At 37.8% G+C, this 67,003-nt stretch overlaps 1 protein-coding gene across 3 annotated transcripts; it reads left to right on the top strand.

Annotated features, from left to right (window-relative positions):
* The first annotated feature begins 13,074 nt into the window (after positions 1-13,074).
* SSR1 (signal sequence receptor subunit 1) lies at positions 13,075-59,417 on the top strand. 3 transcript variants are annotated; one of them, XM_036755393.1, is made up of 10 exons: positions 13,075-13,264; positions 15,600-15,712; positions 19,498-19,582; positions 21,375-21,637; positions 23,849-23,925; positions 25,108-25,186; positions 25,461-25,554; positions 35,908-35,971; positions 48,198-48,317; positions 57,510-59,417. In XM_036755393.1, the coding sequence occupies exons 1-9, from the start codon at positions 13,186-13,188 to the stop codon at positions 48,310-48,312; spliced, it is 969 nt and encodes a 322-aa protein (XP_036611288.1). In that variant the 5' UTR covers positions 13,075-13,185; the 3' UTR covers positions 48,313-48,317; positions 57,510-59,417. The 3 variants fall into 3 exon arrangements, with proteins under 3 accessions (XP_036611288.1, XP_036611279.1, XP_036611297.1); XM_036755384.1 differs by lacking the exon at positions 48,198-48,317 and having other exon boundaries at positions 57,510-59,416; XM_036755402.1 differs by lacking the exons at positions 48,198-48,317; positions 57,510-59,417 and having other exon boundaries at positions 35,908-44,737.
* Positions 59,418-67,003: the final 7,586 nt, after the last annotated feature.

Genomic DNA, 67,003 nt, shown 5'->3' with positions numbered 1-67,003 from the left:
AGTGGAGCTGTGAAATGGCACAACTGTTTTGGAAAGCAATTTGGGATTATGCAAACAAAATAAGATGTCCATATCCCTTGAACCACAGAGTCTATCACTAACCTTTTGCCACAGGGAAGATATCAATAAGAAGTCCCCATATACATTAAAATATAGTAGCACTTTTTCTGATAGCAAAGAATTGGAAACAAAGTAGATGCCCATTGATTAGGGAATGGCTAAGCAAATTACATTAATTACTGTGTTGTAAGAAATTATTTATATTATAGAGATGATCATAAAAAGATTTACGTGAACTGATACATAAGGAAGTAAGCAGAGCCAAGAAAACAATATATGCAATAATTAAAACAATGTAAATGGAAAAAACAACCACACACCAAAAAAATACAAAATACAAAAATGAATGTAACAAAATTATAAAGCTCAAGCATGACTCAAACAAAGAAATATGAGAAGACAGCACCAACCCACTCATCCATGGAAGTGGGAGATCTCTAGGCATTACACATTGCATGCTTTTGGACTTTTTCAACATAATGACTGGTTGTGCTAATTTTTTTTCCTCTTAAAAAAAATTGTTTTAAGGGAGGGCTCCCTGGGAAAGGGATGGGGAAAGATACTAAGGATAACTATGATGATATAAGAAAAAGAAGTCATTAATAAAAAGATCTTTTAAAAGATAAGCTCAAAATGGATACATGACTTAGACATAAAGATTGATATAATGAACAAATTAGTGGAACATGGAAGAAATTGCTTGTCATATCAATAGATAGTGGAAGATTTCATGACCATATAGGAGATGGAGAAAGGGAATTGGATAATTCTGATACTATGTCGTTTTGGCCTACCCAAGAACAATTAATGTTTTTCCAGTTATTTAGGTGTATCCATTCTTGTAAACAGTGTTTTATAGTCGTAGTCATATAATTCTTGCATGTGTCCTGGTAGATAGACTCCCAAGTATTTTAGTTTGTATAGTTATTTTAAATGGAATTTCTTTCTCTATTCCAGGCCCGCACAACCTGCAGCCTGCTAAGGGATTTCAGGCACCCCACAAAAAATGTAGAGAAAAACATCCTCTACACTTTGACATGCCTATGGGCTGTTTACGGCCTGCAAGCTGCAGGTTGTACAGACCTGCTCTATTCCTTCTTGTTAGGTTTTCTAGTACTATACAAAAATGCTGATAATTTGTGTGGATTTAGTTTATATCTTATAATAGTGCTAAAGTTATTAATTATTCCAATTAATTTTTAGTTGATTCTCTAGGGTTTTCTAAGTATATCTTATCACCTGCAAAAAGCAATAATTTTATTTCTTCTTTACCTGTGTTTATTTCCTCAATTTTTTTTCTTGTTATTGCTATAGCTAGCATTTCTATCACTATCAGAAGTGGTAATAATTGACATCTTTGCTTCACCCCTGATCTTATTGGAAAGTACTCTTTTTTATTACTCTTACATAAATTAATAGCTCATGATTTTAGATGTAACTATTCACCATGTTACAGTCCATTTATTCCTATGTTTTCTGGTATTTTTAAAAGAAATGCTTGTTGTATTTTGTCAAAAGTTTATTTTGTATCTGTTGAATTATATGATTTTTGTCCTTGTATGGCGAATCACATTTATTGTTTTCTAAGTAGTAAACCAACCCTAAATTCCTAGTATAATCCAACCTAGGCCCTTTGCTAATATTTTATTTAAAATTTATGTATCAATGTTCATTAGGGATATTGGTCTATAATTTTCTTTTGTTTTAACTCTGCATAGTTTAGGTTTCAAGCACATATTTTTGTCATAGAACAAATTTGGTCAGATCTCTTTTTTTAAAATACTTTTCCTAGCTTTTTAATACTGTAATTTAATATTTGATAGACTTCATTTGTGAATCCTTCTGGTTCTTGGTTTGGTTTTTTTTGGGGGGAAAGGGGTCCTTTATATCTTGTTTAGTTTCTTTTTCTGAGATTGGGTTATTTAAATTCTCCATTTCTGGTTCTATTAATCTGGGTATTTTGTATTTTTGTAAATATTCATCTATTCCATTTAAGTTGTAGGTTTTATTGGCACATAGTTGAGCAAAGTGGTTACTAATAATATCCTTATCTCTTCTTCATTTCTTGTGAATTCTTTCTTATTTTTGACACTGGTAATTTGGCATCCCTCTTTTGTCTTTTTAATCAAATTGGCTAATGGTTCATCTATTTTATTGTGTTTCCTTCCCCTTTCCCCTCCCCCCAAAAAACCCAGCAAGCTTCTAGTTTTATTAGTATTAATTCAGTGTGGAGTTTGGGGCTTTCAATTTTGTTAGTCTCTTCCCTGATTTTCAAGATTTCCACTTTGGTGTTTGTGGTTTGTTTTTAAATTTGTTGGTTTTTTAGGATTTTATTAGTTGTATGCCTAATTGATCTCTTCTTTTTCTCTTTTTGAGAGAAAAATTGAGAAATTTGAGAAACTGATGAAAGTATTTAGAGATATAAATTTTCCCCTAAGGACTGATTTGCCTGTATTGTACCTTTGGTTTGAATTGGACTTCATTATTCCCCCAGAAACTTCATCATCAGGAAACTCATCATCGTGGGAGACAGCATCAGCCATGATATTTAGATATTATCAGTATCCTATTTAGACTGGATTCCATCATGGCCCTATAATAAGTACCTTCCCTCATTCCACTTTTCAGTTTCCTTTTGTCTTTCCCCATTAGACTGTAAGCTCCTTGATGATAGGGACTATTTTTTTTAATATTTGTATCCTTAGGACTTAGCACAGTGCCTAATATGTAGTAAGCACAAATGTTTATTAACCAATTGATCCTAAAATTTTATGTAGTCTCATTGTTGTCACAATCTTTAATGAAAGTATTTTTTCTGTGATCTCTTCTTTGAACCACCATTTCTTTGGGACTCAGTCTCTGGTTGATTTTTAATAATATTATCTTTAATGGCCCTTCAATATAATTTTATTGCATTGTGGTTAGTAAAAGATGTTTAATATGCTTATCTTCATGTGTTTGTGAGGTTTATATGTCCTAATGCATGGTTAGTTTGGGTAAATATGTCATATACAGCTATTCCCATTCAGTATACCAGCAGACTATCATATGTAATTATTTAAAAATTCTAACCAGATCTTTGTCTTTTTTGTTAATTTTTTGATTAGACTGTCTAGTTATAAGAGGGGTATATTGAAGTTTTGTCTTTTACCCTGTTATTTATTTAGATCTTCCTCTAAATATTTAGACGCCATGCTATTCAGTGTGTATGCATGTATGTATGTAGGTATGTGTTTGTATATAAATATACATATGAGAAATTAATTCACTGTCTACTTCTCTTTCCACAAGATGTAATAATCCTGTTTATCTTCTAAATTGTCTGTTTTTGCTATTTGTCTTGTTTGAAATTAAAGCAGTTCAGCTGAGACATAAATTTTGCTTCACACCTCATTTTTAATCGGTGTGAGTCTTCATGTTTGAAGTAAGTTTCTTGTTAACAACATATTACTGGATTCAGCTTGTGAATCCATTCTGTTATCCTTTTCCATTTTATGAATGAATTTATCCCATTCACAGTTATAATTGTGAATTTCCTTCCATCTGAGTCTTATACTTTTTTTCTTCCCTTTGTTCCTGGTCCCTTCTTTATTGCAGGCTCTTATCCTTTCTTTCCTTTTAACTCCTTCACAATACTCTCTCCAAGTTTAGGATTTGTTTTGCTTATAAATATTCTCTTCCTAAATCTACCCATCTTTTTGCCCCTTTTACCCTTTTCCTGTTCCTTGCTGTCTCTCTCGGTTGAGCTGTATGTGTTTCGACACCAAACTTGGTGTGTTCTGCCTTTTTTTTAATAGCTCAGATGAAAGTGAGTATTGCCTGATCCCTTCAGGTTTGTATAGACTTCTATTTGTGCACCTCAATTACTTACTACTTTTTATAAACATTGTAAACAATAATTATCTGTTTGCACAATATTTGATTACTTATTCATTTTCACTCATCAAACAAATGTTTATTGAGTACCTACTATGTGGAAGGCCCTGCTCCTAAAGTAGCAGAGATGAAAGGCACAAAACAGCCAAAAAACAAGAAGCCTACAAGAATATTAGTTTGGGTATAGGATCATTAAGAGTAACAGAGTCAGTAGTATATCCCAGATGCAAGAGATTCAAGGATCACAGATTTAAGGTTGGAAGAAGTGATAATGGTCTGCTAGTTGAATCTTTTCATAGATGAAGAACTGAGAGGTTAAGCCCAGAGAGGTTAAGTGAGGTCACACAAAGGACACCTAGATTAGTAAGTAGGAAAGCCAGAAGTTGAATCCAGATCCTCCAATTCTAAATCCATTGCTCTTTCCAATGTCCTATGCTGCCTCCATGTACTTAATGAGAGAGTCAATAACTTCAGTTTCCTTCTCTCTTAATGGGTGAAAAGAGATGATCTATGAGGTCTGTCTGTAAACTGCAAGGACATTTACTAAACCGTCCTTTTTTGTTTGTTTGGCAGGGCAGTTGGGGTTAAGTGACTTGCCCAAGGTCACACAGCTAGTACACGTCAAGTGTCTGAGGCCAGATTTGAACTCAGGTCCTCCTGACTCCAGGGACGGTGCTCTACTCACTGCACCACCTAGCTGCCCTAAACCTTATAGTAACCCACATAATATATATCATTTCCATCTGTGCTGTTCTCAAGAACTGTTTTAGGACTTTGGAGGCCAGCTTAGAGAGTGATACATTTAACTCACAATATGGATTTTTACAATTCACAAAGCACTTTCTTCCCAGCTACCCTTTTTAGGCATTGCAATTATTATTACCCCCATTTCACAGATGCATCAGTTTACTATGTAGGGGAGAAGACAGGGTTGCTGCTGCCCCTGCCATCGATCCCTTCCTGATGCCCTCACTGGTTTCCCACCCTTGATGATAGTGATCCTAGGATATGATTCAGGCTCTATTTGAGGCATTGTGATTACCCAGAGAAGGGCAAGAAGGCCTCCCAAGGAAATGGGGACTGTCATCCTCACCCTTTTCACCACGGGGGACATACCAGTCACACCACGCTAGTTCTGGCTCAGCTGAGAAGGAACAGAGTAACAAAAGAAAAAAGCAGAATGTCTCTGAAACCAAGGGAAGAGTGTATGTCAGGAAGCAGGATGGGGGCAGGGAGGGTGGGCAAGGAACATGATAACTGGAAAAAGTCTCTATGATTTTGAAGTTAGGACATTAAGTCATTAAGTGGTCTTTGAGAGAAGAGTTTCAGTAGAATGGAATCTCAACTGCAAGAGGTCAAGAAAACAAGTAGTGAGGAAGTTAAACATGAGGCTAAGGAAGGACATAACAAGGAAGACAGAGCATTTTTAGGGTTGGGGGTCTTGAAAGTATGTATTTATAAACAGTTGGGAAGGAACCAGTAAAGATGAAGGGATCGAAGATACCTAAAAGAAAGTGAGGCATTAAGAGGGAATGAGACCAAAGACACAGACTTCTATTAAAGGGCCTACTTAGTCTTGGAAGCCAGAAGAACTCTTCATCCATGATCTGAGAAAAGGAACAGACAGTGAGTGTTAATTCTGAGAAGTTTTGAGGAGTGGAATGGAATTAGGGGGAATTCCCAGCAGCCAGCATCATTCATCTCCATAAAAAATCTTAGACTCAAGAGGGCACAGCCAAGATGGCAGAGGAAATGAACCTAAGCTCTCCCAAATTCACCTCCAAACAACTTTAATGCCTCAAAACAAATTCTAGAGTGGCAGAACTCACAAAAGGAGAGATGAAACAATTTTCCAGCCCAAGACAACTTAGAAGGTTGGCAGGAAAGATCTGTCACGTGGGTGAGAGTGGAGCTTAATCCAGCTCAGGCTGCCAGCCCATACCCCAGAAAACCAGCAGCAGGTATTAGGGGCAACTGGATCACAAATCAGCAGCACATCAGTAGCTTCTGGAGCTCTCAACCCACAGATAGTAGGAGGATGGGACAACTTATCAGAAAGAGATTAAAGAGTCTGGGTGCAGGACACAGTTCCGTTGCCCATACTTAGATCCAGGTTGCAGTTCTGGGTCACAGTACAAGGGTGGGGAGGAGGTTGTGACCACAAGAGAGGAGGGACCCTGATCACAGTTACAGGGTGGAAAAGAGTGCTTGTGGTCACCCACAGACCAGAGCACAGGCCAGGAGAGTAGTAAACAGACACTCCATAGAGCATGCCATCTTAGAAGAACTGAAAATTTACAGACCCCCAAAACTAGCTCTGAAAACAGCTGCACAAAAAACCTGAAGCTTGAGACAGTGCCCCTCTACCCTGAAAGCAGAGCCAAACTTTAACATAAAATTAAAAGTCAATAAATAGCCTTGCAAATGAGCCAACAATAACAAAATCTGACCACAGAAAGTTAATGTGGTGAGAGGAATGATCAAAACATAAATTCAAAAGAAGACAACAAAGTCAAAACTGCTACATCCAAAGCCTCAAAGAAAAATGTGAATTTATCTCAGGATCAAAAAGAATTCCTGGAAGAGCTCGTAAAGGATTTTTCAAAATCAAGTAAGAAAAATTGGGGAAAGAAGTAAGACTGATATAAGAAAATAATAAAAGAAGAGTCAACAGCTTAGTAAAGGAGGCATAAAAATACTAACGAAAATAATACCTTAAAAATAGAATAGGCCAAGGAAAAGATACACAAAAATTCACTGAAGAGAAGAACTCCTTAAAAAGCAGAACTGGACAAAGAGGTACAAAAATTCACTGAAGAAAAGAATTTCTTATAAAGCAGAATTTGCCAAGTGGGAAAGAAGGTTAAAAAAAAAAAAAGCTCACTGAAGAAAACGATTCCTTAAAAATCGTAATTGGGCAAGTGAAAGCTAATGACTCCATAAGACAACAAGAAACAAAAAGAAATTTAAAAAGTGAAAAACTAGAAGAAAATGTGAAATATCTCATTGGAAAAACAACTGACTTGGGAAAGACATCCAGGAAAGATAATTTAAGAATTATTGGACTACCTAAAAGCCATGACCAAAAAAGAGACAGGACATCATATTTCAAGAAATTATCAAGGAAAACTGTCCTGATATCCTACAACCTGAGGGTAAAATAGAAACTGAAAGAATCCACCAATCATCTTCTGAGAGAAATCCCCAAATGAAAATTCCCAGGAATATAATATCCACATTCCAGAGCTCCTACGTCAAGGAGAAAATATTGCAAGCAGCCAGAAAGAAACAATTAAATATCATGGAGCCATAGTCAGGATAATACAAGATTTTACAACTTCTACATCAAAAGATCAAAGGGTTTGGAATATGATATTCCAGATGAAAAAAGAGTTAGGATTACAAGTCTGTTGGACTTTTCATTCGTCACACATGAATCAGATCTGCACATGGAGGCAAGGGAAACAAGATGTACTAGATATAGGTTATACAGGTGCAGTCATGCAAAGATAGGAGAGGCAGAGGGGGGAAGCATGTTATGAACCTTACTCTCACTGGAACTGGCTCAAAGAAGGAATAAAATAGACAGGTGAGTATAGAAATCTCTCTTACCATGTAGCAAAGTAGGAGGGGAATGGGGATAAGAGAAGGGGTGTAGGGGTGGGGGCTGATGGAAAGGTGGATTTGGGGAAGTAAAAGTCAGCAGCAAAACATTTTTAAGCATGGTCAGGGTAAAAGGAGAGAGGGAGTAGGATAAACAGGGAAAATAGGATGGCAGGAAATACACAGAAATCATAACTGTGAAAAACTGTTTACAGCAAGTTTCTGATAAAGGCCTCATTTCTCAAACAGAAAGAGAACTGAGTCAAATTTAATAAAATAAGAGCCATTCCCCAATTGATAAATTGTCAAAGGATATGAAAAGGGTTTTTAGATGAAGTAATCAAAACTGTATGTAATCATATGAAAAAATGCTTTAAATCATGATTGATTACAGAAATGCAAATTAAAACAACTCTCAGGTACCACCCCACACCTATCAGATTGGCTGATATGCCAGCAAAGGAAAATGACAAATGTTGGAGGAGATGTGAGAAAATTGAGACAGTAATGCATTGTTGGTGTTGTGAACTGATTTAACAATTCTGGAGAAAAATTTGGAACTATGCCCAAAGGGCTATAAAACCATGAGTACCCTTTGATCCAGCAATACCATTACTAGGTTTATATCCCAAAGAGATAAAAAACAAAAAGAAAAAGCATCCACATGTACAAAATATTTATACTTGCTCCTTTTGTGTTAGCAAAGAATTGGAAATTGAGGGGACACCCATCAATTGGGGAATGGCTGAACAAGTTATGGTATATAATTGCAAGGGAATGCTATTACTATATGAAATGATGAGCAGGATGCTCTCAGAAAATTGTAGAAAGACTTACATGAACTGATACAAAGTGAAATGAGCAGAACCAGGAGAATATTGTACACAGTTACAGCACTATCGTAAGATGATCAACTACGAATGACTTCACTATTCTCAACGATATAATCATACAAGACTATTTCAAAGGATTCTTGATGAAAAATGCTATCCATTTTGAGGGAAAAAACTGGTATCTGAATGCAGATTGAAGCATACTTTTTTACACTTTATTTTTCTGGGTTTTTTTTCCCTTGGTCTGTGTTTTCTTTTACAACATGACTAATATTCGAAATATGATTTGCATGACTGCACCTGTATAATCTATGTCAAATTGCTTGCCTTTTCAATGAGGGGGAGGGAGAGAATTTGGAACTCAAAATTTTAAACATGTTAAAAATTGTTTTTTTTACATGTAATTGGGAGAAAATAAAATATTAATTTTTTTTAAAAAAAATCTTAGACTCCCTAGCTTCTTTTAAGACTCCATTCAAATGACACTGTCTGTATCAGTCTTTTCCCAGTTCTCCCTTTGCTGATATTTTCCCATCCTTCCATCTATTATGTATCTATCTCATATAAACTTATTTACCTACATGTTGTCTCTCCCAAGCTCAGGGAATATTGTTGTTTTATATTCTCTTCAGTGGTCAGCACAGTATCTGACACACAGTAAGTGCTTAATAAATGCTTGGTGATTTCATTAATTGAGCAAGAAGGCTAAGTCATCACTGTATGTCTGAGAATTGGGGGGTTCAGTTTTACTGTCTTGGGAACAGAAAAAGATTTGCAATACTTGATATGAAGAATGAAAAAAAAAATTAGTCAAAAATAGTTTAAAGGAATTGTTGCACAGTCTTCAGAGATGAGGCTAAATGTCAATGGATCCACAGTTTCATCAAGTCAGGAGTTCCTTTCACTAATGCAGATCATAGTACAATCATGACTTCTCATTCTATGGGATTCTTGTATGTCTTAACATACACTATGTATTTGTGGGTAAGTGAAATCAGCTTGATTTTGTGACTTTCTCCTTGATCACTGAGCCTGTAAGCAGCAATGGAAAAATCAAATTGGTACAAATCATGCGAAATGACTATTAATGACCAATTAATATGGGGGAGGGGAGAGTCAGGGCTTTTTTTCTTTCTATTTCCTGAATCACAGCCCAGTCCTTGTGAAGAACAAGGCTGATGTGAGATTGGGTTAACATTCCCCTCAGTCTTGGGCAGGACTGCACCCAACTAGGAAAGCTTAGTTCTGATTTAAGAGTAAAGACCATCTTATCTAGGTGAATTCTGGGCCATTGTTCAACTACAATAAGCAATTTGGGTGGAGGATAGATCCTTCTGTATAGATTGCTAGAAGAGGAATGATGTGGGTGTGGAGATAGGTCTTTTTGTCCAAGAATGACAAGATTACAGTCACATCCTCCAGTCCTTCATTAGAATAAACCCACCTCTCCTTATAATATTTATTCTCTCATTAATTGTTAACCAATCAGAGTTTATTTCCTTCTGTTGGGAATACCTACTCTCCAAGGGTATTTAAACATTCAGCAGGCCGCCAAGGTTGGTCTTTGGCTTCCAAGAGTTCTAATGACCTCTTTTTATTGATTATTTGCTAGCCATAATTAATAAGTTAATTATTAATTACCCAGAAATTATGTCTGTTGGACTTTTCATTCGTCACACATGAATCAGATCTGCACATGGAGGCAAGGGAAACAAGATGTACTAGATATAGGTTATACAGGTGCAGTCATGCAAATCATATTTCGAATATTAGTCATGTTGTAAAAGAAAACAGACCAAGGGAAAAAAAAAAACAAGAAAAATAAAGTTTAAAAAAAGTATGCTTCAATCTGCATTCAGATACTATCAGTTTTTTCCCTCAAAATGGATAGCATTTTTCATCAAGAGTCCTTTGGAATAGTCTTGGATGATTATATTGCTGAGAATAGTGAGGTCATTCATAATTGATCATCTTACAATAGTGCTGTAACTGTGTATAATATTCTCCTGGTTCTGCTCATTTCACTTTGTATCAGTTCATGTAAGTCTTTCTACGCTTTTCTGAGAGCATCCTGCTCATCATGTACTAGAAGAGGGAAGAATTGGGGCGAAGAGCAGATTTAGTGTTAAGTGACAAGAGTACAGGAAGTAGAATAGAAAGTTTGAGTTAAGAGTGGAATTTCAAAGTTAAGCCTCTGAGAGATGGTGTAGTTCTTCCTGGCGAGGTCTAAAGTGATTTGCAGCTAAAGTAGAGCAGAAATATCATTTCACCAAAAGCAGAACAACTTCAGATTTTAACTTACAGTAACTACATCTTTCAAAAACAAGTTTATTTAAAAAGTAGATTTTTTTAAATGTAATATTTTAAACAAAATAATTTAACTAATCCAAACATAAGCTAGTTTCAGTTCAAGTTACATTTTAGTTAAGGTGAGGAAGTAGAAGAGATGTACCCCCAAGGACCACTAACTTGGCCCCTCCTCCAACACAGTCCCAAAGATGGCAATCCTGTAGACCCACTGGCAAAGACTCTTCTTTTAATATGCCAGTAATAAAGGGAGAAGGAAGTAATTTCCTACAATGCTAGTTCTTATTGGGAGAAAAAGCACTCCAGTTCCAATGGGGACATGTGGACCTATGGAGCAGAATGACTATGTCCAGGAATTAAGGGAAGATAGCCATGAGATGAACATTTTCTGTGGGGTTGGGATCCCATGGATCAGAGAAGGAAAAGGGAGTTGCATAGTGCAATGGGAATTTTTAATTTCCTCTTATTAATTTTTATTACTTGGGGCTCAGGGTCATTCCTCCTTCAACTTTTGGTTAACTAAAAGCCTGTCTTTTGTTAATATTAATGTCACCTGACCAAAATTTATCTCATGGGATGTGAAAATTTACTTTAAGCTTTAAACATTCCTTAGATAAGAAGCTAGAGGAAGAATCTCACTTTTACCTGATTTCGTGACAACATATAAATCTTCCCCATCAATTAACCTATTTGTGAATGCTCTAAATGTAATTTAATCTGTAACTTGACTTAGTTTAATTAGGTTTGTTTATGCATGAGATTATGACTCTGTTTAACCAAGTTGTTCAACTTTTATGACACTGATGGAAGCATGGGATTATGAGTCTGTCTTTTAACTTTTACTGCCTAAGAGGAATGTACAAGATTCCAATATGTAAAAGAATTATTTCTATGTTACTCTAACATAATTTTTTTCTATAAGAGACCTTGTTAGAATCCTAATCTTTATTCAGGCTTCTTGTTTTTCTCTGAGATCTGAACCTATGCTTACACATAATAAAACCTAGGTTTCTTTTTACTTCCACACTTTCTACATTGTCGTGATATATTTTGGCAGCAGTTACCTACCACATGAAGTCAGAAAGGTATCATTTCTTCCATACAATAGGAATGGGGAGTAGCTAGACAGATGACAAGCAGTGTGTATCAGAGATTAGTAGGAGTAGTTTCCAGCCTTTTCAAAGGCTTGAGGCCTTTCTTTCAGTTTCAGAGAATCTTGGCCCATGTCTTCCCTAATGAGTTTTGTTTCCTAAACTACTTTGGAAAGAAAGGGAAGGAAAAGGAAATTGAAATTGTTCTTACTAAAAATGTGTTGAGATTGTTTCCTGTTGCTTTACTCTTAATTTCTATGTTATTTTAATGATGTTACTTGCCTGCATGTTAGCATGATGTGTACTTAGACACAAGTTAACTTTAAAATTGCCTGTTTTTTTTCAACTGGAGGGGGACTAAGTCAGAACCATAATATACTATTTGAAAGTTCCCCTAGAACGGAAGTTCAAGAAGGTCCAGAACTGGCTGAGCCATCAACACATTTTGTATTATTCAATAAACATTAAGCGCATAGTGTGTGCAGGGCCCAGTGCTAGGCCAAAAACAGAAACAACTCTCTAGCACTGGCTGTTGTACCATGTGGTAATATGTGTAAAGCGCTTTCTAAACTTTAAAGTGTTCAAGATTAGCATTAGGGCTAGGGACTTGGCCTGTGATTTCACTCCAAGGAAAGCCTTCCTCATCCTCATTCCACTAACAGTGAAGGTTGGTGGCTTCTCTGAAGCCCAATCGCCAGAGCACAAAGAATGACTAACCTAGGTTAAATGTCACCAACCTGAACTGGGTCTTTTTGGTTCAGAGCTTCAACACTACTTCAGAACTACTGGTACTATCACCATCATTATCTTCTTTCTTCATCTCCATCACCATCCTCATCCTCATCCCTCTGCTAGACTTTAAAAAGCTTCAAGAGGGTAAGGCAATCAATGTTTAGGTAAACTTTGCACGCTCCCAGAGTCCAGCATAGGGCTTTGCACATATTGGGTGCTTAATCAAGAATTACTGAACTAACAGCTCTAACCCAAGTTATGGAAGTTTAAAAATAAGCTGACGGACTGCCAGGTAAAGAAGCCAGGTTCACCTTTCCTATAGACTCTCAAAAGCCCAGTCGAAAATGGATGACAAAGCCACACAGGGTACATCCAGGAGGAGGGAAACTCACCTAGAGGAGGGAAGATGTCACTTTCCCAGTAAAAGTACAGCGGAGTTGTCACGTGACCGCCCCCCTACTACGCCATCCCGCTCCTCCCCCACCGAGCCTCAGCCCCGGGCTTCCCTGGCCTGGGACTGAGCCACGTTCACAGCGGAGCTAGCGAGGAGGGAGGCGGGGCTACGTCCCGTTTACGTGTGCGTGCCCCCCCCCCCCACTCCATAGCCCGGATGAGGAGTATCGCCATTACCGCCGAAGCCGCCGTGAGAGCCTGTGGAGGCTAAAAAGCCCGCTGGCCGCACCATGAGATTCCTCTCCCGGTTGATCTTGATAGTGCTGCTCGTCTTCCCCACCGCACTACTGCTTGGGGGCGGCCCCGGAGGTACGGCGTGGGAGGAGTGGGAGGATTAAGACGGGGGACGACTGCAGCGCTTGCCAAGTTTGGTGGTGGGGGGCGGTGGCCGCGGCTCGCGGGGGTCGCGCGCCCTCTGGTTCTTGCTCTGTTCCGGACTTCTCCCTCCCCTCCGCCGATCCCTGGGATTGAGGCTGCGCGGGGGAGGGGGCGCAGGGCGGGGAGTCCCGTGCGCACGAGGAGGCCTCCCAGCAGCGGAGCTCTCCCGACCCCCTCCCATGCGGATCTGTAGCGGGCCACGCGCTCTTTCCCGGCCGGGCTGGGTGACGTTGCTCCGGGCCCCGGCGCTCCGACCTGCATTGTTACCCCTTGTCCGTGCGTCTTGGGACCTGGGGCATCCCTCGAGGCTGCAAGAGGAGGGCGGCGGAGCTGAGCTGCAGTGGCCGCTGTCCGCGCCTCCCGCGAGCGCTCTCCCCCGCCCCCACGCACACTCGGCGCCGGGCTCTGGGCTGACGTGTCATTATCTTGTAGAGGGGGCCTAGCTTCATTCATTTCACGGAGTCCATGTTTCGCTGCACCCAGCCTCGCAGAGCACCTCTCTTTGGTAGCCTGTCCTTTTTCCCGTGAATCTTAACCGTCCTCTCGCCCACCCTATCGACATACCTTACTTTATTAGTCCGCTAATCTCGAAAAAGGAATTTTTTTCCCCTCTCGTGCCCCTTGAGCAATGTTCAGCTGTGTCGTTATGTTGGACAGGTTGTGTAACCCTACTCTGTTAATCACTTTAAATTTCATATGAAGACCTTTCTGGGCTACTGGCTTTAGGCTTCATTTAGAATAGAGAGCCTGGATTCTAAAACTTCCAAGAGGTTGTGAAAGAAATTCCTTAATGGAAGAGAGGGCAAAAAGGGGAATAAGAGTGAATAAAGTAGGTATAGCTTGGTGTAGTGGAAAGAGCATCCTGAAACCTCATTTCTAAAATCCCAACTCAGCCTCTGGCTTGACCATGGGCAAGTCACTTCACTGTTCACTTTCAGTCTTATCTGTAAACTAAGTGATCTCTAAGATTCTTTACAATTCTAAAAATCCAGTTCCGAAGGAATGTTTTGAATACATTTTAATGGTATAATCCAGTGAACACTTATGTTTTGCAAAGGAAATAAAGTAGATTGATTTTGACCGGTGTATGGAAAGAACATCTTGTAGGAAAACTTAATTCAGCTGTAGGTTGTAAGAAAAAATGAATTTATCTTGGGATCTGCTTGCAGATCTCCTTTCCTTCTGTCTCTTGAAGATCACTTGATTTTTAAAAATTCTGATTTTGACCATTTTTACTTTGTGGTTTTAATCTTTCTAACCAAAATTGACATTGGATTCATGTTCAGATTTCTCTCCCACCCCCACCTCCTGTAGGGTATATTTCTTAAACATTTTCTATTTTACAGATGTCTTTCCTTAATTTTTTGCAACGAAGCATGTTGAGGGCAAAGCAAATGCCACTAAGATTTTTATCAAAATAATGCTGTTGTATTAGTAAATATATGTAATTTAAAGTCTAAGTTAAGCTAAAATGAATGATTAGAAGCCATTTTGTATAAAAAGTTACATTTAAGGGTGCTTCATTTTAAATTACTGTGTCACAAAGTTAGCACCTACACCCTAGTTTGGAAAGTTGTAGTTCTTTGTTTCATAGTGTAGTGTTCTTTCTATTTTGCAAAGTCGATGACTGACCAACATCTAAGTAGAAGCCAAACTCAGGATTGTAGGAGTCTTTGTATTCTATGCTTTTCTTCCTGGGTATTACAGCATGTATACTTGTGCCCTTGTCTATATTTTTTAAACTGAGTTGCCACATCATCATTCTTTCCATAAATCGTTGGTAGATTCACATACTGGTGACCTAGAAATTGTGTTCAGGGTCTATTTTAGAAAATACTTAGCAAACCAGTTTAGAGGTTTCTTTGTATTTGAATTGCTTACATAGAAAAGCAATATTGTTTTATTTTTGTTTTCTTCTAGACTTTAGCCTAAATTTCCCTCTTTTTCTAATTTAAGATCTCAGAACTTTACGTTGAACTAAAAAAAAGCAGAAATACAAATCTTTTTTTCCTATTAACCTGCTTTGCTATGTCTTCGCTCTATTTTTTACAGTTGTAAAGTGTTTTATATGCATCCGTGCTCATTATTTATTGATGTGATTCTTCCAAACAATATGGTTCCAAATTCTAAGTGTTTTACTGTTTTACACGTATGTCTTCTAAACAATATTTGTTTGATTATGATTTTAACCATCAGAACTAACTTATTGATTAATGTCTTGCTCTTAGGTTCAGTTGTTAAAAACACTTTCTGTTTACATTGTTAGGGTCAATAGCTGTGGCCCAAGATGCTACAGAGGATGAAGAAGCACTAGAAGATACAATAATTGAAGATGAAGATGATGAAGCAGAAATAGAAGAAGATGAACCCACAGATTTGGTTAGTGATGGATTATATTTGACATCTTGAGCATATGATTTGTTGGGAAGCACTTGATAAAACTTGTTACAAATTTATTATAATATCAGTTCATATTTTTATGAGGTCTGGAAAATCTGATTATGTAGGATGTAAAACAATATCTTGCTTTGACCATCATATTTGAAGTTGGCAGAGACCTCAGAAATCATCTCGTCATTTGTAGTAGTAGGGCTAATGGATAGTAGATTTGGATTCTTCTGCAATAGACAGATTTACAGTAGTAGGTACCCTAGGGGGAAACTCAGAATCACTCTGCCACATTTTCCCCTTGTCAGTATTCATTTCTATTCACTTCTTACTATGATCACAGAATTTTTCAGTTAGAAAGGAACCCCAGGAGTCATCTAGTCAAATCTAGCCTCCAAAAGGGATTCCCTTTAACTGATGGGGAATATGTCATTCAAGACTCTTTACTATTCTATTTGTCCTCCTCTATTTGATCTCCAGTTTATTAATATCCTTGCTATAATGAGGTACCTTGATCTAGTTCCCCTCTCCCCCTCATATCTTACCCCTCTCAAGTCAAGAAGTAGCACAAAGACTGGAATGACAAATGACAAGATCTCTTAAAGGAAGCCAAGTCCTGAGTAACTGTAATAACCAATCTTGGTCCTGAAGAACAGATAACATAATGTGTCTCCCTCCTCTCAAGGGAAGGGTGGGAGGTCATAGAAACAGAATGTTGCATACATTGTCAGATGCAGTCACTAGAGCATTTGTTTTTGATTGACCATTTTTCTTTGTTAGGCAAGAAAGAGGAGGGAACTGCCAGATTAATCTTACTCAAAACATCATTCTCACTGCATATGAATCTTGAACCTACAGTGATTTTGCACATGTTTGAAGGACCTACACTGGTTCCTATCCTAACAAAACTTGCTTCTCTCTTCCTATTTATATCTCACTGATTTCATTTATTGTTACTTGAATTTTTCCTTAGTCAAACCACTCTTTTGCTTCACTTGGAAGTAAATAGCTTACAAATTACAACCTGCTTGCATAGAATACCCTTCTTTAATCCACCCATATGTCTCCCTCCTAAGACTTTCGTCTTTAAAGGATCCAGCTATGAATTATCCTGCCTGATTCTTCGTTAGTTTCATTGGTCCTTAATATGCTCATTTATGCTACATTTGTATGATTTTTTAATTTAAAATTTTGAGTTCCAATTCTATGCCTCTCTTCTTCTCTACCCTCCCTCCTTCCTGAGACAGTAAGCAGTCGGATATAGGTTATACAAGTGCAATTATGTAAATCATTTCCATATTAGTCACTTAAATTTTAAAAAATGAAAGAAAGTAAAAAATAGTATGCTTCAGTCTGTATTCAGTCAATACCGGTTCTTTGGAGGCAAGTAGTATGCTTCATCATTAGCCCTTGGGATTGTCTTGGATCATTGTAGTGCTGAGAATAGCTAAGTCATTCACAGTTCTTCATTGAACAGTATTGTTGTTAACTGTGTACAACGTTCTGGTTCTGTTCACTTCACCATGCATCAGTTCTTGTGTTTTTCTGAAATCATCCTGCTTGTCATTTCTTATAGCACAGTAATATTTCATTACAGTCATGTACCACAGCTTGTTTAGCCATTCCTCAATTGATGTGCATCCCTTTGATTTCCGATTCTTAGGTACCCATTTGTATGTTTTTTAACACTCTTGTTTTACATTCCACTATCTAATTGCATAGGTTATTTGTCTTAACTCAGTCCATTCATTTCTGCGTTGGTGCTGGTAACAAAAAGTATACCGTTTTAAAAAATAATACCAATTTCAGGTGGGTAACTTGAGGTGAGAATGGAAAGGGAATCAATCATAGTAATTCACAAATGATATGTTGAAATATTCTTTTATGAAGATTTGGTTTCCTTTTTTTCTTGAGTAGAACAGGAGGCTGGACCCTGTGGTTGGTGATTGATTTCCTTTCCTGTTCAAGAAGATGGCCAACTCACTTTAACCACCAAAACTTTAAGATCTTTTCTCTCCTTCAACCCAAGAAATGTGTAGTTATCCTTTTTCCACATCGTGAGGGTTAGAGACACAGTGCTCCCTCGATCTGGAAGATCCACATAAAATCTGTAGGGATAGATCCTTCACCTTCATTTTCCATTAGGAAATCATATAAGGACTTAGCATTTCCCATATGATGCCAGTGTCTACTGGAATGACTTTTTTTATAACAATCCTGCATTTCTGAGTTTCTAACCTTTATGTGTGTCATCTGCAAAAATCCCTGTTTATGTCATCCCCAAAAATTGCCATTTAATTTTTTATGCCAATGATATATTGCAACCACAATGGGGAAAGTTGCAATGTGGAAAGGATAACCGTAGTCCTAAAATCAGGCAGCATGGCATACAGAAGAGAGTAGGTGTTTTCTTTTTTAATAATAGTAATAATGTATGCACATGTACTTTAACTGTAAAACAGTATATAAAGTAAGCTTATAATGCTCAGGGGCTTTGATTTCATCAAGATAGCTAAATTTTGAATTAATAGATAAATCCTAGGGATTTGCTTGAGGCATGTAAAAATTAAGTAATCTGTATATAACCAGTAAGTGTTAGAGATAAGACTTCAAACCCAGTTCTTTTAGACTCTAAGCCAGCACTGTCTACTTTATAATACTTCTAATGACATTACTATTCTCCTAAGAGGCAATGGAAAGTAGAGGTTAGAGTGTTAAACTTGAAGTTAGGTAGACCTTTTGAATTCCTAGTCATCATTTAAAAAAAAAAACCTCAATTACTGCCATCTGTTATGTCTTCCCTGATCTTTCCATCTTCGCTCCAAATCTGTGTCTTCCTCCCCATCAGATTTCCCAAAGTACTTTGATCATGCATTGTATCTCTTATATATTATTTTATATAAATTACCAGTGTATGTATCATATATGATTATCGATTTAAAATTGGATGGACCTTACAAATTCTCAAGGCCAACTCACCTTATAGGGATGAGGAAACAGATCTCATGAGGTTGAATGAGGCAGCATAACATAGTGAATAGTGGACTTTGAATTAGGAAAATCTGGGTTCAAGTCTGCCTGAGGTATTTAATAGCTGTATGACCCAGGATAAATCACTTCTCTGTCTCAGATTCCTTATCAAGAGTTTTATTGGTTTCCTCCTTTCGGTTTTATCTTTCACACACCTGCCAGATTGATATTCCTAAAATATGGGCTCAACAAGGTCATTCCACTGCTCAAGAAGTTTCTGTGGCTCCCTCTTGCCTTTAGGGCAAAATAGAAATTTAAAGACCTTCACAATATGGCTTTAACCCATCCTTCTAGGCTTACTTCACAGTACTCTGCCTCACATTTTTTGTGTTCTAGCTGAGCTAGCCTACCTGTTATACACCTCTGTGCCTTTTCATAAGCTGTCTTACATACTTGGAGCACTTCCGCATAACTTCTGCATCTTTTGAAATCTGTAGTTCTTTTTAAATTACTGCAGTCATCTGTCACCAAGCATTTATTAAGTGTTTGCTATGTGCTGGACTAAACCCTGGGAATACAAATACAAGAAAAAAGACAATCCATGCCCTCGAGAAGTTTATATTTTAATGGGGGAAATAACACAAAAGGAAGCTGAAAATGGTGGGAGAGGGCAAGGAAGCCAATCTGATGTGCCTATTCACTGCCTTATTGTTCTGTAAGTGATTTAATAAAAGAGTCTGGTAGCCCTACTGCCAGTAGTAATGACTTTTTTCTTATATTAATATAGCCTTTTTTAATATTATTAGGCAGAAGAAAAAGAAGAAGATCTCTCTGGTGAACCTGAAGCCTCACCAAGTGCAGACACAACTATCTTATTTGTAAAAGGAGAAGGTAAATATTTTTTAGCACTACAAGTAAAAATATTCCTCAGTAATCACCATAAGCAGGGAACAGAGCTAGATGTAGGACCCTGGAGAAGGGGAAAAGGTTCTGGAATGGTGCTTAAGTAAGTACTTGGCACATATTCCTCTTCAAAACAATTATATCCTGGAATTGGCATAGTGGGTGTTTTCTTTACAAAACATCTATTTAAAGAATGACATGTGGAACTTGAAAAGGAAAAATAAACTGGAGGACAAAACACAGAAAAATCTATTTGACCTAGGAATTAAATGCGCATTTTCAAAGCTTCTAAAAAGCTTTTCAAATTTTCAGGCTGTTGTACTTAAATATTGCATAATTTCTTTAATGTGAAATATTGATAAAATATTAGTTTTGCAGTCAGCTGTCAATTGGATCATTGCTCCGTGAATGAAAGTTGTCTTAAAGAGATAAAAAGTTATTTGCTAAGTACTTGTTTCTCAGATTTCTGAAAGTTTCTCTTTCATGCTGGTGTACTTTTTTGTTCTTCTAATAGTAAGAATTTTAATTTGAAGAAAGGATTTGGTTTTCCGCTTTCATTTTGTAACTTTTCTCTGTAGCTTTTTAACTTTGCATTTTTGGTTATTATAGCTCAGTATTCTTTCCCTACCCTTTTATGTCATCTGTTTAACAGAATTGTCATGGAAAGAACATAAGACTTAGAATAGCTGAGTTTGAATCCTGGCTTTGACACTTAATAACTGAATTCGGACAACTCATTAAACTACTTCGAGCCTTAGTTTCTTCATTAACAAAATGAAGCTCTTTAGATTCACTTACAATAGGGTGGGGAAAAGTGCTTTGGAAACCTTAAAGTACCATAGGTGGGTATGAGGACGAGACTCATGATTTCAGCAGTGTAGGGAACTTCCCAGGGAAGAAACTCCTACCAGTGCAGGTCATCTATAGAGATATGAGCTCTTAGTTAGATCCTCACAGCTCTCAGTGTGGTTCAGAATTATAACAAAACAATCTTTGTCACAAGTTATTTCCCAATAGAGGCAAGGTAATACATGGCACTTGACTTATAAAACATTTGAAACCAAGAGATTCCCAGCAAAATCAGGTCCAGTCTTTTAGATGTAGTAGCTGACATTTATATAATTCTAAAGTTTGCAAAATACTTTAGATACATTATCTCGTATGATCCTTACTACCTGTGAGATGATTAGTATAGGGAGTCTCCCCGTTTTGCAGATGAGAGAATTGTGTTTTAGAAAGGTTATTCTCATTGGATCGTCGGATCCTCACAACTCTGTGAGGAGAAGGAGCTGTTATTTCCATTTTACAGATGAAGAAACTAAAGCTCAACAAGATGAAGTGACTTCTCCCTTGTCATAGAACTAATGGGTTAGAGATGAAATTTGAGTGCAGGTTTCCTGACATCTGAAGTCTAGTGTTCCTTTCACCACCTTTATTATTCTCTAAAGTTCTCTAACATCAGGGGATCTACTCTGAATAGGGGCAACATAATTTAATTTCTTTTGACTATGTTGACATTTTTAGCCAGGTTATCGCTAGTTTCTTCTAGCTATCAACTTTGGGTCCATAGGGTGCTTCAGGTGGACCATAGAGCTACTAAATGATAACCCAACTACTAGATGTTTACAAAAAGCTTCCAGATCACATAACTCATAATTGAGATTTGAATTCTATAAATGTAGATAAGTGTAATTTTTAAGGTTGGAATTGAGTACTTAGGTATCATTTTTATATCTTGTTGAAAGCTTTCTAACTTTCATATCTTAATTTTCTTTCTTAGATTTCCCAGCAAATAACATTGTGAAGTTCCTGGTAGGCTTTACAAACAAGGGTACAGAAGACTTTATTGTTGAATCGCTAGATGCCTCATTCCGCTATCCTCAGGATTACCAGTTTTATATCCAGAATTTCACAGCTCTTCCTCTGAACACCGTAGTGCCACCCCAGAGGCAGGCAACATTTGAGTACTCTTTCATCCCTGCAGAACCCATGGGTGGGCGTCCATTTGGTCTAGTCATCAATCTGAACTACAAAGATTTAAACGTAAGGCCCGTTTATGCTTTTTTTTTTCTATTTTAAGTTGCAACTTAATGGGAAGGAAATGACATTTTTCTTGATAAATAATCGTTCTGAATCATAGGCCACTCATTGTTTAGGGACTTAACTATCAAATTTGTGAATAATCCACGTCTCCCCCTTCTCTAGTTGCCTGCCTTTTGACTGTTTTACAATTACTGTACCTTCTACTTATCTCAAAGTTTATACATTATGATTTCTAGTATTCTAGAACAAATAGTCTTAGCAACAAAGTTTGTTTCATTTTAACATTGGGGAAAAGGAGGCTTAACATAAGTCTTGATGTCTTTTTGTTCACATTAGATGTCTATTATATGTTAAGCAGAACTGATATCCTAGAATTCTAGTGTTCAAAGTTAACCTCCAGGATATGTTAGTCTTTTTTTCCTGCCTTCAAACAAAATATGGAACCATTAAAAATAGACAGGTGTCCTATAATATTTAATGAGACATCTGGTTTCATGCCCCAGTGGTGTATGTTTTTATCTATAAAGTTACAGAATAACATGATACCCGATCTGCTGATACAGTTTCTATCCAGTTTAAAGACCTCCAGTACAGATAGTCACATAAAAATGTTTTCTCACCTCTGAGGCTTTTGTTGATTGGAAAATACTTTTATGTAGTAGTATAGGGGATTGTTGCAGATAAATGTCAGATTAAAACCTTTAGGTACAGTGTTTTAGTGACATGTAAGCATATTAAATCATCTTCGTTAATAGATTTTAAAAGATCTATAAATTGCTTTTATGGTTCTGAGTTGGGTATGAGTTAAATACGAGGAAGTAGAAGTATACCCTCTATAAAGTTACCCCAACCAGCGTCATTTTGCAGTAACATTAATAAAATGCTAACTAAAATCCAACGGTAGTGTCATTTGCCCAATTACCCAATAGGAAATCAGTAAACACATGGTTGGTGTTGACCTGAGCTAGTCCTAGACCCATGAGTCCCCTATAACATTGTTTTGTCTGAATCAGTTAATTCTTTTAAGCAAGATTTGATGGTCTTCTTGTTAGAATGGACAAACATTATCTTAGATGCATGATGACAGAACCAAGTTTCGTATATAGCTAATGTTATTTTCACTAAAGAAAGTTATTCTAAAGATTTAAGTCAGTCCCATTTGTTTTAAAGTGATTGGTTTCTAATCTTGCTATTTAGAAGATAAATTTGGATTTTCCTTTCCCACTTCTTAGAATTCTTAGAATAGTATGCTGCTACTAAACCTCTCTTTTTCTCTCAACTTAAGGGGGGAAGAAATGACTCTAATGAAAGTGATGTTCTGGCATAGGTTTTTCACTAGTGGTCCCCTTCCCATTCCTTCATCCTCCCTTTACTTTGGTTCCCAAAGAGGCAATGTTAGCATTGGTATTGTAAGTGATAGAGAGGAGAGACGACACCACATTGTAGTCGTGATTTGCAGTGGTGGTAAATTTTTTTTAATTTATTTTTATGTTTTTTAATTATTTCGTATTTTATTTTTCCCCAATTACATGTAAAAACAATTTTTACATTTGTTTTTAAATTTTTGAGTTCCAGATTCTCTCTCCTCCCCGCCATTGAGAAAGCAAGCAGTTTGATAGAGGTTATACATGTGTAGCATGCAAAACATTTGCGTATTATTCATGTTATAAAAGAAAATATAAACACCTCAAAAAAATCCAAGAAGAATAAAGTAAAAAAAAAAGTCTGTATTCAGACTCCATCATTTCTTTCTCTGGGGATGGATAGCTCTTTTCATAGCTATTCTCAGCAATACAGTGATCCAAGACAATCATTCACAGTTCATCATCTTACAGTATTGCTGTTCTGTGTACAGTGTTCTCCTGGTTCTACTCATTTCACTTTGCATCAGTTCATGTAAATCTTTCCAGGTTTTTCTGAGAGCATCCTGCTCATCATTACTTGTAGCACAATAGTATTCCATCACAACTTGTTCAAACATTTCCCAATTGATGGGCATTCCCTCAACTTCCAATTCTTTGCCAAGTGGTGGTAATTTTAAACCAGTGATTTGTAGTTAAAATTTGTTTGCATCAGTCCTACTGGCTACACATACTGACCTCATCACTTGTGAGAATGCTGTATGGTCATCTGATGTGGGTTAAATGCATTTTAAAATCTCTTTGAAACTTTAGTCATTTCAACACATTTCAAATTTTTGTGTTTTTATAGGGCAACGTGTTCCAAGATGCTGTCTTCAATCAAACAGTTACAATTATTGAAAGAGAAGATGGGTTGGATGGAGAAACGTAAGAGAGTTGTGATAAAGTAGATCATAGGACCATAGATTTAAAGCTGGAAGGGACTTTGGAGGTCATCTAGCCCAACCTCATTATTTTACAGAAGAATAAAGTGAAGTGACTTGTCCAGTGTCACCCTAGTAGTAAATGAAGAGCCAGCATGAATCCAGTAACCTTTCTGTTGCACCGTGCATCCTCTCCTGATGGGCAGTTAGGGTAAAAATCTAAGATTTGTTGCTTCCTAAATATGTTTCTCAGGTGACCATGTCATTCCTGAAATGGCAGAGGCAACATGTCATGTGTGCTTAGGGAAATTCACACTGCTCAGTTGAGTCCCTTAGATGACCAGTAAAAAATAGAGATAATATAATCTTTATAGTGAAATAAAGGTTCAGTTCAACTATATTTGTTATATTTGCTGCAAAAGACTTAGCTTATCAGGGAATTTATGATTTACTTTGAAACAGCTTAATATTTCAGTATTACTGTGAATTGGGGATTCACGTAGCTTAAAAAGCCACATATCTTAGGAAGAACAAGGAAGTTACCCAACTTGCTCCATTTTAACCCTTCCTCTCCAAATTCTTGCCTAGTAGAGATAAACTATATCATCTCTCAGACTGGAGACAAAACACTGATTTTCTCTGAGTTTTCCCCTTTTAATGTTGCTATAGAAAAATATTTTGAGACTTAATGTCTAAGAATGTTATTTAGTGTTTCAGCAGAGAATGTGTGTGGTGATTGGCAATTTCTACCACTCAGCTGTTCTGCTATGAGTTTCATTAATTTGCCATGTTTTGTGAGGTACTTTTCTTCACTTTATATTATACTTTATATTCATTCATAACATCCTAAAGATGGTGTAAAATAATTTACCAAGCCCTCATAACGCCTTTTTAAAAATCAGACTTGTGATTTCATTGGTATAGATAACTCCCTTTATGAGAAAACACTTTGTCTATGCAGATTGTAAACTCTTGCAGTTTAGAGGTTTAGACAGTTGCCTGGGGCCACTGAGAGATTTGTCCAAGGTCACACAGCCAGTATGTGTTACATAACTGGCTCCTAATTTAATTGAATTCTTTAAAATTTCAGATTATATAGAGGATTTATGGCATGTCTCAAAACTATAATAGCAATCATCTTCATTTGTGGTAATTCCTTGTGCTTTTTTTCTTTCCTTGAAATAAGGATCTTTATGTATATGTTCCTTGCTGGACTTGGGCTACTAGTCGTTGTTGGGCTCCATCAGCTTCTAGAGTCTAGAAAGGTAAGGAATTGCTGTCTTCTAGATAGTTATAGCCTTGAAAATCACTTAATATTGAGTTAATGATAACCTGACCCCTTGTGAAATCTTAATTATATGAAAATAATTTTTTGTATGGTCTATTTTAATTAAAATTGAAGGTCATCAAGTATTTCTTAGGTTCTTGTAATAAAATAGAAACCTAACCTTTTAGTTATTGTTGGTTATGATAATTCTAATAAAATTCTAATAAAATCTTACCAATGATATACCAAAAATGATTTTTGTGTTCTTTTAGAGAAAAAGACCAGCCCAGAAAGTAGAAATGGGTACATCAAACCAAAATGATGTTGATATGAGTTGGATTCCCCAAGAGACTTTGAATCAAATCAGTAAGTATGCATAAAAATTTTAGTGGGGGAGTATTTGAGAAATCTGAGGCTGACATAAATATAAATGCCTTCATAATTCTTTTCTAAAGAAAACTTAGTAAAGAAATAAATGTCATTTAAAAGTCATCTCTTCCCATCTACAGTTCTCAGATGTCTTGTGTACAATCTAGTTTATTTTAAAGGTTGATTAAATGCTCTGCTTTCTCCACAAAAATGGTAAACAGTCACATCCCTTTTTATAACTCTCTTTCCACCAAAATAAACCCCATAATAAACACTGAGTGGCCAGGGTCTGTGGTTTTTCTAGATGAGGAAAGGAAAAGTACTAACTCTTTTTACATAGTATAAGCTTTGTCTGTAAACTAAACATCTGTTTTTACTTTTAGGTTAATTTTTTTTAAATCTGTCTTTAGTTTTATATTTAAGGTTGTGTGTGAACTCTTTTTATATTCCTAATCTTTTCCTATCTCTTTTCTTTCCTGTTGCTTCAGTGCAGAGTAGAAGAGGTGAGGCAATTAAACTTTGTTGATGATGCTTGGTAGTAATGGGGACTTTTCTTGGATAGCAACACATCATTTGAGCTAGTTATGGAATACCAACTAATGATTATGTCCAGTTTTCAGCACTATATTTCTTAGAGAAATTTGATAAATGACCATAGTTTGATTTTTCAGGAGGAAGGAAGAAAATAATTGTAATCTGATCCTTTAGCATCTTCCTACTCAACAAACTCCAGTGGCTCCCTGTTGCTTCCAAAATCAAATATAAAATCCTCTATTTAACATTCAAAGCTTGTCATAGTGTAGGCCACCCTTCCCATACCTTTCTAATCTTCTTTTTCCACGCACCCATACTCTTTTGATCCAGAGACACTGGCCTCTTTATTGATCCTCAGATAAGACATTTAGAGTGTTTTCTCTGAATGGTCCCATGGGCATGGAACATTCTTTCTCCATATCTGCCTCCTGGCTTCCTTCAAGTCCCAACTAAAATCCCACCTTCTACAGGAAGCCTTTCCCAATCCCTCTTAATTCTAGTACTTGACCTGTGTTGGTTTTTCCTATTTATCCTATATGTAGCATGTTTATAAATAGTTACATGTTTTCTCGCCCATTAGATTGTGAGCTCTTTTAGAGCAAGGACTGTCTTTTGCCTCTCTTTGTATCTCTGGTGCTTAGTACCTAGCTCTCTGGCACATAGTAGGTGCTTGATAAATGTTTACTTATTGATAAAGATATTAGTTACCTATACTTTTATATCTTTAACTTTTATGAAGGTCAAAAGTTCTTTTCTCTAACAGTGAAATATAAATAGATACCAGGTAGCTTTTTTATTCAAAAATAACCTAGGATGTTTTTTTCATCACTTTATTTTTAAGCAGCTCAGTAACTTGAGCATGAGCTGTCACTTCTCCAGGTCTATTGATTGAGAAGGAAGATGAAAAGAAAAAAAGAATTGTCCTTTATATCTCATAAGGGTTAAGATGATATGGAGGAGAGAACAAAAATGAGGTTTGGTTTTTGGTTTTGGTTTTGGTGTTTTTTTTTTTTTTTTTTTTGGTTTTTTTTTTTTTTTTTGTTTTTTTTTTTTTGGTATGTTTTCTACTGGAAATCTGAGTTCAGTGTTTTAAAATATAATTACTGTTTTCAAATGTAGCCCCAATCAATTTAACTGGACCCTCTAAAAAAAATTTTTTTTAAGAGCAACAGGATTTTATGTCCCCTTTAAATTCCCCAAATACAGAAGTCCCTGGTGATCTTATCTGCTTCTGTGACTTCACATATCAAGGCAGCCATAATTTCTTACCTCAATTTCAGACATGCATCTCCAGGTGTCTGGGATTCCAATTTCACCTGGATGCCCTCCACTTCCAGTTTAGCATAACTCGTTTGTTTCCTCTCACTCCTACCAGCTTCTCCTCTCTCTCAACTTTGGTGTTTCTATTCATGGCACCATCATATTTCTAGTTTTCCAGGTTGTTAACCTGTGAGTTATCGATTTTCCCTTTACCTCATCTTCTTATATCAAATCAGGTACCACCCCTGTTGATTCAACCCCTAAAATATCTTATGGACTCATAAATAATCATTAGAGCTGTAAGAGACTTTAGATTATCTAGAACAACATGCCTCCATCTCCTTTCCATTTGTGCTGCCACGCTAGTTCAGATCTTTATTTCCACTAGACTTTTATAGCTTTAAAATTGGTCTCCTTAATTCAGGGCTTCTCCATTCCCCATTCCCCAATCTATTAATCAGTCCACACATGTGCCAGACAGTGTGCAGGAAATCTATACTTCACGCAGCTGGCAGGGTAATCTTCCCATATACAGATCTAATTATGCTCCTTAGAAACCTTCAGTCTGCTTCCCCATTACCAATAGGCTAAAATACAAGCTCCTTAGTTTAGCATTCAAAGCCCTCAACATTCTGTCTCCAGTCTTAACCTTTCTGGGCTTATCTCATACTACTCCCTTCTGGAGACTCAAACTAGACTAATTAGCTGTTACTCATTCTCATCCCTTCCTTTTCTGCCTTCATGCATATATGTATTCCCTCCCCCCAAGCTTAGAATATACTATTATTTAAAATTCTCTTCCTTTCACATGGCTTATAAATTTTTTACCATTGTGTAACTGAACAGGGCTCAGGGGGAATTGATGCAACAGTCTACCATAGCAGTGGTAGCAAACTCAGATAGAAATGGGGACCATTATAATGTCTGTTCGTTAGTATTTTTCAGGGCCAAATATTAACTTAGTTTTAAAATGTAATGTTATCTGTGTTTTACTGTATTTTTATTTATTTTGTCAAGTTTCCTAATTACATTTTAATCTGTTTCAGCTGCACTTGAGAGTGTGGTTGTGTGTTTGGTAACTGCACTAGAGGATTCCTTTCAGGTTAACATCATTCCATTTCTCAACATCTCAAAAAAGGCAAATGAAACTAGTTTGTCAAGAGTTGTTTTTAGTAAATCCATGCTGGCTCCTAGTGCTCATTGCTTCTATTTCTAAGTTGTTCAACCTTCTGTTTAATATATTCTAGAATTTTGTCTGGGTTCGTAGTCAAGTTCATGAGACTCTAGTTTCTAGAAGTCACCTTTTCTCCCTTTTTGAAAAATAAAAAAATGTTCTCATCTTTGGGCTTCAGGAGCCTGTGAACCCATTTTCCATTTTCTTCGTTGAGTATCTCTCTTGGTTAACTGATCAGAACTGGGAGTTTTTTTCAGTACTCTGGGATATGTCATCTGGGCCTAGAACAGGCCTATACAGGCTGTGGCCCGTGGGGCTGCGTCAGCCTGTGGGCACACCAAAGGATTTCTGGATGTTTTCCTCTATATTTTTCATGGGCTACCCAAAATCCTTTGGCAAGCCACAGGTTGTGCAGGCCTCACCTAAAGACTTGAATTCATTTAAAGCAACTAGATACACTGCCTATTTTGAACTTCAGTTAGTATTAGTCTTATACTTTGGGATTTTTCTCTTTAACGGAAGGAATAGCAATAGTATTATATGTTTATGGATAAGAAGCTGGTTAAGCACCATATTTAAAGGAGTAATAAATTGTTCACTTACCATGATGATGGTTCATATTTATGATTTGCAAAGAGCTTTCTTCACAACAACTCCATATATAATCTGCTGGTTACAGTTATGAAAATTGGAGCTCAGAGCGTTTTATTGGTTTGCCCTTAGTGGTACAACCTGGATCTTTCTGCCTCTCAGGCTAGTGTTACTTCCAGTGTACTAACAATCTCTTATGATTAGGACATCTTTGGTAGCATAGAGAAAATTGAGGGGAGTACTATTCTGGACCTGTGTCTGAAAAGCAAGGAGGAACTGGTTCCTAAAGTAGAAATGATGGGAGCCTTAGGGGAAGTAAGCCCTTCATCTTAGAATTTTTTATACAGAAAAAGAAAACCAATCATGGTCCTGCATGCATTGGCATATATTTTGGAAGACCAGGATTCAGAGAATCCCATGAACTTAAAAATGTAGTAGAGAAAAATGGGTCAAGCTTAAGAATAAAGACACAGAGAAGAAATTCTGATAAGGAATCAATTCAATATTTATTAAGTGCACATCAAATGCCAGATACTATGTTAAGCTCTGGGAATACAAAGACCAAAAAGAAACAGTGCCATTAAAGAGTTTACATTATTTCAGGAGACAAAATACACATATATAAGCATATACAGAAGTGTATACACATCTGTTAACCATGTGTGTTCCCTAAGACCTTCTTGGGCCTTCTTCCCTTTTTCCTCTCTATTGCATCAGTTCCCATGAGTTCAATTATCTTCTCTATGCAGATGATTCTCCCATCTAGTTGTCTAGCCCTAACCTCTTTCTTGAACTCCAGAGTCACATCTCTAGTTTATTAGATATCGAATTGGATGTCCTATAGATATGCCTAACTTCCTTATTATTTTCGAGAGTACCACTATTCTAGCCAACCAAACTCACGATATAGGTGTCATCCTTGACTCCTCACTCATTTAACCTCTCAAATCTAATCTATTGCCAAGTTTTGTCAGTTCTTCCATCATAGTATGTGTTATCTACATCCCTTTCTTTTCCCTGGCATTGCCACCAACCTGGTATAGGCCTTCGTCACCTCACACCTGTACTGTTGCAGTAGCCTGCTGGCTATTCTCTCTGCCTCAAATCTCTTACCACTCCAGTCCATCCTCCATTTAATTGTCACATTGATCTTCCTAAAGTGTCAGATGGGATACTTGAGCTGAGTTTTGAGGAATGCTTAAGGGACCCAAGAGGAGAAGGAATTACATTTGGGAATAGGTGAAGGCACGGAGGTAGGAGATGCAGTGCCATGTGAGGAACGGCAAGAAGTCCATTTTGGCTGGGCTTTAGAGAGCACGAAGGGAAGTGATCCATAATAAAGCTGGAAATGTAGGTTGAAACTAGGTTGTGAAGGCAGAAGAGTTTGTATTTAGCCCTAGAAGTTATAAGTTGCCTCTGGAGTTTATTGAGTGGTGGAGTTAAATGGTAAAAGCCATGCTTTAGGAAAATCACTTCCCCAGAGTAGAAGTCCAGTTGACATAGGGAGACCCTTGAAGTAGACCTGTTAGAAGAAGGCCATTGCAGTAATGCAGATAAGAGGGAAAGAGGACCTGAATTAGTCTGGCTGCTGTGTGAGTAGTAATATGTACAAATAGATACTGTTTTATTAAGCACGTCTTGTGTACAAGGCTCTTATACTAGGTACATAGAGAAGTCGTCTCACTTCACAGACTCAGTTAGAATGAACCTCTGAAAGCATCAGGTCAGGACTCTATCTGGAACACACCTTATAGAAATAAAACCAAGAGCAGCCAAATTCTTGCATTGACCATTTCCCAAAAATATATGTCCACTCTGCTCCAAGTTTTCCATCTTGTCAAGAGGTAGGTTCTTCGTCATTCTTCAGGAATTATGTTATTGCATTGGTCAGAGTTCTTAAGTGTTTCAAAGTGATTTGTCTACATGTGAGTAATTTAGCTTTTAAAAAGACCTGTTCAGAAGATAGAAGCAAGAGCAGGTAATGGAAGATGGATACAAACGCATGGTATAGTAGTCCTCTAAGAAATAGTGACAGAGTATTTGTCAGAGTGCAGAAACATCTCAGCAGGCTATAAAAAGTTGGGCCAAGTGTAATGGGGATGAATGTAAAATCTTATGCTTAGATTCATAAACCTCACAAAAAATCTGGGGAAAATAGTAGGTTGTAAGCTTAATAATGAGTAAACAGTATGATATGACAACCATAAAAGCTAATGTTATTTTAGGTGGTCTTATGAGAAGTTTTAGGAAGAAAAAGGTGATACACTGTACAATGAAGTTCAGACCACTTGTGAAGTATTTGTGTTCACTTCTAGGCACCACTTTTTAGGAAGGGTAATGGTAAATTGGAGAGCATTTGGTGGAGGATAGCCAGGATTAATGAAAGGTCTCAAGATCATATCATTACAAGTTCATTTGCTGAAATGAATATGTGTATTATTTTTATTTTTTTTATGCATTGCTTTCATTTCTGTATATGTCCGTCTCACCATCCCTACCCATTGAACCATACCTCATAACAAAAAGGAAAAAACAGCACCGAGCTAGATAGTATATGAAATGTTTCCCATCCACCTTAATCTTTTCCAAAAAATGGAGAGAGGAATACATTTTCTTACCCCTTCTTGGGGGAAAAGCTTGATCTTTGTAATTAATATTGTTTTCATTTGGTAGGAGAACTGGGTCCCTAAACAAAAATAAAATTCGGTGCAGAGGTGGGGAGGGCAGGAAACATGATAATTTTCTTGAACTATTTAAGGAACTATCATGAGGAAGAGTGATTAGACTTTGGCTCCAAGAGCACAAATTTAGGAGTAAAGATTTGGGAAAGTCATAAAGTAGATGTTTGTTCAGGTCGAGTATTACCGTGATGTTTTCTGAGGTCCATTCCAACTCTGTGATTCTATGAATTGAGACTGCTTTGTCTATGACTTAGTACAGAGCCATGTACGTAGTGGGTGCTTAATAAGTAATTTTAACTAAATATTCATATTTTTGGCCATTCTTAACTCTCAATATAGGTATTGTGGTTGTATTTTTTTTTGTCTTGGTGCAATTCTTTTTCCACAAGACTTTGCCCATTCTGAACTTTTACCTTCCCTGACCCTATTTTTCTGGTTTTATACTACTTTTTAATATACATCTATTTGAGGGCCCTTTCATCTATTGCTTGTGTGTATTCCTTTTAAATCTAAGTTCCATGGAGAGCCTCCTGTTCATTTACTTTGTTTTCTTTACATACATTCTCCTCTTGCTCCTTTTTTTCTTATTGGAATTAATTGTGATTCTGTTGTCTGTCAGGATTCAGTTTAGAGAGCCTCCTGGTTCCCTTTTGAACTGTAGAATCTTTGACCTGCTCCTACCTGGCTTTTCCTTGAACTTTAAAAAAATCTACCTTTCTAATCTATAACATAAAAAATAACATGCTGAATTTATTACATATGTGGCTGTTAGGTAATATTCATGGTTTCTCATCTCCTATTCTTTGTATATGGAAATTTTCTCTCTTTTAAGGGCGTGGGGTGTTAGAATGTGAATCTTTTTTTATGACAAATAAAATCTACCTTTCTAAAGACTGTGGTACATATCTAACACTACCCAGTGTCTATTTCCTAGGCTATTAAGAACTCCTAAGGTAGCATGGGCTCTTTTTCTTAACCTTTGGAAAATCTTTCTAAAATCTGTCACTTTGCCGACATAGTAATTTTCATGTCATCATAGATGTAGGTGGAGAGGTAGCGTGGCATGATGTCTAAAGAGCTGGATTCAAGTGCTGCCTCTAATGCATACTAGCTATTTGACACTGGGCAAGTCACTTAAAGTCTCAGTGCTCTCTCTAGGTAGCTACATACATAAATAGAGGCACAAGATGCAGAACAGTTTCCTATCTGTATTGTATTGGCAAAGGGAGTTTTCTCATCAAGAATTTCCTAAATTTCAAGAGTTAACAGTTTTGTACCTCAAAAAGGATATTAGGTTTTTTTTTCCCTAAACACTTATCGTTAGTTGTATTTTCGGGGGGGGGGGGGGCAATCTGGATTTTCTTTAAAGGTTCCATTTAATCCCTGTTTTAAACTCTTGACAGAGTACTTTCCAACATGTATTCTATATTTCCTTGCCCCTTTAAACAAAGGATGCTGAATTTTTGTGATGCAGAGATGCTCTTGGGTTTTTGAAGGGTTCAGAACGCAGACAGCTATATTCATCTAGAGTTTCTTTTCAAATTTCTTCTGTCCTCCTCAGTTTCTTTTATACTTGATCAGTGGTGACATCTTGCTGCTATGGGCCTGCCTCTAGCTAAATCATTTCTCCATATGGACAATACCTTCTAATTTTTTTCTTTTATAGGCTGGAAAACCAGATAACCAATTATTACATTTGTATGTAAGATAAGGAAACCGTAAATAAAAGTAATTGACATTAGTTTCTTTTTTGATCCTTACAACAATCCCTGTGATAGGGCAGGTGATATTTGTTGTATAGATTAGGAAACTGAGGTTCAAGGTTAAGTGAGTATTGCAGATCATACAAGTAGCTAGGGAATGATAGGAGCCAGCCCTTGTGTCCTAGGTCCAGGTAAGTAGGAGTGTACAGTGTAATAAGATAATAAATGTGTTATCATTAAGTGTAGGCAACACATAACCTAAAATTCAGTAGAAGTTGATTTGTTAACATTCTAACAATTGGAAATTTTATTTTAACCGGCTTTGTTATGTATCTATAATATATTGATATTATATTTATATTCCTTATAATGACTCTGTGATAGTACTGGATTCTGAAAAGCCTTCTCAAAGATGCAGTTAGGTTTTTTATAGTTTTTGTGTGGTGTTGTTGCTAAGTGTATTTTGTTATTTTCCAGTTCTTTTGAAAATTCATCATTGATGTTTGGCATACATTATACACATCAAATGTGGCTATAAGTGAGATGTTTTCATGTGTATAATTTATAAATGCAAGTTCCTTCATAGTCTAACCATATAGATGTCCATCAAGGCATTTGATCAACTGGCAGCTCATTCTGTGTCCATGCTATGTTAGAGAATTTATTTTGTACAATAAAGAATATTGATGCTTGTATCTAATACTTTATTTTCCTTTTCATGACTTGATTACTTAGTATTAACCAGTGTATGTTATCAAATGCCTGTTTAACTTGGGTATTTTTAGATACATGTGTGCTGATTCTTGACTGAAAGCAGAATGAAATTTTTAAAGCACTCTTAGTAACCTGACTATTGTCAGATAGATTCCATGATAAATAAAATTGCCAAAAGTTGAAAAAGAGGAGAGAAAGGGAAAAAAAATGATTATATATAATGAAGTAGAGGAGAGATTTGAGCCTTTGATTTCATTGGTATTATAGTGAACATCTGGTTTGGAAACTCCCTCTACTCATGCTGATGAGCAACTAGTCCATAATTTATGATCAGAGAGTTGCTTGGTGTAACTGGGAAGTTAAGTGATATGCCTGTACTTATATATAGATAGGAGTGTTAGCAGTAGGACTTAAATCCAGGTCTTGTTCATTTCAAAGTCAGGCCCTTTTTCCACTAAACTGGCTTCTCTAATTCAGTAATCAGGTCGTTGGGTTTTTTGTTGTTATTTTGAATCCTTTTAGTTCTTATTGGGATAGGGACTGGACTTGTAATTTCATTGGCATGGGAAGCCTCCTAGCTAGAAAACTTTCTCTAACAATGGAATAGCAGCTTCTCAGAAACTTAAAGTCTTAGAGAGTTGCCTAGAGGTAATTGAGATGCTTAGCTGCTTTCCTAGGTTCACACAACTAGTATGTGTCAGAGGCAGAATTTAAACCAGGGGTGGGGAACCTGCGGCTTTCTAGGTCCTTGGGTGCAGCTTTTTGACTAAGCCCGAGTTTTACAGAACAAATCCTTTTATTAAGGGTATTTGTGCTGTGAAGTTTGGGTTCAGTCAGAGGACTGCACTTGAGGGCCACAGGTTCCCCACCCCTGAACCCATGTCTTCATGGCTCCCAAGCTGGTTCTTATAACATGGTGCCTCTTTCAGTTCTTACAGTGTTAATTAATCCATTTCCTTTACTCTGCCTATTGTTTCCAACTACATGTTAAAGAAAAGGCATGCTTTGGATAAATTGTTATTCAATCATGTCCAACTCTTCATGATCCTATGGACTGTAGTATGCCAGTACTATCCATAGGGTTTACTTGGCAAAAATACTGGAGTTATTTGTCATTTCCTTCTTCAGCAGATTAAGGCAGACAGATTAAGTGACTTGCCCAGGATCACACAGCTATTAAGTGTCTGAGGCCAAATTTGAACTTAGGTCTCCCTCTCTCCAGGCCTAGCCACTCTGAGGGCACTGAGCCACCTAGCTGCCTCCCATTAGGAGGTAAATTAGGAAATTTTAATTTGTTGCAAGTGATATAAATTTGAAATCTTTCTTAAGGAGCAAGGTCATTCCATTTTTAACAATGCGTGTTGAGTTTATTTACTTGCATTTGCATTAAAATATGGCTGATAGTGTTTAAGAATGTTAATATATTTTCAACCATGATGGTAACCAAGAGTGAATTTTTTTACCCTATTAAAATGATTTGGGGGGGGGTTAGATTTTTTCTCTCCATATTAGAAAAGTAACAGCAACTTCATTTAATTAAAATTTGAACATCTATCTTTCATTGTTTTATGCCATATACATTGTTTTGGGAAATAAATAGCAATCATCTCCTGTTGAAGAAAAAATAGACTTTTTGAATTTGATGCAGTTTTGACTGTGGGTTAAAATGACCTTTATACTTGTTCTTTTCCAGATAAGGCTTCTCCAAGGAGGTTGCCCCGGAAACGGGCACAGAAGAGATCAGTGGGATCTGATGAGTAAATGTTCATTTGTGCAACAATTCAGTCTTTACTAAACCTGCCCTAACATATTTTGGCCTGATGGGAATTAGTGCAGAGAAGCCATATCAACATATGAGGAAACTACTACTTCTGTTTGGACTGAGTAATCAGAGCTGTGGCGATAATATTGCTGAAAATGCACTGCATATGTTTTTTCTAAAGTAACAAATTTGGGTTTTTTAAACCATTAAAAACTGTGTGTGTGCGTGTGTGTGTGTGTGTAAGCAGTTGGTCTTACCAGAATCATTGTTGTACTACCTGAAATGTGCCTTTAGAGTGCTAAATGTAATGCTGGCATGTCTGTATCCCACTGAAAATTTGTGGTGTTTTTTTTTTCTTTTCCAGAAAACATGATGAATAATTGCCTAATCTTATTGTATAAGGAGTTTCTCATTTTTACTATCATGCCTTGAACTGTACAGCAGAAAAATAATTTAGCTACTCTGTTCCTCGGAATAGCTACTAATTCAGCAGTGATGGCACAGATTCTCTGGGGTTTTTTTTTATATCTGCAACTAGTATTCTAAAGGCACAAGCAGGAGTAGCTGCTTTTAGCAATATAGTATTTTGTTTTGGTATTTTGCTGCTGTTTACTACAATACGCACATTGGGAGAACTTCCTTATACTGATCAAAGAACCCAGATGAATTTATATCAGTCTGAGATCTAGCAGCAAAATTGTGAAGCATGAGACTATGTGCTGAACTTGATACATAAATTCCAACCCTCCATACCCTTCCTCATTTTTTAACAAAAAGAAAATAGCACACTTGTGTGAGCTGAATTATTGTGTTGTGTGTCATTGTTCTGTTGTGTCTGATCCAAAAGGTGGCTTTGGAATGATTTTAAATCTGTTCAATATTTATGAATCAGTGATTTTCCTCCCTTCCCCTTAATGGAAACTACCATGGCTAAAAATTTCCTTATTCTACGATTTTGAATAGAAGTGAACCTCCAGGCTCTATGTAAAGTGGGGACTCCAACTGTAGGGCACAGATTAAAAAGTGTGTTCCAAATTTTAATTTCTGCAGAATCATAAAACAGAGCTGAAAAAGACCTTCTACGGCATCTAGGCCATCCTTCTCATTTTATAGATGAGAAAACTGAGGCCCAGACAAAGTAATTAATCTGTATGAATACCAATGAATAAGTTGAATTATATATATATATACACATATATATTCATGTTATATATTCCATAGGTAGACATAGTTCAGTGGTTGATTTATTTTTTCCCTTAATTGTTGGTTAATTTTTCCCTAACCTTGTAAGTAGTTTTTGTGAGTATTTTTGAAGTTTGCATGTGATTTTCTTTTTTAGTAAATCTGTTTTAGATAGTAGAAATTGAAATATTTAAGAATTGAACTTCCTAAAATTTTCTTTGAACTTTTCCTACATCATTCAGCTCTTTTCCCCCTTGTTTTGCTGTAGTCTTCTATACCTATCAGGCATCATAGGTTTTGTATGTTTAAGAGTCTTGGTTTGAAGATAATTGATATTTAGAAAGTTGTCATTAAGACCTGAAATGAAATTGATATTTTTGTTAGACTCGAGTAAAGGAAAAACTTTTAAAAGGCTTTTTTCCATGCCATGAAGCCATTTTCTCCTACATGTCTTTGAAAAATGGAAGGTGAGGTTTTAGCAGCTAAAGTTTACTTTAGCTTTTTGCCTTTACCTTTCTTTCTTTTCCCCCCCCTACCTCTTTTGAAATCTGCATTTAACCTGCCAAGAATGAACATCTGAGCCAATGACATTTGAATAATACCTATAGCAGGTTAAAGCAGGGACTAATGTTACTAAATACCTGTTTTGGTGGTATTGTACTATAAACATCCCATTCCTAAAATTCAGTGTTTGGGCTGTTATCTTGGTGTGGAAGACCAATAGTTTATTTTAAAACTATGATACTATAAAAAAAAATAGACATAGCTTGGTTTTTGACAAGCAATATCAGTGAGTACTTAGCAGGAACTAACTGTACAATAAATGGAATTAAATTCCACACATGGTATATTCAAGCACACTTAATAACAAGTAGCCTATTTTTAAAATAACTTTTAAAAATGTAAATATCTGGATGGGTTTTGTTTTTGGTGTATCTACTTAATTTGCAGACCATGGTTTGAGACCCAAGCGTTGAATGTTGGGTTTTATGATTAATGATAGCTTTTGAAAATCTTGGGTTCACGTGTCTATAAAATGGGATTAAGAAGTTGCCCATTTCCTATCCCCTAGGGATGTGAGGATTAATGTGTCTGTAAAGCACAGATTCTCCTTGGCATATTTAAGTTTGTCATGTTATATATATTCTTATACAATAAGTGATATTCTAAGGCATTTGACTACAATGTGTTGTCCAAGGGAGAGAAAGAAAGTAGGTTTTCAGAGAACTGAAGCCTCAAGAAGAATAAGGAGTGGAAATAAAAGCCACTATAGCAGAAAGAATAAGAGACTTAGCTTGAGTGAGAGTTAAATTCAGAAGTTAGAAATTTCAAATTTCAAAATTATTGGCTTTGAGACATGAAGGGGAAGCATATTTCAACATTGAGGGGAAAACATTTGGGAACCATGCCTAAAAATATTTCAGATGTTAAATGGGAAAGTCTTTGTAATGATCTTATATACAATGACTTTACTGGCACAAAGAGGATTTACACTTACCCTTATTGCCAGATTTAAAAAGTAGACCTCACGTGTTCACAAATAGGTAATGTGTAACTCCCCCGAGCACCTAACAAGTGCCTTGCACATAGTAGATATTTAGTGTTTAACTGAATTACAATAGCCATCATCAACACCACATTTGATACTGCATCTTCTTACTTCTACACATGTTGAGAGAACTAAATTGATTTCTGTTTTTAAAATAGTTTGAAATAAGACATCCTTCCCTGAAATCTCCCTCAAAGATAAATTCTGCAGGTAGTGTCAGTATACATAAAAATACACATAATTTTATAGATTAATACATTTCATGTAACACATTTTTTATTCAGCTTATTTAGTTCTAGAATAAGATGTTTGCTAAATTTTAACACCTCTGCAGTTCTACTTAAGGTGTTCCCCCTATTTGGGTAGATGAGAGATGAGCTCCTATAGCGAAATTAACTGCTTGGTACAGGTTTGGCCTAGGGGTATTAAAACAACAACAAAAACCTTGCCATCAGCATGAATTAAAAGCTTAGCTTTTATTTGCTAGATTGACTCCCCTATCAGATTTGTGGTATCAGATTTTTAAAAATTTGAGGCTTGAGCTGAGAGTGTAATGAAAGGCAAGACATTTTGAATTTTAAAGCTGAATCCGACTCAGCATGTTACTTGATGTCAAAAAATTATCCTGCATTATGATCCCTGTTAACTTTGTTAGATAACATTTGTATAGTTTTTTAAAATTACTTTTTACTGCTTAGAATAATCTGTGGCCTGTTAGCCTAATTGTATTTGAAGTTCTATTTTTTAGGATTGTTTAACAATGTAGTACTAATACTGCAATAATACTTGCACCACCTACCTCATAGGGGTGTCAGAAGGAAAGCACTTTGTAATCTTAAGGCAGTATGTAAATGTGAGTTACTATTACTATCATCTTTCTAGGCTTCAGTTATTGTCTAGTACAGTATTTGGAGCTACTTCCCTTTAAGATGTTATTGTAATAATAGATGAGTATTCTACAATTCCTAAGCTTAAGTTGGAAGCTACTTAGGAATACTTTGACATTAACTCAGAATTAAACCTTTGAGTAGCTTACTGGTACAAAACTTGTTTCCCAGGAATCTGAGCAGCCAGAGCAAAATTTCAGCCAGATTTTTTGGTGTGCAGTACATACTGATAACTTAGTGCTGCCCCTGAAATACTACTACAGGATCCTAAAAAGTGTTCAGAGTGGAAACCACAAAATGTTCAGCGTAGTGTTAGTGCTGTTTGTCTTCAAATTCTTTAAAAATTGGCATTTCATATATGACAGATATAGTAACACAGTCGAGATATTCGATTCCCCTGCCATTATGGAAAAATAGTACTTCACCAGGCATTAAAAACCTGTTCCAAGATATACTCCTTTTTGCCGTCACCTCTCCTAAAATGGTCTTCAAATACCATTTGTCTGCAAGATACAGAATCCTTACATGTTAGCTCTAACTAACCTTAGAGCAGTGAGGTCAAACTTAATAGAAATAGGGGCAACCGAACCATACACAAAAATCCCTGTATGCTATATATTAACTTAGGAAAACCACACGTGTTTCTTTTTTTTATTAATACAGTGCCACATTACAACCAGATAAGAACTACATTTTAAAATGGTTCAGGCTGCACTTGAGATTGTGTGGACCACATGTTTGCCACCTCTGCCTTAGAGGATATATAGGCCATATTACAAGTGAGTAAAACTGAGAGATGACCCATCCAATGTCAACCCAGTTTCCTAATCCATGCCATATCATGGACTGCAGAGTATCAGCTCCCTTCGTTTCTAAGTTTTTGCTTGCTTTTTTTAAAAAATATTACACAACTTGCATACATTCTCAGATACTCAGCACATATTAAGTGTATACTTCATTAACCAGATACAGCAAAGTTACAAAGGAAAATAACTGAATGGCGTGAAAACATTTTAAAGGGCCATCTATTTACTGTAGTCTTTTTCAGTTCATTTGGTTGTTTTTGTTCCATTTAATTCTAGTCAAGGATAGCCAAGCAAGCAGAGGAATAGGCAGTATGTGCTAAATAGAAACTTGATACTGAAATTTCCATAAAGATGAAGGTCTGTGGCAGATTGTTTGATCTAGAATTAAGATCCAGTCCACTAATCACATGCTACCTATTATTCTCTAAGATGTCTCTTTCAGACCAAATTGAGGCAGGCATGGGTCTTTCAGCACCCCTTTCCGGGCAGCTTCTTTTTTAGCTGGGAAAAAATATGGTCATGATCACTTGCAAAACTAGCACCATTTAAGGATTGAATCCTTTGAACTACTAGCGTACAAAGTAATTTTTCACTTTTCAATGAGTGATAACTTGGGCATTTTTGCATGGAGAAAAGTCTTTGACATGAAATCAGTAGTGTGGTAACAAATTCACTAACACAAGGAGAATGTCTTTAAAAGGATGCTTACTTGAGATTTAGGAAGCCTACGTTCTAATCCTAGCTCATACTTATTAGCTGTGTAATGTTGGGCAAGTCTGGATATTCAGTTTCCTTATCTGTAAAATGAAAGGGCTGAATGAGTTGATTAACTCTAAAATTAGAATAACTACAAACCCTTAATTTGATAACAAACAACCTTTAAGGTATATGTCTTTTAATAACTATTGGAAAGAACAGCGCTTATTTGGACACATTTAGTTCTGGACTGTTTCCTTTAAAAAAGCAGTCATAATTCAGTGCAACGTTCATTGAGCAGCTACAGTGTGTAAAGTACTTTGCTGGTAATGTTTTACTTTTGTGTGGCACTTTTCAAATGCTTTCTTATAAATTACTTGTGCTATTCTAGTCTAAAGTGGAGGTACACTTGTATATGCAGACTCCACAAAGCACTTACTGTGGCTCTCTGGTTTGCTATTATCCATGATGGAAAACTTCAAGCAGGTGGTCTCCATACATAAGAGAACAGGCTTTATTCCACTTGAATTGCTCTCATGTGCACTTTATTATTAGAATTGTATGTAATACAAGGCTTTGCATTTCATGTCTCATTCTATTTATAATTAAGTGACCTTGTTATGACTAAAAGAACCTGGGCCTGCTTTTTATCTTGTTCTGCAACCCTGTGGTGCTCTTATTGCCTCCATTAAGTAGAGAAGAGCAGGCTATCACACCATTAGCGTTCTGCCAAATGAAGCCAACTACAAATGAAATGGGGGTTAGAGGAGGCACAGCTTAAGGATATTAAATGAGTTGGAGTATTTTACTGAAGACCACTTAAATGATTCAGCTTCCCGGCATATATCCTATTTGTACCCAAACTCCATGCTCATAATTCTTCTTTGTTTAGGACTGATCATCAAGGTCTTGTGTTCTACTTGCAATTAAAATAAACTAAATCTAATTTCAAAAAACATAGCAAAGTTATTTCCATAGCCTAAAGAAATAGCACTTCTTAAAGCTGGCTCAATGAACAATCCTGGATGGTTCAGATGCTTTTTTTGTTCTTTGCATATGAGGCACAGTCTGTGATTGTTTCCATCCTATTTATCTCCTTCATTTCACGTTAAACTTCTTGAACATTTATTTATACCTGCTGCTCCACCATCTGTCTACTTCTTAGAAACCTTGTAAGCTAGCAGTCTCTCACCAGTCTACTGAAGCTGCTCCAAGAGGTCTCTACCCCTTCCTAAATCCAGTTATCTTTTCTCAGTCCTTATCCACCTTTACATCTTTGATGTATTTGACCTCTCTCCTTCCCTCGAAACTTCTCTTTGACGCTGTTCTACTTTTACCACTCATTTCTTTTGCTGACTATTCCCTTTTTCCCTAAGTCTTCAGAAGTTTAACTATTCTTGTTGTTTAGTCATATCTGACTCTTCGTGACCCTGCGGGACCATACTATCCAAAGGCTTTTCTTGGCAAAGATGCTAGAGTGGTTGGCCATTTCCTTTTCCACCTCATTTGACAGATGAGGAAATTGACACAGACAGGGTTAAGTGACTTGCCTGGGGTCACACAGCTAGTGTCTGAGACTAGATTTGAACTCAGGTCTTCCTGACTCCAGGACCAGCACTCTGCTGCAGCTAGACAATGTAAACCATTGCTAGCCATTTTCTTAAACACCACTTTGAATATGCTATTCCTCTATTCAAGAATCTTGGCTTCTTGTCTATCACATCTAAACTCGTCTTGATTTTTCAACACCCTTACTATGTTTTCTATTCTTGTCCAACCTTATCTCTCCAAGATTTGTCCTCTAAAACTAACTAGCTCAAGGCCTACTTTCTTCCAGTTTATTTAAGGCACACTTTCTCCCATTTACGTTTGTACGTTTTTGAAATTATTTACAGGATATGAAGTGCCTTATTTAGAGTAGCCCTGTAAGATAAGTAATACAAGCATCAATCCCACTTCCTTCCATCTGTCCAAATTGTATATCTATATTCATCCTTTAATAAATCCTAATACTACCTCTCTGGACCTTTCCCTGATTATTCTAGCCCACAGTGACCTACGTTTTTGAACTCCTATCCTACTTTTATTCTGTTTCTCAGAATTTAACACTTGATTGTATACTGTCAAAAGTCATCAGATATATAATGTGTTAAGGCTCACAAAACACTTTCTTTGCAATTATGTAGGTATTGCAAATATTACTAACATCATTTTGCAGATGAGGAAACTGAAGCTCAGAGAGGTCAAGTGATTTTCCAAAAGTCACACAACTGGTAATTATGAGAACCTGCATTTAAGACCAGGTCTCTTCTGATTCCCAAGTCCAATATCCTTCCTGTTATACCATGATTATCCCTTTATGTCTTGTCCATAACTGTATTCTGGTGCCAATAAGTAGAAGAGTCAGATTTTATCTCATTATAGAGAAGAACTTACCCAGAAAGGGCTCCCTCATTAACTTGGAGATATTTTAGGCAGAAACTGGATAACCATTTTCTCAGGGATGTTGTAAAGGGTATTTGAACTAAATAGTCTATAAGGTCCCTTTCAGTTAAAGGCTTCTGTAATCCTGGAGGTCAGGGGCTGTGTCTTATATTACCACCACCACCCCAACTCCTGAACTATTGTTCAGTAAATTCATATCGACAGCATGATATCAGAAGCCCTTCAGATCCTTTCCCACCCCCTTCTCACCTCAAGCATCTAGCTAAACAAAAGCCGTTCTGAATTCAAAAGTACTCACCCAAACAATATATAAAATTACCCAGGAAACTAGACCAAGGTAAAAACTGCGTGTGACATGGGCAACACCTCAGTTCTGGTCTTCAAAAACAGACTAGTTGACCACTAGCCATGCATATTGTTGTGAGGTTTCATGGTGAAGTATGAGTTGTACTAAATGGCCTCTGAGGTTCCTTCCAACTCTGATTCTGGGGATTGAAAACATTTCACTTTCTAATTCACTCAGGCTAGATACCTGCTTTTGTGGCTTTTTTCTTTTAAATCTGGATCCTATGATCTAGGATTGTTAATTTCAAGAAATGTATGCTAAGATTCCATTACGACAAAATAATTTGGCCCTCTTTTAGAATGTATTTGTCTTGCTAAACTTTACCTGTAGCAGTCTGTGAATGTGGAAGCCTTTTGTTGTTGGTTTCACTGGAGAAAAAAAATATTAGGTTAATGAGTGTTAATAAAATTCTTGTGCTCAAAAAAAGCACCAGAGGCCAAGGTCTATGAAGGAGTAGAAAAAGCTTGCTTTTTCTTGGTGAAGCATCAGTTTCCCCTGTCGCTTTTTATTCAAAGTATGTATTACTATCAGCCAACTGCTATCCTCTCACTTGTATTTTTAAAAACAAATAGGTACAACTTACAGCTGTGCCCGAAAATGTTCACATGTAGTGTGAAACTTGCCCTTAAATGACAATGCCACACTAATGATGGGTTTTGGAGCTGAGGAGGAGAGAGACAAATCATGATTCAAATGCACTCATGCAACAGATTCAGTCTTTATTTAATTTTCCCCTTCACTTTATGAGGAAACTCTTAATTTTTTGGAAGCAAATGTAAATCTGGACATTTTAAATTATAAGGTAGTGTTATAAAGAAAAGGAAAAATAAAAGTACTTTTTAAAAACCAAGTCCAAATGTTCTTTTTGGGTTTTAGTTATGATTCTTTACAAATAATGACCACAAAACCCGTCTTGAATACTGTGTAATCTATTAACTTATTTCTTAAGTCTTTCCTATCTATATCCTATTATACACCTACTACTTTATTATTAATAACTGTAAGCCTAACAGCATACATTTTTTTTCAAGGGACCAAAACCAGATTTTTAATTCCTCAGCTTATGACCCTAATGAACTGGTAGTAATAGCTATTCGTAACAAAACTAAACTCTAGAGCAGTGTTCTCCAAAATTGAGACTGTGGCATGATCCCTAGGTTGTGGGATCAGTCAGTCAAGGTGGAGTGGGAAGATGGGTTCAGTCTCACCCTCCTCATGATAGCCAATCCTAGGTCTGTCTCTAACACAGCTGCACCATTCCCTTCTCTCATTATCTCTCACACTGCCTCCACCCTGCGCTATCCCACTACACCAGGCAGTCCACAGCCACTGCAGAGGCAAAACTCCCACCCCTGACATGGTACCTGCTGTTGCAGGAACCTAAAGTCTGACTTTCTGGAACTGTGCTCATGGCACATTTTTGTTTTGGCGAATCTGAGGCAGGCATGGATGGATTGCCATCAGCAATGCAAGTCTTCACATTCCATCCTCAAATTTACCCTTCCAAGCTTCCTCATTACTATGAAGGGCAATACCATTATTCTTCCAGTTGCCTGGATTCACAAGTGCAGTGTGATCATCGACTCCACTCTCATGCACTTATCCAGTCAGATGCCAAATGTTAATTTCTACCTCCTGGGTATCTCTCACAAGAGACCACTGTGGTCCACACAGCCACACCCTCATAGTTCAGGCCCTCGACATCTCTCACCTAGACTATTAAAATAGTCTCTCTATTGGTCTCCCTGCCTCAAGTCTCTCTTTTCCATCCACCACACAGCTGCCAAAATCATGTTCCTCAAGTGCAGTTCTATCCATGTCACTCCCTTTTAAGTTCCAGTGACTCCTTATTAGGGCAGCTAGATGGCCTGGAGTCAGGAAAACTCACTTTCCTGATTTCACATCTGGCCTCAGACACTTACAGGTTGTGTGAAGCGGGGCAGGTCTGTTACACCTGTTTGCCTCATCTGTTCCTTGCCTGTAAAATGACCTGGAGAAGAAAATGGTAAACTACTTCAGTGTTTTTGCCAAGAAAACCCCCAGTGGGGTCATGAAGGATTGGGCACAACTGAATAACAACAGAAACCTTATTAACTCTAGGATCAAATATTAATTTCACCCTTTTTAATTTACATTTTTGTATAAGTTATATAATGTACACAAATAGTACAGTAGTAGCTGTACATAATTTATAAGTAAACATACATACATTGGGGTATATGCTCAAAAATTTTTACTGATGGAGTGAATGATCAAAATAGTTTGGAGACCACCCACTGCTCTAGAGTTTCAAATGAGAGAGTGGGAAACATTCACATTTGTGTTACAGATTTTTAATAAAAAAAATTTTTAAAGAATAGTCTTGAAAACTTGAAGATTTTAATTTCTAACAATGGAATATGCTTTAGCCTGACTACTAAATTTTAATCGCTAACAGAACAAGTAATATTTAAAGTAGATCAATGGATCATTTGGGTTTTGTAGTCAGGATTCATGATTTTCTGGTCTGTATAATGTAAGAATAATCTCCTACAATAGTTATTACTATAGTTGCAGGTAGTTTTTCTTTGGTACTAAAAGCACCTTGAATCCATAGACTACATCTGGAACATTCCTGATATGCTTAGAGGAAACTGGCATCCATTTAACTTTGGAGTTGGGGAGCTTTTCATCTTGGTACTGAAAATAATAATCATTAGTGGAATAATTTTACTTCATGGTAATAAAAGTCACTATGAGTAACTAAATACAAGATGGCTTTTTATAGATTTCCTATGCTGTAATAGTCTTATAAGCAGTCATCTTGACTACTAAATACATTATACAATAAGAGAAAATTAATCCACTGACATAAAATCATTCCATAGCAAATAATGTATCTGCTATATCATTTGGGGATCTAGATAAGTAGCTCCTTCTGTGCTGAGCTGAAATTCTAAGTATTTCTTGCCATACTGGTGACCTTTTAAGAAAAACAAAATTAAAGTTATGCAAAATAAAATAATGCTTTAAATAAATGAAATTTTTTTTAAAACTACATAGTAGTAATTTTTTGTAAAGTAGTTGGCTTCATTCTATGATAAACAACTGAAGTTTTCTAAGGCTATAGCATTTTCCCACATTTGGGGGATGCAAAAGAAACATGAAAGACACAGATAGATCCATTGAATTTAAATTGCACCTGGGCCCTGTCCAGCCAGGAAACATCTCACAGAAATGCTAAAGCCAAATTGCTCCACAACTCAGTACTAAATACAGTAGATGACCAGTGCTTGATAGCACTCTTGTTTTCTGGCCCTAATGACATTACTTAAGCCTCAAAATAAAAAAAAAAATTAAAAAACACAGCCTTCCATGTAGTCTCAGTGAAAGAATGAACAAATGTTTGGGGTTTTTTTTTAAAGAATTTTTAAAAATTTATTTTTGGTTTTCAACATTTACTTCCACAAGATTTTGAGTTCCAAATTTTCTCCTCATCTCTCCCCTCTCCCTACCCCAAGATGACGTGCATTCTAATTACCCCCTCCCCCAATCTGCCCTCCCTTCACAAATACTGTTTTTTAACATTTACAGTATTTTACCTTCTGTACATGATGGCTTGATTTGCAAAACCATCCACCAAATTGAAGCAACTAAATGAGCCATCAAATGGCACACAGTGGTGTCCTTCAAGCAATATTGGGTGCTCACTATCCAGAGCATGAATAAGATGAGATGAAAGGGCCACCAATGAAAGCATTCAGGTGTAGCAGTTCATCTCTAAGCATTGCTTGGGAACTAAGAAAAATGTGCTTACTCTCTGATTCTGCAGCCTATGCAAAAGATGTATCACCACCTAGGAATTCCACATGTAGCTTGAGAACCATTTGCCTACATTCATCTTTTCTGTTTCAACCACCAGTATTGGTCCATCTCTGCACAAATTCTCCAAATAGTCCAAATTCAGGTTTTAAGAATCTTAGAGCAGAACTAGTGTTGCTCCAAATCCTGGGGACCCAAAGTTGTAGTGGGCATGTTGTGCTCTCTGGTGTACTGTGCAACACTGGTTCATTAAAGAGCTGGCATTTATAGATGACTTTAAAATTGATCAAGTGCTTTACACACATCTCATTTGATCCTCACTACATCCCTATGAGGTAGATGTCCTGTCATTATCCTGATGTAATAGATAAGGAAACAGGCTCAATGAGGTTGTGACTTGCCTAGAGTCACGCAACTAGTAAGTATCTGAGGTGGGATTTGAACCCAATTCTTCCTCCAAGTCCAATGTTCTATCCACTACGCCACCTTTATGCTTTCTTATTTCACAGAATGAACAAAACGTCCCCAGGGCCGCCTCTCCGAGTTGCCAAAAACAGAAAAAGCAAAACAAAACTGGTGACCTCAGAAGATAAGAATGACTCCAGGAACCATCCTGTTCTATAGCAAAGGTAACTAAGAAAACAGTTCCCTCCTCTAGATTCTCTCTACCAAACCATAGGATCCGTACTCCAGTTAATTCTTGTTTGCCCCAGCAAAATGTGAACACACAAAATGTGACCAGAATTCATGGAAAGGATGCTCTTGATAAGACGATCTCGAATCTCATCCAGTACAAGTAAATTATTTTTGTTTCCTCAGCCTAGCATCAGGGTTAGGGTGACAGCCATAGAACCAGCAATAACTGTGTGGGATCAAGTCTCATTTCAGATGCGGACTGGCTGTGTGACTCTGGGCAAGTCATTTAACCTCTCATTGCCCCAGGCAACTCTCTAAGAGTATAAATTGCAGAGTAGTAGCTGATCTGCCTTGGTAGAAGGGGGAGTTTCCTCAACAAGAGCTCAATATCAATTAACTTGACAGATCCAGTACAAAAATAAACTATTCATACCAGAAGATAAAGTAGAAATGTTAATGCTATAAGAAACGCAGCTTTTGAAACAATCTGGACTCTAGTAGACCACTTGTTAAAAACCTCTTTTACTTACCTAGCTTGGTTTAAATTATCCCACCCATCAAATCAACCTTTCTCCAGATAACGTGACCCAAATATTAATATGTAAATATATAGATATATGAATACACAAAAGATGTATAACTTAAGAATCGTAAAGCCTCAGTTTTTTTTTTCTTACCAGACTTAAGCTCATAGAATTGGAAGGAACCTTAGAGATCATCTAGTTCAACCTCCCACTCAGTGAAGGAATACATGTGACAACATTCCTTAAAGCCTCTCTTTGAATAGTTCCTTATCCCATGAGTCGTCCCATTTAATTTTTGGACAGCTCAAATCATTAAACATTTCTTCCTTATATTTAACTGAGATTGGCCTCCCTGTAAATTCTTTCTATGGGTCCTAATTCTGTTTTTTGGAAACACTTAGAATAAGTTCACTCTTCCACATGACAGCTTTTCAAATACATTTGAAGACAAAGATATGTACTCCCACCCCCATCATCTTTTTTTTCCAGATACAGTGGCAAGGATGGGGTGGGAGGGGGTAGTGGTAAGACCCAATTGTAACTGTACCTATGTACCAAAATTAATACCAAAGGGTAGTTTTTCTCAAGTGAAAATACATTTGATGAGATGGTCCTTTTCCATGCATTCATAACTTTCAAGAATGAAGGAAGCCAAGGATGAATCTACTATTATTTTTTTTTCTCCTTCTCATATTCAACAAGTACCATATTTGTTTGTTAGGTTTTTTTTTTAAACAGCTCCCCACCACCACCTTAATATGAGATCTCTTTGAAAGGAAATATATGTAGATATATTTTAATATGTTTACAAAAATATGTATAATCACACACTGAAAAGTACATTAAATAACCGTATAAAATGTATTTACTGTGGATTTTTATTACATTTTAAAAATGCAAATAAAGATGTTTTATTCATCTTTATCATTGCTGCTTGTCTCTGTCACTTGTCGTTATTCTCTTCCTCCCTGTCTTTCCACAATATGTCATCTTCCTCACCATTGCCATTTTTAAGCAATGGATCACAAGTTAGGAGTTAGTATTTCATGTGTAGTTAAAATCTGCTTTTATAGGATGTCTGCCCATGACTTTTTAATTTTTTCACCAATTGTCAAGATGTGACATCCCTCCAACAAAAGCTCTTATGAAGTCTGCCTTTGAAGGGCACGTAGCTGTCATACCATTCCATGTAGACAACAATTTTATCTGATCATGATGATTCAAGTCTTTTTAGCTGAGGGGTTTGCATTTCCTTTAAATAAACCTCAGATCTAGCACTGCCCTTTTTTTAAGAAGAGCTTAGGGCCTTAGGGCCTATGACTGATAACCAGTTGGCCATTCAGTCTCTTTGTCCACCTTCTTTTTGGGTATCTCATAATCACTCTTTTGGAGAATGTTTCTCTTAGAAGCATTTTTTTTTTCACCTCATTGGCAGCTTTCAGCCATCAGCCAGTACATTTCTGTAAGGCACTTTTTTTCTGTTTTTAATGGCTGTGTTTTCACAAAATGGACTTCCACATCTCTTTCATAGTTGTGTTGCCCAGGATACTGGAAAGCAAGGGTCTTTCATCAGGATTTCTGATTTGGTTAAGATAACGGGGCTAGGGGGGAGGAGGAGAGGGAGGAAGAGTTGGTCTGGATCTGTGATTCCATAAGTGTAGGGAACAAATACTAAAACTCCTTCCCCTATTGCAAATCAGCAATTTATCTGCAACTTCTAGTCTGAGTTGCCTTGAGACACTGAGAGTAACTTATCCATGGCCATGTAGCTGGTACATGTTATAGGCAGAACTTGAAGTCACCTAGATCTTCAAAGTCTGGCCTTCTATCCATTATGCCAGGCTGCCTCTCTAATGCTGAAGTGATATTTGTATATTTTCTAATGGCCAAGGAGTTGGTAGTCTACACTCTTCTCCTTAGAACTGGGTGGTAATTGATAATTTCCTGCACCTAAATGTAGGACTTCTTTGCAGATCTCTAGCACCATCCAATGCATTCAGTCACTTTCAGCTGGATTTTGCAGTTCCTAAGGCTGTCAGTTGAATGACTACAGGCTGACCACCATTCCATTTTGTCTTAGTTGTTTTACAACAAAAAATACATACTTATTAACCTTAGAAATGGCATTCTGAATTTTTTTTCTTCTCATGTGTCCAGTGACATTCATTCTTTTCATTTATACTTTCTTCTTCCCTGCTGTTGGCAGTTAAAGTATAATTGATAACTGCTTTTAAAATTTCATATTCATAATTGTATCTTAACACGCTAATCCTCCTTCCAGACAGATTCCCCCTTCCCCAGATATGGCTACCTCTAACCTCACAATAACTCACAGAGCAACCAGCAACACTGGTCCAGAGAGCTAAAGGTTCTTTTATGAAGACTACCAAACCTTCCAAGTTCCTTCTGGTTTTTGAGATTTTGTTTGAAATCACAATGTTTCTACCTGTGCCACAAAGAATGTGGTTCTACACTGCTCTCAGGTTTTATACAAGCCAAATTTGAGAAAAATGCATGGCATCTCTGTGGACTAATGTGATAATTGAGCTCCTGTCATATAGTAGGCACTGTGTATGTGTGGATTAGGGCCAAGTATGGAAAACAAAAGAAATACTTAATTCAGCTCGGAAAATGTTTTATTTAGCCCTTAACACATGCAAGACACTGAACTAAGCACTGAGGGTACAAAGATAAAAATGAAAAATAGCCCCTGCCCGTAAGGAGTGTGTGTTCTACTAAGGACATAAACAGATAAGTAAATTCTGGAGAATTTGTGAAGGGAAAAAGCACTAAGAACTGGGAACTCAGGAAAAGAGGGGGCACCTAAGTTGAACGTTGAAGGAACCCGAGGACCTGAGTAGAGGTGAGGAGGGAATGCATTCCAGGCATGGCAAATGGTAGTAAGTCAGTTTGGGTAAATAGAGGTCAAACGAAGGGAAATCTGCAAAGGTAGATGGATGGCCTGTTACAAAAGGTTCTAAACGTTACACTGAGCTGTTGGAAGTTTATCTTAGAGACAGTAGGGAGGCATTGGAGATTTTTCTGCAGGAGAGTGTCATAGTCAGACCTGCCTTTTAGGGATATCAAGTGTGGATGAAGAGACAAGAAACATGGTTATCCAGGTAAGAGGGGCCAGAGAATAGAAGGGATGCAAGGGATTTGGAGTTAAAATTTGATAAGATTTGGCCACCGATTTGATGGCTGAGGGAAAAAGAAAAATCAAGGCTGCCTCTAAGGTTGCGAACCTGGGAAAATGGAAAGATGATGATGTCCTCAACCAAAGTGAAGTTTGGAAAAAGAATGGCTTTATGAGGGATGATGTGTTCCATTTTATGTCGTGCTGAATTTGAGCGGCTGACAGGACACCCAGGTGGAGAGATGGTTGTTGTTGTTCATTCAGTCATGTCTGACTCTTCGTGACCCTGTTTGGGGTTTCCTTGGCAAAGATACTGGAGGATTGGCCATTTCCTTCTCCAGCTCATTTTACAGATGACAAAACTGAGGGAAACAGGTTAAGTGACTTGCCCAGGGTCACCTAGCTATTGTCTGAGGCCACATTTGAACTTGGGTCTTCCTGACTCCAGGTCTGGCACTCTATCTACCATGCCACCTGGCTGAGAATAGCAACTGGCATTTATATGGTGCTTTTTAAGGATTGCAGAGTTTTTACATGTCTGTTATCTCATTGGGCCCTCACAAAAACTATGTGAAATAAGTACTAGTTATTATAGATGAAGAAACTGAGGCTGAAAGCAGTTATGTAACTCATGCATTTCTGAGACTGGAATTGAAAGGGAGCCTTCCCTACCCCAAGCCCAGCACCTGGGTCCACTATACTGTGCTGCTTCTCCAGGAGGCAGATGGCCATAGATGACTAATGTTCAGGAGAGAGGTTAGGATTATATATATAGATTTCAGAATTATCTGCAAAGAGGTAACAGAACCTCTGGGAGCTGATCAAGCCACTAAGGGAGTGAGGAGGCTGTGGCACAGCTTTGGGAGACACTCATGCTTAGTGAACAGAAAATGGATAATGATCCAGCAGAGACTGAGCAGTCAGACAGGAAGGAAGAGAATCAGAAAAGATTGTGCAACAGGAGTGGATGGCAAACTGTCAAAAGCGGCAGATTAATGAAGAGGATGAGCACTGAGAAAAGACCTTTGGATTTAGCAGCTTGCTAGACATTGCTAACCCAGGTGACAGCAGTTTCAGTTAAATGAAGAAATCAGAGGCCACAGTGCAAAGGGGTTGAGAAGTTTCAGTGAGGAAATAAAGCAGCAAGTTTGGACACCTCTGTCTAGAAGTGTGGCTGAGAAGGGGAAAGCTTGAGGGAATGGTAGGTTCAAGTGGTTTTTAGGGAGGAGAAAAGACCTGGGCATGATTATAGACAGCAAGGAAGGAGTCAGTGCATAAGAAGAGATTAAAGATGAGGATGGAGGAATACTCCAAGGGAACAGATAGGAGGGTCAGCCTTGACAAAGAGAAGGATCACCTCTTCCTCAAATCATTAATTTTGGAGGGACCCTAAGGGTCATCAAATCAGAGGTGTCAAACTCTCCAGCACTACCCTAACCAGATTAAATGTAACTGGGAAATATTTAACAAAAGAAATAAAAGTACAGTACAATCCCTTATCTAATGTTAATTTGTAGCTTTCTAAATCAATATGCTATGTCCTCTCCATTTGAATTTGACACCAGTGATTTATCTAACCCCTGTATTTAATAGACAAGGAAACCGAGTCCCATAGAGGTTAAATAACTTATCTAATGTCACCTGGAAGTAAGTGGTAGAGGCAGATTCTGGTCCTAGGTCCTCTTATTGCCAACCCAGCACTACATCATGAAAGAATGAGAGATGGTGAGGGGATTTCATGTATGGAATAGGGAACAGAGAGCACTCAAATGGAATACCTCTTTTCTCAGGAAAGTAGGGATCAAAGCCTACCACTTGAAAAAGAGACCAGGAAGAAGGTGCGATTTAAGTGCCATGAAGAGAAAAACTGTTCGGAAGGTTGTTGAGAGTAAATCAGGGAAGAATGATAGGATTGATTCATTTCAGTGACTGTACAGTTGAGATTAGATAAATTTGTAGTGCCCCCACTACATCACTAGAATAGGATTAGAAAGGCAGGCAGATAGTGGAAGGACAACCAGGGTGGGTGTTTAGCAAGATGTGAGCAGGAATAGGATGGTTATTCAAGGGATTCTAAGGAATAAGATAGGATCAAGACAATGAAGAGAGTCAAGTGAAGCCAGAGCAGCAGTGATTGACTGGAAGAAGAGAATGGATGGGGTGAAAGATCTGGAGCTAGTGGTGAGGAAGAGAAATAGGCCTAGGAGTGAGGCAGAGTGAGAGATGAAAGGCTCGGAACTTCACAGAGAAAGATATTTAAGAGGTCAAGATCACAGAGACATTCATGCTCTTCATGAGTGAGATCTAAAATGTGGCCATCTCTAGGTGTGGCTGAGATGGAGTGAAGGCACAGGTCTTAGGTGTTAGGAAGTTGATGTGCTGGGAGGCCAGGGTGTTGAAGTGGATCTCTGGGCGTGGATAATGACAGGGATTAGGAGCGGCGGAGGAGACAAAGACTGTGAGCCAGGTATTGAACTCTTTGAGAAAAGTAGGTGGATGACCTGAAAAGCTATAGTTGCCTGCATCAATCTGGACAGGCAACATAGACTGATGGAGTGACCCTCAGAGGAGAAAAGTGTGCTGAGGGATTTCTACAGAAGGATGACTTGGAAGTTTCAATGAGGAAGACGAAGGGAAAGACAGAAAGAAACCTGTTACTATAAGTAACAGGTTATAGGAAATTTGCATAGAAATGACCTCATATTAATGTGTACTGGATTGTTGAAGAGTCCTAAAATTTAACATATTCCTGGAATGTAGTAGGTACTTATTAAGTGTTCTTTGGTTGATTGATTTAGAAACTTCTCAGGATTAGTTGCCAAAGGTGCCGCTGTACCTAGCATCTGAATTTGTCTCTACCTAAGTAATGAGACTCTCTATATTAACAGATTTCACTTTTTTTGCTCTTGTATTATTTATACAGATTAATTTTTAAATGTTTCTTTAAACTTCACATTTTTTAGAATCAGACAAATTTAAGAGTAAGATGAATGGTTTGGGCCCCAAGTCCCAGAAATACTGAGTAAAAAAAAATCTTACTTGGTTTAAATTCAATATTTATTATATTCAAGGCCTTGTGCTAGACACAGAAATACAAAGTTGAATACACAACAGTTCCTGTCATCATGGAGTTTACAGTCAAGTAGGAGAGATTAGAAAAATACACAAACATACTATGAAATAGGATGTACACAGAAGAGACTCAACATGCTAAAAGAGACCTAAAGATAGAGAACATTTGGCTGGAGCAATCAAGCAGGGAAAGCCACATAGAAGAGGCTGGCATTAGAACTGAGACTTAAAGAATGAGCAGGATTTTCAACAGACAGAGATGGAAAGGAGTACATTTTCCAGGGATAAGGGAAAGAGTAATCGAATGCCTGGAGGAAGAAAAGAACAGATCTAGTTCCAGAGAAGGAAAAGTAGTTCTGTTTAGTAGTATTGTAGACTGTGTCTTCTATGATACTAGGTGTGAGATGACCTAATCACATCACCGCCTCCACTCCCAACTCCCTACTCAATAAACTCCTGCAGCTTCCTGTTAACTCCGGGATTAAATACAAAATATTCTCTTTGGCATTCAAAGCCCTTCATAACCTAGCCCCCTCCTACCTTTCCAGTCTTTCTGTACTTTACTTCCTGACACATATTCTTCAATCTAGTGAAACTGGCCACCAGGCTGTTCGATGAACAAGACACTTCATCCCTCAGCACTGGGCATTTTCTCTGGCTGTCCCTCATGCCTGGAACACTCCTTCCTCATCTCTGCCTCTTGCATTTCTTAGCTTCCTTAAAGTCTCAGCTAAGATCCTTTCTTTTACAGGAAGCCTTTCCCAGCCCCTTTTAATTGTAATACCTTCCTTCTCTTACTTCCTGTTTATCCTGTATATAGCTTGCTTTGTATATATTTCTTTGTATGTTGTCTCTTTTATTATACAGTGGGCTCCTCAAGGGCAAGGATTGTCTTTTGCCACTTTTTGTATCCCCAGTTTCTTAGCACAGTGCCTGGCACAGAGTAGTCATTTAATAAATACTTTTTGATTGATTGATATGACTTTTAAGACGTTGCTTATAAAGTTTTGGATATGAAAATAAATAGATCACCTAAAATTCAACATTTCCTTCCCTCATCTCTACCACAGGCAGGGCCATCTGGGTGGCACAGTGGATAGAGCTCTAGGCCTAGAGTGAGGAAGACCCGCATTCAAAGTTGGCTTCAGACACTTACTAGTTGTGTAATTCTGGGCAAGTCCCTTCAGTTTTTTCACCTGTAAAATGAAGATGATAACAGCATCCCACATCCCAGTGTTATTTTGAGGATAAAATGAGAGAATACATGTATACCAACCAGAACAGTGCCTGGCGCACAGACGATCAACAAATGCTTGTCTCCTCTCTCCTCTTACGCTGAATTGTTTAAAAGCATGACTTAAAAACACACGGTCACTGTAATATTTAGTTGCCTTTTGTATCTCTTAGGCTTAGATGCATTTTGGTTATTCTGCTTGTTGGTCATCCTTCAAGAAGCATTTCTTAAATGCCTGGTATGTGCCAGGCACTGTGCCAACCACTGGGGATTTATTAAAAAAAGCAAAAACAATCCCTTCTCTCAAGGAATGTATATTCCAGTGGGGGAAACAACATAGATAAATCAGAACATAAAGATAAATACAGAAGAGAGGAAAGGTACTCTTAGGAGGGAAGAGAATAAACATTTATATGGTGCCTATCCTATGCCAGGCATTGTGCTAAACCCTTTACAAACAATATCTCATTTGAGCGTCACAACAACCTCACAAGGTAGGTATCCCCATTTAGTATCTCCATTGTTACAGTAGAGGAAACTGAGGCAGGCAGTGATTTGCCCAAGGTCACACAGCTAGTAAGTGAGGCTGGATTTGAACTTGGGTTTTCCTGACTCCAAGCCCAGAACTCAATCCATTGTGCCACCTAGCTGCCCCAAGATGTGATGGCACGAGTATCTGGGGGGAGGACCAGGAAAGGCCTCTTGGGGGTTGTGTCTCTTGAGATGAGTCTTAAAGGAAGCAAGAGATTCTAACAGTTGGAGGTTGGGAGGGAGAACATCCCATGCATGGGGAACTATTGTAAAGACAGGAGATAAAACTTGTACCAGGCAAAAACCACCTTGCATCTAAAAGTTGGGGTAATTGATCCTTTTGGAGGAGAGAAAGCAATTGATGCTAATAGGTAAAATGAAGTTGAGGTTATCCATAGTAAACTCTGCCTTTCATTGATCTTCAGTGTGCTTCAGAACCTTCCATACTAAGATGAAATATTTTCAGGTAGTCCCGTCATTTTTCTACATAGGAGGTTTATATGGGCACTGTTTTATGTGAAATGTTTTATTTTTAAACCTTCATAAATGAATCACATACACCAAGCCTCTAGTCTGATTTTACCTTTTCCTACCAGCATGTATTGCACATACTGGCAGGAAAGTGATTTATTTTTTCATGGTTTCTTTAAGGCTTTTGATACAGCACTCTTTCCTTTTGTTTTTTCAGACTCACAAGGAGGAGATGCACTGATGTAATCAGACCTCTCTTGCAACTGTACCACCTTAAGGGATCCAGGTGTAAGGGCAATTCTCTCCAGGTGAACTTGCTACAAGTAGAGATAGAGAGCAGTGGTTGGGGTGACCAGAGGACAGAATATGCTTTTCTCCTCTGTTATGCTATTCCATGAACTTACTACAGTGGTACCAACATGCTGAACTGGATCACCATCTAGGATGATCATCCCTAGGGTATTCCTCTGTAATTCACAGTCTGGGGTTTATGAAGAATAAGCATCGTACCTCGTTTACAGATGGAGGTGTCTTGAGGACACACTTCACTTTGTCAGCCAGCAAGCAGGGTGGTGGTCACTGTCAGATACTATTTTATGGTTTTACCATATTACTTTATGGTTTGTGTAACATAACTTGTAGGTTCCCTAAGTCCTTTTGTTTCTTAACTCAGTTACAGCCCTCAGGGAGACAAATGGCCCCTTACCAAGTAAGCTGGCCCATTCAATGTTGCAATATGAACCTTAGCAAGAAACCAGTTCCATCCTGGGAAATATTCAAGAACTTATGTCTTAGGAGGTTTGTCAATTTAAACATAACTTATATGGAGAAAGACTGTAAGACCTAAGTTGAGTAATGTTTCATGCAATGCACATTATGATATGCTGTCAAAATAAGAGTGGGTAGCTTCAGGATTAGGTTTTTACTTTATGACTCTTCTCCTGAGATCCAGTGTTGGTATGCTACCACTCTGAAAGGGCTCTTTGCTGTTCTCTCCAGCTAAGATTGATGCATGTATAGATAGAGAACAGGGAATGGGAGCACCAGATGACAGAAGCCTTTTCTCCTCTGGTCTGCTATAAAATGAATACCCTCGGTAGCATCCAGCCACCCTAAGGAAAACACCACACACAGGTTATCCTTAGATCCTAAGTGACAAACAGGATTTAGATTTGACTATCTCACCATCCTTGTCCACCTCCTCCAAGCTCTCCAGTGACTCAGATCACAGTCCATCCATGTCTGCCCATCCTATGCAACACCTCTCCACATCCCACTGAAAACCTGCTACAAGCAAGCCCACTTGACATGCTAGGAGCTTTCCTTAAATTCTTGTCCCTAAGAGGGTACTAGTCAAGTATGTGGGCTGTCTAGAGGTTATCCCCTGCTCTCTTCACATGGCCAGCCTGTCTTCTTTGTAAATAATTCTCTGGTAATGTTCTCTATGCCCCTTCCCCTCCACATCCAGACTGTTTCAAAGTGCCCCATGCAGAGCAAAGCGGGGTATTCAATGTTTATCTTCCCCCAATCTGAAGGAGGAAGTTCCTGGTGAGTCTCCACCATTCTGCCAGAATTCATTTACACGGGCTAAAACTTCCACCAAAGCAAGCTAGGTAGAATGCTGTGACTATGGGCCATTTGTCAGAATTCTTAGTGACAATGAGCTGCTGCCATTGCTCCTCTTGAACAAAAGAAGAAAAAAAAGAAAAGAAAAAACAACAGGTTTCCCCACGGGCCATTTGGTAAAATGCCACATTCTCTTGAGATCAGTACAATCATGCCAGCATCTTAGGTACAATCGCTACCTACATCTGAAAGGTTAAAAGACTATAGGATTAAATAACATTCATTTTATACCTTCATAAACCTTGTTTCTTTTAAATGGGAGAAAATGAGCTGTATTTCTGGTCAAAAGCTTTTATTTCACAGCTATATTGTACACATTAAATGTTGCCCATTGCCATTTTATCCTCTAAATCATTTTTTTTTCCCATTGCAACAATATCTAAAAAAGAAAAAAGCTGATCTTTTTGTTATACTGTCTCCCATTGCCCATACCACCTTAGTACTGTGCCACATGTTAAAGATCTTCGTCCTCAGAAATCACTTCAAAATAAAGTTGATATTCTAACTTTTTGACCATTATGTGGCTACTCTAAAAAGTAATTTAATTTCTGTAAAGGCTAGTTTGTATGCCATGTACTGTATTTACAAACCTGGTCTTTCATTATCATCTTTTTTTTTTTGGATCCATAGTTTCATCTGTAGGGGAGCGCTTCTGCCAATGCAGATCAGTAATGCCTCTGAAATTTAATAATCTTAGTTGCCTAGAACACTTAGAAGCAGCTAGGTGGCTCAGTGGATAAGGTGCTAGAGTCAGTCAGGAATATCTGAGTTCAAATGTGGCCCTAGACACTTATTAGCTGCATGACCCTGGGCAAGTCACTTAACTTCTGTCTCAGTTTCCTCATCTGTAAGATGGGGACTATAATAAGGTTGTTGTGAGGATCAAATGAGATAATACTTATAAAGCACTTAGCACAGTGCTTACAACATAGTGTTCGTTCCCTTCCCCAAGTGACTTGCCCATGGTCATTCAGCCAGTATGTATAGAGGCAGGATTTGAACCCAGCCCTTCCAGACTCCAAGACCAGTCCAGTCCTCTGCTCACTTTGCCACATTATGTCTCACAGTATCCTGTGCAGAATGAAAACAAGGGTCCACTTGAACATTACAAAGTGTACTACCAAGGACTGTTTTGTTCTCAAGTAACCAGGAAGCCTCCAAGGAGGTCAAAGCATTTGGCCGTCACCTTCTTTCACCTCCTTCAAGTACACAGCAGTAGGATAGTGAAGTCTGATTTTACAGATGGCGAAAGGAGGCCCAAAGTTGAAAAGAATTGCATAAGGTTATCCCACAAATCAACATTACAATCAGAAAGAGAAGCCAGGGCACAGAGCTGGGGGAATAGTCATCTTTTAAAAAGCAGGCAGGAACCTTGAGTATAAGCTAGTGACAACAGTTCTAGCAAGAAGGCTTGCGTCGCAAGAACACCAGACAGCTGGCTACCAAATGATGATTTTCTTGGTCACAGAGACTTATAAAAGCAGGTTGCTCAGTCATTGTCATCTGCATCAGTACCAACACTATTGAAAAAATGCATCCTTCAAATACTGAAATATACGTTTTACAGATATTATTCCTTTACTTAATGGTATCTTTGCCAATGAACAAAAGCCCATTTTCTCTCCCCCACCCCACCAAAAAAAAAAACCCAAAAACCAAACCTCTGTAACAAACAGGCATTTTCAAACAAAACAAATTCCTGAATCAGCTATATGCCAAAATATGTGTGTCTCAGACTGCACTGCACCCTGAGTCTGTCATGTCTCTGTGAAGAGATGGGTGGCCTTCTTCATCATGAGTCCTCCAGCTTATTTTTATTCCTCACAACAACCGTGTGGTACAATAGTGAAAGTATTATTAATTATCTCAGTTTTTCAGGCTCAGAGAGTTTCCGTGACTTACCCACAGTCACACAGGAAAAAACACAAACAGGACTTCAGCCCAGATCTCCTAAAGAAAAATCGAGTCCACTTTCTATCACTAGTCAGTGGTGGTCCAAAACAATAACTCCTGTTTAGAAGTACTCTGTAAACCTCAAGGTACTCTCCTCACACCAATCTTTGGTCACAGGCAAGAGTATAAACATTCCCACTCATAGACAGGCTCACAGAGACTAAGCAAGGCACCCAAGATAAATCTGCTATTAAGTGCCCCCCAAACAATGGGCGATGACAGTGGCTGCCACTGAGGACTGTAGAGAGAGACAGATCTACTTGAATACTAGTCAGGAGGTGTGAGGATGTTTGGGGAAGGGACTGTTGTGTCTAAGCTGGGAACAGTATTGTGTACCAAGAAAAAAAGAAGCGGGCAGAAGACCTATTGCTATCTCCCAATAAAGATAGATAAATAAATAAATAAATAATAAAGCTAGAATCAGAGTGAAAAGCACTGAGATATTCTGCCTGTCAAAATTAATTTTGATTCCATAAAAAAGGCTTAATGAATACTTGTGAAAGGGCAGAGTTTCAGAAGTAACTCTTGGGCCTTTTCAAATACCAGGTTTTACAAAACAGGATAGGGATTTTCTGTGCTTCCATTGGTATGAAGGACTCCCAAGTAAGGAAACTGCTACTAATACAAGGTGGCACCCCTTCTGATGGCCCTAGAGAGTCACTAGGAATTGGGAGGTTGAGTGGTTTGTGCAGCATCACCCCATCAGTATGTGTCAGAGACAGACTATGGTTCCACATCTTCTGGTCCTCAAGACTTAATGTCTAGCCGCTATTCCACACTGCCTCTTCAGGCTTTGAAATAATAGCTACTTAATGCAAAAAAGAATTTGTCGACTCGATTAATTTGTTACCTGATATGGCCAAACCTGTCATCAATTTTGAGATCCCGATCTGCCCTTCACTATCTCCTTCCCTTCTTCTAGTGGCAGCATTTGGTTCTCAACTGATGTCCCCTGTGTTGTTCACCCAGAAAGTCAAATGAGTGCTCTGGGCGCAGCAAGTATTGGATGCCTGTTCAAGTGCTTGGATTAAATCATATAAGAGAAGTATAATCTCCCAGATTCAGCCAGTCCCTCCTTGAGGCAAAGGATAACAGATCACATTTACATAGCGCTCTAAGGTGCTGTTGTTGTTGTTCTCTCCTATAAATAGGACCATAGATTTATAGCTAGAAGGGACTTTAGAAGCCATGTCCAACTCCCTCATTTTACAAGTGAGGAAACCGAGGCACGGGAAGGTAAGGTGATTTGTCCAATGTCACACAGGTACTCAGTGACAGAGTCAGGATTTGAACTCAGATCTTGTAGCCCTAAGTTCAACATGCTTTTCCATAACCTGTGATGCCTTTGATCCTCACAATAATCCTATGGGAGTAGGTCCCATAGGTGGTATTATCTCCATTTTATAGATGAGGAAAATAAAGGTCAGAGAGTATAATTCTCCCATAGCCACAAGGCTGCTGTTGGAGGTATACTCCAAGTCAACGACTCTTTCCACTAGACCATGTGCCATCCTTACAAGAAAGGCTGAACATCTGCCGTATCCCACTGGATTTCATGTTAAAAAAGACATTCTCAGCAAATTGGAACCTCCAAAAAGCTATTTGTGATTCCTTAGCAGGGCTTTCTTCTTACTGCCTTAAGATCTTAGGTCTATCCCTGAACTTCTCTCTGGTGTCAGTGAAGACTCAACACATGAAGATTTCTCAGGCCAGCATTCTCCCATCTCTTCCCTGAGTGTCCGTGCTTTCCTATGAACAAAGCTCCTCCTCACAGCAGATCACGCTAAGTGTTTGACTCCCCTCGGCTACAGATTGAAAAGAAGCAAGTGTGTCTATCTTTGGAAAACCTTCACCGAGCACTCACTGAACGTCAGGACTGGCTTGATTATTAATGTCTGTTCTGACATACAGTTCTCGTTGCAAAGGGCAAAGGGAAGGTGAAGAGGGAGCAGCACCAAATATAGAGACAGAAAAAGTCAGGTGTGTGTGTGTCACAGCAGATGCAAGCAAACCCTGAGCCCTTCTAAGGTTACTCTGGGAGGCAATACCAGAAATCAACAAAAGAGGGAGTCAGCTGCAAGTCTGAATGAACAGATCCAGCCCCACCTCCCTACCCGCCAGCTGCCTTCCTCTTTCCCCAAAATTCTCTACAAAATCACACATGGCTTTCTCTGCTTTACTCTCTGAAAACGAATAGAGCGCTTATCCTGGTGCTTAATCTTGCATTTGCATAACAACATACAGACACATTTTGGATCCAGATTAACAAATGGCATAAAAGTACTCGGGATTTAGGCTATAAAGTTGTGCATTCAACCCCAGAGAACTTCCTTGTCCTCTCAGGGCCTCAGCCACCTTCTCCGAAGAATAAATTGACCATCTCTAAGGTGCAGTGCAGGTCTAAATCCTACAAGTGATTCTGAATCGATGAATCTGAATGGCATATTATTGTATTCTCTCCCTCCTAACTACTTTCCCAGTCATGTTAATTTACTTTCCTTCATTCCTTTCTAGTCCAAATGACCTGTTAGTTGTTTTTTCCCTATGTGACAGTCTATCTTCCAGGTCCCACCTTTGCAATAAGTGGTTGTCTCCATCTGGAGTACACTCCTTCCTTAGCCTTATAAAAGGCCTGACTTTCTTCAAAGCCAAAATCAGGTTTCCCCTGGGACACCTGCCATTTCTAATCTTGCTCCCCACACACAGTCCCTAACACGCTCTTGAAAGCACCTTGTGTATATGCAAGGGTGTGTTGGAGCAAGCTCTAAATTCCTTTCAAGAGATGACTGTTAAATTTTCAGTGTGAGCAGAGATTAGCAATTTACAAATCAATTCAAATCTTGATTAACTATTGTGTTGATTGTTTAAACTTAATAAAGGGTTAATAATACAGATTAAACACTCCCCCACCCCCAGATCCTGGTTCTTTAACATTTGCTCTGTTGATCTGTATCCCAAAGAGATCATGAAAAAATGGAAGAGGACCCACATGTACAAAAATATTTATAGCAGCATTTTTTGTGATGGCAAAGAATTTGAAATTGAAGGGATGCCCATCAATTGGGGAATGGCTGAACAAGTTGTGGTATATGGATGTAATGGAATACTATTGTGCTATAAGAAATGATAAGCAGGTGGACCTCAGAAAAACCTGGAAAGACTTACATGAACTGATGCTTAGTGAAGTGAGCAGAACCAGGAGAACATTGTACACAGTAACAGCCACATTGTGCGATGACTGACTTTGATAGACTTAGCTCTTCTCAGCAATACAATGATCTAAGACAACTCCAAAAGACTCAGGATGGAAAATGCTTGTCCATGTCCAGAGAAAGAACCATGGAGTCTGAATGAAGACCAAAGCAGACTATTTTCTCCATTTTTTGTTTGTTTTTTCTTTCTCATCTTTTTTGCCTTTTGTTCAGATTTTTCTTTTACAACATGACTAATGTGGAAATGTGTTTAATATGATTGTACATGTTTAGCTTCTATCAGATTGCTTGCTGCCTTGTGGAGGGGGGAGGAAAAGAAGGGGATTTGGAACTTAAAATCTAATAAAAGCAAATGTTGAAAACTATCTTTACAAGTAATTGGAAAAAATAAAATACTATTAATTGGGGAGAGGGGGCAGGGAGAAACCATTTGCTCTATTCACTGAGCTTAGCAAGAGTGTAGCAGAAGGTTCAGAGAATTAAGTATTCACCAGACTAAAGGCCTGGTGACTGGAGGCTAATGATAATGATGAGTGCCATTTATATAGTCCTTTAAGATTTCAAAAGCGCTTTAAACACATTATCTCATTTGAGCTTCACAATATCCCTGTATATATGTGTACCTACTTATCTTTATATAAGCAAGCAATCTCATAGAGACAAGACATGTACCTGTTGCATCTCCCCAGTAGAAGGCAAACTTCTTGAGGGCAGGGACTGTTTAATTTTTGTCTTTGAGTCCAGCACTAGCACGCATTACCTTGCATAGAGTAGGCATTTATAAAATGTTTGTTAAATTAAATCATACATGAAATCTGAACCTCAAATGAGTTCCCAGCTTTGCAAGTCACTGTAGATAGTATTAGCTGACATTTATCTTCTGTTCTCTCATGTACCAAAACAAAACAACAACAACAACAAAAACCCTGATACCCAGACATCACCAAAAACAGCCAAACAAGCCCTTAGATGAAAAATCCTCAGGAAAGCAAAGCATTATTTATAATGAAAGTGGGATGCTCATTGTGCTGAAGGTAATTTGAAATCTTTACTTGAATATTTGCAATGCTAGTTTGGTCTTTGTGAAAGTGGAAAGAGGCAGCAGTTGGACCCCTAGAGGAAGAGCAGATCACTGTACCACCTCTGTCCACATAGGATCAGAGGATTTTTACATGGAAATGATCTTAGGGATCAAGGAATCTATCCTTCCCACTTTACAGAGAAGAAAATTGAGGCCCAGAGAAACAATGTGACTTGCCAAGTCATCTGTCAATGTTAAATGAATAATTACGTTAAATGAATAAAACTTGTACCCCTGCTTGGGGAATCCTTAAGTCCAAGATGACCTTGCAGCTTTATTAATCAACCTCCAAACATTCATCAAGAGTTTATTATTTGCTACATGTTGTGCAGCACACCAAGAAATGTTCCCAGCCTTCCTGGAGTTTGCAATCTAATTGGAAAGGCAAGACATAAGCATATGAAAATATAAAACTAAACTTCTACCCCAGAAACTTATCACAGAATTGATCCATCCCTGCCTGGGCTCATAAAGGGTGTATCAACAGAGCAGCAAGCTGGAAAGTTTTCACATATGGATTTGGTGTCCCTCTGTGTGAGCATGGGATCACTTGCATGTGTGTACACCACCAAGAGTTAGGCTAAGGTGAAAAGACTCATCACCAGAAAGTTAGGCACAGACGATAAATTTTGTAAGCCATGGCAACTAAAAAATTAAAAAAAAAACTACTAAAATGTGAAGAGGCAGGTTTGTGTGGGTAGAATACAGATTCTTAAAGTACATGTAGCTAAGTACTGAATGATGGATATAGATAATTCATGCTAAAAGAATACAGAGGATCACAGAATTAGAAAGCTGGAGCCAAAGGAATTTGGAAATCACCTAGTCTGATCTCCCCTCGTTTTACAGATGAAGAAACTGAGGCCCTGAGAAGGAAAGAACACAGTGATGTAAAAAGGTTGAGAGGCTTCATGGGATTGAGTGAGTTGTGTTGAGACAGATGAGACAGATAAGCAAGGAAGAAGTCTAAGAGCATTCCCAGGAGAGGGGAACTGTACATGCAAAGATTCAGAGACAGGAACACGCATGAAAAGTTCTCAAGTCTAACTGGAGTAAACCATTCATATAGTGGAGTTAAGACGGTAAAATGGGATTAAAGAATTTGAATTGTATTTAAAGAAAGCCATTGAAGGTATTTGAACAAGAGAGAGAAACAATGAAAGTTGTATTTTAGGAAGATCATTCAGGTGGTAGTGTATAGGACGAAATTAGAGCTTAATATGATTGTGTCCGAAGCTGGGATTGATCTCTAGACATACTATTTGGGCTGCAAAGTGCCAGTTTAGGTGTAAACATCCATACATACATATCTAGTTCAAAAAAAAAACAAACAAAGCTGAACATCTCAACCACTATATAGAGTACGAGAAACTATGCAGTGACTTACACCAAGTGTGCAATGTTTTTATTTTGCTACAGGTGAGTGAGCGTTATCTGTGTTCCAAGTGTAGGCTGATCTTCCTGGAGGAGAACATAGAGGGGACTCAAAGAATGCCTTGCCACACCCCAGGTTGTTAATGGAAGCAACAGTGAAGTTTCTATGGAGGGGAGCAGAAAGGGATCTTAGATGAGGGACTTGATTCTTGTCAGGAAGTTGGAAGAGATATTACACAGAAGAGAAAAGGAAGGGAAAAGGATAGCAGCACAATTAAGGCTTGGAAATAGATTCAAGGATCCTTTTTCTTTTTTAAATTTTAGAGTATTTTTTCTAATTACATGTAAAAATTTTTAACATTTTTTTTTAAATTTTGAGTTCCAAATTCTGAGAAGGCAAGCAATTTGATATAGACTATACATGTACAGTCATGCAAAACATTCTCACATTAGACATGTTACATG

Source organism: Trichosurus vulpecula, chromosome 1, assembly GCF_011100635.1.
Source record: "Trichosurus vulpecula isolate mTriVul1 chromosome 1, mTriVul1.pri, whole genome shotgun sequence".
Lineage (NCBI taxonomy): Eukaryota > Metazoa > Chordata > Mammalia > Diprotodontia > Phalangeridae > Trichosurus > Trichosurus vulpecula.
This window is presented reverse-complemented; position numbering and strand designations above follow the sequence as displayed.

Excerpts from the sequence above, each read along its gene's own strand:
- SSR1 (XM_036755384.1), top strand. The coding sequence starts at position 13,186 with ATGAGATTCCTCTCCCGGTTGATCTTGATAGTGCTGCTCGTCTTCCCC. Across the intron at positions 21,638-23,848 it reads TGAACTACAAAGATTTAAAC|GGCAACGTGTTCCAAGATGC; the intron begins GTAAGGCCCGTT and ends GTGTTTTTATAG. Across the intron at positions 25,555-35,907 it reads AGAGACTTTGAATCAAATCA|ATAAGGCTTCTCCAAGGAGG; the intron begins GTAAGTATGCAT and ends GTTCTTTTCCAG.